This window comes from Nycticebus coucang, chromosome 4, assembly GCF_027406575.1.
Source record: "Nycticebus coucang isolate mNycCou1 chromosome 4, mNycCou1.pri, whole genome shotgun sequence".
NCBI classification, from domain to species: domain Eukaryota; kingdom Metazoa; phylum Chordata; class Mammalia; order Primates; family Lorisidae; genus Nycticebus; species Nycticebus coucang.
In genome coordinates, this window is record NC_069783.1 from 66,913,755 (window position 1) to 66,982,182 (window position 68,428).

The 68,428-nt window shown below is 37.9% G+C and overlaps 1 protein-coding gene across 1 annotated transcript; it reads right to left on the reverse strand.

The window, feature by feature from the left end:
- Window positions 1-25,785: 25,785 nt before the first annotated feature.
- On the reverse strand, window positions 25,786-49,780 carry CNRIP1 (cannabinoid receptor interacting protein 1). The gene is made up of 3 exons (XM_053589631.1): window positions 49,076-49,780; window positions 46,807-46,957; window positions 25,786-26,778 (listed from the first exon to the last, which is right to left on the reverse strand). The coding sequence occupies exons 1-3, from the start codon at window positions 49,252-49,254 to the stop codon at window positions 26,614-26,616; spliced, it is 495 nt and encodes a 164-aa protein (XP_053445606.1). The 5' UTR covers window positions 49,255-49,780; the 3' UTR covers window positions 25,786-26,613.
- Between the last annotated feature and the right edge of the window lie 18,648 nt (window positions 49,781-68,428).

The following is a 68,428-nucleotide window of genomic DNA, read 5'->3' on the forward strand; positions in this document are numbered from 1 at the left end:
AAGAAGGAGAGATGTATCAAACTGAACTCAATACAGTTAGCTGAAACTTTTCAAGCTAGAAGAGGGTGGTCATCCACGTTTGACCTCCTAAAACAAAATATCTTTCAACCCGGGATCCTGTATCCAGCTAAACTAAGTTTCATTTATGAAGGAGAAATTAAATACTTTAATGAAGAAATTTGCCATAACCAAACCAGCTCTTCAGGATATTCTCAGACCTATCCTCCATAATGACTACCACAAAAGTAAACTCACTCAGAAACTTTTCATCAAACTCCAACTTCCACAGTGGCGAAAGGATTAATAATGTCCACTAGACTTTCAAAAAACTCGATACCCAAAATACTACCAGGCTTATCAGTATTCTCAATTAATGTGAATGGCTTAAATTGTCCTTTAAAGAAGCACAGATTGGCTGACTGGATACAAAAGCTCAGGCCAGATATCTGCTGCATACAAGAATCTCATCCTATCTTAAAAGATAAATATAGACTTAGGGTGAAGGGATGGTCATCTATAGTTCAGGCAAATGGAAATCAGAAAAAAGCAGGTGTTGCAATTTTATTTGCAGAAACAATAGGCTTTAAATCAACAAAAGTAAGGAAAGATAAGGATGGTCACTTCCTATTTGTTAATGGTAACACTCAGCATGATGAGATTTCAATTATTAACATTTATGCATCCAACCAGAACTCACCTCAATTTATAAGAGAGACTCTAATAGACATGAGTAGCTTGATTTCCTACAGCACCATAATAGTCAGAGATTTTAACACCCCTTTGGCAGTGTTGGATAGATCCTCCAATAAGAAACTAAGCAAAGAAATTTTAGGCTTACACTTAACCATTCAACAATTGGATTTCACAGACATCTACAGAACATTCCATCTTAACAAAACTGAATACATGTTCTACTCATCAGCTCATGAAACATCCTCAAAAATTGATCACATCTTAGGTCACAAGTATAACCTCAGCAAATTTAAAAGAATAGAAATTATTCCTTGCATATTCTCAGACCATCATGGAATAAAAGTTGAACTCAGTAACAATAGGAATCTGCATACTCATACAAAGACATGGAAACTAAATAACTTTATGCTGAATGAAATATGGCTCATAGATGAGATTAAGAAGGAAATTACTAAATTTTTGGAACAAAATGATAATGAAGACACAAATTACCAGAACCTCTGGGATACTGCAAAGGCAGTCCTAACAGGGAAATCTACTTCCTCAAGAGAACAAAAAGAGAAGAAGTCAATAACTTAATGGGACATCTTAAGCAACTGGAAAAGGAAGAACATTCCAACCCCAAACCCAGCAGAAGAAAAGAATAACCAAAATTAGAGCAGAATTAAATTAAATTTAAAACAAAAGGATCATACAACAGATCAATAAATCAAAAAGTTGGTTTTTTGAAAAGATCAATAAAATAGATAAACCTTTGACTAACCTAATTGGGAATAAAAAAGTAAAATCTCTAATTTCATCAATCAGAAATGACAAAGATGAAATAACAACAGACTCCTCAGAAATTAAAAAAATCCTTAATGAATATTACAAGAAACTCTATTCTCAGAAATACAAAAATCTAAAGGAAATTGACCAACACTTGGAAGCATGCCACCTTCCTAGACTTAGCCAGAATGAAGTGGAAATGTTGAAAAGGCCTATATCGAGATCAGAAATAGAATCAAGTATCCAAAATCTCCCCAAAAAGAAAAGCTCAGGACCAGGTGGCTTCAGCTCAGAATTCTACCAAACTTTTAAAGAGGAACTAGTACCTATATTACTTAACCTTTTCCAAAATATAGAAAAAGAAGGAATACTACCCAACACATTCTATGAAGCAAACATCACCTTGATCCCCAAACCAGGAAAAGACCCAACAAGAAAAGAAAATTATAGACCAATATCTCTAATGAATATTGGTGAAAAAATATTCAATAAAATCCTAGCAAACAGAATCCAGCAACATATCAAACAAATTATACACCATGACCAAGTGGGTTTTATCCCAGAGTCTCAAGGCTGGTTCAATATATGTAAATCTATAAATGTAATTCATCCCATAAACAAAATAAAAAACAAAGACCATATTATTTTCTCAATTGTTGCAGAAAAAGCTTTTGATAATACCCAGCATCCTTTCATGATCAGAACACTTAAGAAAATAGGTATAAAGGGGACATTTCTTAAACTGATAGAGGCCAATATCATACTGAATGGAGTTAAATTGAAATCATTTCCACTTAGATCAGGAACCAGGCAACATTGCCCATTGTCTCCACTGCTTTTTAACATTGTAATGGAAGTCTTAGCCATCACAATCAGGCAAGCAAAGGAGATCAAGGGTATCCATACAGGGTCAGAGGAAATCAAACTTTTACTCTTCACAGACGATATGATTGTATATCTGGAAAACACCAGGGATTCAACTACATAACTCTGAGAGTGATCAAGGAATATAGCAATGTCTCAGGTTACAAAATCAATACTCACACATCTGTAGCCTTTATATATACTGACAATAGTCAAGCTGAAAAAACAGTCAAGGTCTCTATTCCTTTTACAGTAGCACCAAAGAAGATAAAATATTTGGGAGTTTGTCTAACAAAGGACTTGAAAGATCTCTATAAAGAGAACTATGAAACTCTAAGAAAAGAAATAGCTGAAGATGTTAACAAATGGAAAAATATACCATGCTCATGGCTGGGAAAAATCAAGATTGTTAAAATGCCCATACTACCCAAAGCAATATACAATTTAAATGCAATCCCTATTAAAGCATCACTATCATACTTTAAAGACCTCGAAAAGATAATACTTCATTTTCTATGGAATTGGAAAAAAACCTTGAATAGCCAAGACATTACTCAGAAATAAAAACAAAGCAGGAGGAATCATGCTACCAGACCTCAGGTTATACTACCCTGTTTCCTTGAAAATAAGACAGTGTCTTATTTTAAGGTGTGCTCCCAAAGATGCGCTAGGTCTTATTTTCAGGGGACATCTTATCTTTCCTGTAAGTAGGTCTTATTTTCGGAGGATGTCTTATTATCAGGGAAACAGGGTATAAATCAATAGTGATCAAAATAGCATGGTACTGGCACAAAAACAGAGGTAGATATATGGAACAGAATAGAGAACCAAGAGATGAACCCAGCTACTTACTGTCATTTGATCTTTGATAAGCCAATTAAAAATATTCAGTGGGGAAATGACTTCCTGTTTAACAAATGGTGCTGGGTGATCTGGCTGGTGACCTGTAGAAGACTAAAACTGGACCCACACCTTTCACCATTAACAAAGATAGACTCTCACTGGATAAAAGATTTAAACTTAAGACATGAAACTATAAAAATGCTAGAAGAAAGTGTAGGGAAAACACTTGAAGAAATCGGTCTGGGCCAATATTTTATGAGGAGGACACCCCTCCCCCCCCATGCAATTGAAGCATCACCAAAAATACATTACTGGGATCTGATCAAACTAAAAACTTCTGTACAACCAAGAACACAGTAAGTAAAGCAAGCAGACAGCCCTCAGAATGGGAGAAGATATTTGCAGGTTATGTCTCTGACAAAGGTTTAATAACCAGAATCCACAGAGAACTCAAACGTATTAGCAAGAAAAGTGTGGATAAGGAACTTGAAGAGAAACTTCTCTGAAGACAGGCACACAGCCTACCGGCACATGAAAAAATGCTCATCATCCTTAATTATCAGAGAAATGCAAATCAAAACTACTTTGAGATATCATCTATTCCCAGTAAGATTAGCCCACATCACAAAATGCAAAAACCAGAGATGTTGGCGTGGATGTGGAGAAAAGGGAACACTTCTACACTGCTGGTGGGAATGCAAACTAATACATTCCTTTTGGAAAGATGTTTGGAGATCACTTCGAGATCTAAAAATGGACCTAAAAAGAAGATCCTTCAATTCCTCTATTAGCTATATATCCAGAGGACCAAAAATCACTTTATAACAATGATATTTGCAAGAGAATGTTTATTGCAGTCCAATTCATAACTGCTAAGTCATGGAAGAAGCCCAAGTTCCCATCGACCCATGAATGGATTAATAAATTATGGTATGTGTACACCATGGAATATTATGCAGCCTTAAAAAAGATGGAGACTTTACTTCTTTTATGTTTACATGGATGGAGCTGGAACATATTCTTCTTGGCAAAGTATTTCAAGAATGGGGAAAAAAAGTATCCAATGTACTCAGCCCTATTATGAAAATAATTTATAAGCACCCACACTTCTATATGAAAACTATAACCCAACTATAGCCCAAGATGAAGGGGAAAGAGGAGAAGAAGGGGAGGGGACAGGGAAGGATTGGTGGAGCGAGAACAATTGGTGGGACCACACCTACGGTGCATTTTACAAGGGTACATGTTAAATCTACTAAGGGTAGAATATAAATATCTTAATACAATAAATAACTAAGAAAATGTGAAGGCTATTTTAACCAGTTTGATGAAAGTATCACAAATTGTATATAAAACCCACACATTGTACCCCATAATTGCATTAATGTACACAGCTATGATTTAATAAAAAAATAAAAAATAGCCAGGTTCTGTGGCAGGCACCTGTAGTCCTAGCTGCTTGGGAGGCTGAGGCAAGAGAATTGCTTGAGCCCAAGAGTTTGAGGTTGCTGTGAGCCGTGACACAATGGCACTCTACATAGTGAGACTCTGTCTCAAAATCAATCAATCAATCAATTAATCTCGGAAATGTGCTAATAAAAAAAGTTCTCAGAACAAAATGATTTTTAAAGTGAGGGACAGGCAAACTCCTTATAAAGATGTCTTAATCACAAATTACTTACAATCCTAGGAAAAAGACAAAACCTCCAAAGACAGCATTCAAAGAAGCCATTTGTGATTTTAAAAAATCCTTTTTCTGCCTTGTTGCAGTTGCTAAAATGGTCCCTCCCCCCACCTTTTTTCTTTTTATAAGAAGAAAGGCCACTAGTAGACCAGACTGTAATGTTCCAATACATCCTTTGGCAAAGAAATAATTTGCAATGCCCAGACTGGTTGGAAGAATAGGAGATAAATGGGAGAAAAAAATGGTTTGGATATATTTAGAAATAAAGATTTTCTAAAATAGAAAATACAAAAGAAGAACTAGTTAAAATTTTATGTAATCCTGGAAGGTATTTAAAGATTTTGTTGTCTTTCTTAACATCAAATGATTTTCTAAATTTTAAAATTCAAAATTTATTCTATACCTATTTAACCTGAACTAAATTATTATTACACATAATTGGTGTAGCTTAAATAATTATTATCCAATAATAATTTTCCTGTTTTATCAATAACAGAAAGTGACAGTAAATGTGTGGCCTAGATCATAATGGCACTTCACATATACTATCAATAATAAATTCACAAAGTGTCAACCAATCTAGAATCTAACTTCTCTTTGTGGAATTAGATGTGTTTTGTTAATAATTCTAGGCAATTGGCAATTGATTAGATTTAATCACTGCTATGGAAAGCTTCCAGTTTACCAGCAGTCAAATTATAACTGGAGCACACCAGAGAAAGGTGGTGGTGGAATTAACACAGAGACTTGAATGTTAACTCTCCCACATTCTGCCTACTGTCCCCATTCTCCTCCTGAACTACACCCCCATGTGTCTTTTGCATGCAGAGCTCTCTTTGAAGCCAGTGAGTGTTTCATGCGTGGGAATTCAGGGGAATCAAAGCTACCTTATACAAAAGCATATGGTTAGGAGTCGGGGGATGCTGGAAAACACTGCATATTAGCAGTCTCCCTATGAGCCTGTGAGGACCTCATTCAGCTATGAGACCCTCCAATTTTGCATTTCTTGTGCCTAGGGTGTTTAAATTGGTGGCCTCAATTCGGTAACACCAGGGCTTGTTTTCACATTTCACTCCCTTGGATTTTTTTTTTTTTTTAACCATCTTTGACAAAAAAAAGGAAAAAGAAGGAACAAAATAGGAAAGGAAGGCAGGGGGTGGGGAAAGAATAAATCATTATGCAGCTCTCAACCTCCACAGGGAAACAGCAGTACAAGCCCACAGCTCTCGAATTGTCAAGCAATGGGGCTGTTTGTTTATAAGTTACAGAATCAGTTATATAACTGGATAAGTTAAAGAAATCTAGTGAGTGTGTGAGGGAGCGGGGAGAGTGATACTGTTGAATTAGTCAAGAGATTTTGTCTCTAAAATAGGTCCATACAGACCTCTGTTTACTTATTTTTAATTTATAAATTTAATTTTTGAGTTTTATTGTACCAAAATATAGTGTTTCCATGTAGATGACCCTTCATTTTGTATTATTAATATTTGATACCTGAAAACACTTTCTTACCATGGAAGCTGTTGAAGTATTAGTATGCATTTGTAAGGGAAATTGGAGTAGCTTTTTATTTGCTGACCTCGGGATTCCTCTGATTTTGCAAGAAAAATACATGATCAGTGGATTAATTCTAATTCCTTTCCCCGTTTTACCCTGGAAATCTTTTTAAATTGGTGGTTTGTTCTATTTGTTTGTTTGTTTAAGTTCTGGGACTACAAAATGTTTATAAAATGAAGTCCTTTAAAAAATTTCCATGTAAATAAAATTATTTTTACACCTGAAACAGTGCAAAAATTGTAACTCTGAAGAAAAAGTTAGAAAAATCAAGTGATTTAAATAAGTGATGATGTTGGATAATAGTAAATTTCATAAGTAACAAGTTACTCTCACTAAAGCACTTAGATAAGAAAGTTTTTATTATTTCTCTAATACCTACATTTATATTTAATACTCTTTAAAAATATGATTTTTTTCCTGAAAGCTTACAGCCAGAATTCAGCACTCTAAGAGTGAAAAATGAGAATCAACTCTGAAAAATTATAATTAATCAACTTCTGATAGCAAATTAAACTCCAATTATTAAGGTTGCAAAATCAGTAAGGTTATGGGACATTATTTTGCTTTCTCATCTAGCTAACTTGTTCTTCAATTGGGTCAGTTCAGTGTTCTGTGTTATTCCCTAAGGAAAAATCCTAAGGGACTTGATAGAGAACAATTATGTTTTTCACTGGGCGGACAAAAGCACTGAATTCAGTCTCTGAGGAATTTCCTCAGGGTGTTTTCTGCTACTGGTGCCAGAGCCACATGACCAGGAGGGAGCTGCACCACAGAGACACAGTCCCCAGAAGGCTGCTTGGCTCTTGAACCTGCTACACTAGACACTAAGGAAAGGGATTAAATCCAGTTGAGTCTTTCAAGGCGTGTAAAGGACGGCTATTTTGTTTTTGTTTAATTAGAGTCTTGGCTTAGAGCAGGAGACTTAGTGGCCTATGTTCTTGTACTCAATTTAAAGGTAAGGCTGAGCTGATTCACCATCTAGAGACAATAGTATTGCAATGAGCTACAATTTAAAAGAAAAAGACTTATTTTCAGGGACAATGTTTCAATAAATTATGTGCTTCCAGTTCAACAGCATCATAGCACCTCTATAGTTGAGGGTCTGACATTTACTGACAGTGTAAATGAGAGTAGAGTAGTGTAGAGTAGGGTAGAGTAGTGGCGTGAGTTGGATAAGGCCTCTCCATCAATATTAAATAGAGCAACATGAGTCAAAATTAAAGGACAAAGATGGATATCAGTTTGAGATGAACTTCTCTGAATTGCTATTAAATTCTTGGGTCCTTCTGGAATTGAAGACCTCATTGTTTCAATAATAGGCAACAATGATTGGGAGATAAATTGTATGAACAAAATTTTATTCACATCTATACATCTTAGAATCCCAGGCAAAACTTACTAAATGCAGAATACAAATGCCTGCATACAGTAACTAAGAAAATGACATGAAGGCTACATTGAACAGTTTGATGAGAATATTTCAGATTGTATATGAAACCCGCACATTGTACCCCTCAATTGCACTAATGTACACAGCTATGATTTAACAATAAAAATAAATAAATTAAAAAAAAACAATAGCATACAGAGGCGCCTACACAATTTTTAAAATTAGCTTTCTTTTTTTTTTTTGCCTGCTGCCCAAAAGTATAAGAAAATATATCATTTAAAATGATAATCACAATTATAATAACAGCTTACCAATGATGCTTTAAATATTGAGTTTAAGCTTTCAAAGCACTCAGATGTATAAGCTAATTTGTACATCAGTAGAGTTCTTTACTACACATAGTACATTCCTCTGAGATGTAAAATGGCAATAATATATCTGTCTCTAATTACAAGATGAAGATAGGATGGATTTTTAGACATTTCAAAAAAAAGTACTTCACTTTGGTATGGACAGCACAGTACAGCGGTTTCCATGGTTTCATGCTTTCCATGGTTTCAGTTACCTGTGGTACAGTACAATAAGATGTTTTGAGAAAGAGAGGGAGGCCATATTTTATAAATGTTATTACATTATATTGTTATAATTGTTCTATTGTATTATTGTTGTTGTGAATCTCTTACTCTACCTAATTTATAAATTAAACTTTAGCATAAGTATGTATATATAAGAAAAATATTATATAGATAGTATCCAATACTACCTGAAGTTTTAGGCATCTGTTGGGAGACTTGGAACATATCCCCTGTGGATAAGGAGGGACTAGGTACTTCAAGACAAAGTTGAAAAGGCTCTGACAATATACAGGGTGTCCCCACAAAGGGAACATGGGAAACTGTAGCTAAACATATCTTTGTTTATATAATATTCATTACACAATTTTACAGAATACTTACAAAGTATTCTTTATGTGTTGACTACATCTATTTACACACAAGTGAAATCTCTTTTTCTCATAGTGAGAATGCATTCCAAGATATCTGTTGTCATAATTTTTAGGATGCATGTTAATTTGGCATAAAAATCACTAAAACTAAGTGAACTAAGTCAATTCTCAAGAAAGGATATGTGTTGCTTTCATTTCTTCAATAAAAATTTATAGAAGCATCTTTTAAGAGTGATTTTTAACTACCTACCCTGTTTCCCCAAAAATAAGACAGTGTCTTATTTTAAGGTGTGCTCCCAAAGATGCACTAGGTCTTATTTTCAGGGGACGTCTTATCTTTCCTGTAAGTAGGTCTTATTTCCAGAGAATGTCTTATTTTCAGGGAAACAGGGTATCTTTCAAAATAACTTTTATCTGATGATGTGAGGATGTGCATGAGCTCTCTGGGGATAGGACTGAAGTTCCATTAGAAAATCTTGGTTGAATTTTTAAGTTGAGAGAAAGAGAGAGAATAAGGATAAAACTCTATATAGGGCAGCTTTAGATATAACTTCTTGGAGATGTCTCTCTAAGGTGGTGGAAAGAGAATGAATGATGGTATTTGATTCTCCAGGTTGTTACTTAAGCTCACCAAGCCTTAGTTTCTTATCTAAGAAATGAGAATGGTGCTTTGCAGAGCAGGTGCTCAGTATTATTATTGCAGGCAGGGAGGTTCAAGTACATGACTTCTTGGGTTTAAGTGCTAGAATTAAATAATTATAAATAGAGGAACCAATTTCCCTTTAAGTGTGAGTAGTTTAAAACACTACCAAAAATGGCAGAATAAGCTATTAAAAATGGCTTTTATAAAACTTTCTTTCCTTTGGCTTTTATCAACTATAAATGAAAGCTACTCTATTCATCGTCTAAAGCTGGGGAAATAAGCCATTGTAACCTGCTGATATGTTCACCCTAGGAAAATAATTGTTCTTAGAAAAGCTAAAATGTTCCTACACTTAATTTTATTGTTGGAAATACAAAGATTTGTTAGATTTGTTTGCCTGAGTTGAAAATCTAAGGACTGTTTTCAAAACTTAAAGCCATGATCAACGCCATATAAATTCCAAGTTTTACATTACCTGAGGATGTTAATAGAGCACATAATAAATACTAATTAATTTTACCAACACCCCTGTGGTAAAGGTATTATTGCCTTTCCTCTCCTTTGAACAGGCAGAGAGAGGATTTCATGAGACCAAGTAATTCCCCCTGGAGATGCCTGGGAGAAGCTGCTGAATCAGAAAAGAGAAACCAACAGGTTGGACTCTGAGCACTATGTGTTTATAACTTAAGGAGAGATCATTCCTCATGCATAAAAACATTTCTGCTTCCCATTAGATTGCTATATTGGGGGGCATGATTTGCACGTACTACCAAGATCCCCCAAATGTTAGCTAATTGTTTGTAGAAGCTGCGACCACAAATAATTTGTTGGCAATGCTAACACATCAATCTGTTAAATCTACACCTACTTAATAAGCTTTAAGGGTTCGTATAGGTGGATTAAAAATGGAATTTATTAAGAGCAAGAAGACTGAAAGAAACAAGGAAAATAAAAGAGATTTCTGCTTCAAGCAATAAGTGATTTACTTGTTTATTGTGGTTTTACTTTTGCAGTTTTCCTCAACAGTTGTAACAGGTAAGATAATCCGGGAATCACTTTGTGATTTTTCTCCCCAGTCCTCCCTCCTCAGTGTAGAGAGGGCACTAATAGGGAGTTAGTGGCTGAAACGAAATGCTCCTCCCAGTCTTAGATTGGGAAGTTGTATAGTGAATAATACAATGTATAAACAACTTTACTCAGGCATTCCACTAATATAAACTATTATATTAAGTATAATATAAGAATTTAATCAAGTAATTTGCGATTAGAAGAATCTCAGAAATGAACTAGATTTAGCCATGTTAACTTCAAGTCAGTTAACTTTAATGAATAAACACCTAATGCCATTTCTTAAAAAAAAAAAAACCAGAATTTTAACAACTGGGATATGATTTATAATTTTTAAAAGAACTCAGATTCCACCACTACACAATAAATTCATGTAACAGAATTCAACTTCTACCCCCAAAACTTACAAAATAAAAAGAAAATTAAAAAAAGAAAGAGATTGAATGTGTCAAGAGCCAGCATAACATACATTTGTCCAAATTTCGTTTTCTAAAACATCACTTTTCCTAGCCAAGAATAAATGCTAGAGGCTGCTTGATGACTAGTATTAGTTAATTGAAAAGGGGAACTACCCATTGTTGTGTGGTGTTTTTTTCATAATAACTGCAATATGGGTTTATTTAGAATCCACGTAAGATCTATTTTGTCTAACTTTTGGAGTTGTGATAGACCAAATAACGCCTTGAAATAGTTGCTATAATACAGAAAAATAGAATTGAATTTGGTCTTACAAAATAGGTTTCAACTTTGAGGTACTGGAGTGCACTTCTGAAAAGGAGCCTGGCGGTGTTTTTCCACTAGAATATTTATGGATATAGTAATTTAGGCAGCCATTCCCCAGAGTAGACTATGACATGCCAATAGCCGAAGGATGAGAATAAAACCTAAAGTTTCCAGTTGCAGCTAGAGAAAGATTTAACCCACTGTTTTTTAAGACCTACTTTTTTTTTAGATCAGTACTAAGTTTAAAAAGTCCACACATTTGGAAAACTGTCAGTATGATTCTTTCTGATGGACCACAGTTTTTCCTGTTTCTAGGTCAAAGTTAAATAACTCCTGAGATTTTAATTTTAGTTTCTCAAACAAGACAAAACCAGTTGAACTGCTTTATATTTTTTCCTGAGCCAGGAATTGAGGCCAACCACATTGAAAAGGTAACTGCATGTTGCCTTTTTGTGTTTTGCAGGTTCATACTAGCAAAGAAGGGGGTCACTTGTTTATGTTCCTAAAAAAATAATCTTGAAAGAAATGAAAGAGTCTTCATCTCACTGTTAATCACACCGTTTTCTGCTCCTTTTTTAGGGGAAAAATTTATAAACGTAAGTAACTTTCTTCCCATGCAGAAATTACTAAGTTCAAATACACGCCAAATGCCTTTGCTACCCTGTTTCCCTGAAAATAAGACAGTGTCTTATATTAAGTATTGCTCCCAAAGATGCGCTAGGTCTTATTTTCAGGGCACGTCTGATCTTTCCTGTAAGTAGGTCTTATTTTCGGAGGATGTCTTATTTTCGGGAAAACAGGGTACTACTGATAGCTCTATCTGCAATGGAATTTAAGTCATTAAAATACATTTTAAGAGTCTTGGCAGATTAGTATTCTTATAATCATGTTTTACAGACCTTTCTAAAGCATGAGTTAACATGAAATAAAGAGCCTGTGGGGGAAGAAAAATTGGGCAAGATTGTCATTCAGCTGTTCTTTTTCCCTCCGGGGCCTATTAAGTGCTGTACAAACAAGGCCGTCTCTCACTTTGGCTTATTTGGCGTTGGTACACACCTCTCAAGGAAGTGGAGCCGGCCCTCCAGAACTGGCTGTGTTGTCTTGAACAGTTTGTTATTCATATTTCAGTCCTCTTTTTTTCACACCTGTTTTTCATTTCATGATATGGGAGTATTTGATACTGATCAAATCAGCAGAAGGTGAACGGAATGCAGGCATTTCGGACCAGGACATTGGTCCTGGGTGGGTCTCACTCACTGGCACAAGTCATATGACATCTGGCAGAAAGAAATGGTTTAGAAATGTCTCTTCCCCTTCCTGGCAGGGTTATAAAGCATTGAACAGAGATGAAAGGAGCTCATTTTTAAAAGCCACCTACTTTAGAGGACATATGCCGAAGCGACAGAAGTTGGCCTTTCATCATTTGCAGTCTTATCCAGGTACCAGTGTTTATCCTAACCTGTAGTGGGAAGGTACCAAGGAGTTGGTGTTTACTTCGGCCTTATGAAATTCATACATGGGCAAATCTTAGGGGTATAGAGTCTTCTGCACATTCTGTGTAACGCCTATTACTGTTAATAGGCCACAACCACCTACGTAGAAAAGAAAACATGCCCTTTATAATTGAACTTAGACCTTGGGGATGAAAAGATCTCCCTAGCTAATAGCTGATGGGAATTGCACAGTCTCAAATTTTCTCCCTGCTGACCTGACATCATTGAATTTAGAGAAGCAAAGCCAGGTTCATCTAGGGGTAGCAGAGAAAAAAAAAATGTTTTGAAAAAAAATGTGACTATAATTCAGACATTTGAAATGAAGTCACAGTAGTCCCTGCCTAATTATACGATGAAAACAAGTTCTAGCTCATAGTTCTTAGGAAAGAGAAGGTTGATAGGCTTATTCTTGTTTTCTCTTTTCGCTCTTGATTCATTTTTCTTAAAACAATAAAAGTTGACTCATCTAATAAAATAATGTCTCAACTTGGAGAGCAATTTGCTTTTAATTTTCAAGGGCACATGGTAAGGGGAAACAGACATTTAATATAAATGACCTACAGGAACACAGAGACATTGACTTACATCACATCACTAACCTTTTCAACCCCAAATGGTAACAAGGGGCCAGCCAGTCACTGAAGAAGCACAGTCTTGAGAAACTGCTATGGGGGGAACACCATGGGAGCTGCTGAAGGGAGACACAGGGCAATAAAAGAGCATAGTTATTGCATTATAACTGAGTCTGAAGGCCAGTGCAAAGCATATGGGGAGGTTTGTATTAACTTCTTGCCTTGTTCTTGTCTCTCCCCTTTGGAAAGGATAGCAAACTGAGTAATATGGAGGAGAAGAAGTCAAAGTCAAGGTCCTTAGTAGTCTAGAAAAGGGTTTGTGGAAAAAATTCTGAACAATCAGAGCCCGTAACTATTTTTGGAATAAGATAGGAATTAAGAATACAAGCATTGAAGAACCCCAAGCCCATCACTTAAATTTTTTTAAAACTTTGTTTTCACATCTGTAGAATGGGAGCAATAATACTACTTCACAAGGTGACTGAGGAAATCGAACAAGATAAAATATATAAAGAACTCAGCATAGGCCTTGGCAAATAGCAAGAGTTCAAATAAACAGTAGTCTTCATTATTATTAATGATGAATAGTGGCTAATATCTATTTAATATCTAATATCCTTTTCCTGGAATGTTTCTGACTCTCTGCTCCAGTATTTGTTGGTGACTCAACTGACCATGCAGAGGTATCAAGTATAGCTCTATAACCTTGGACAGTTTCTTCTTGGATTCTGTCCAAAGACTAACTCAGGAAACTGCCCCTGATGGAGTATAGGGGTGGAGTGGGTTTAGAGAGTAAAGAATCAAGCCACGTTCAGTAAAGATTACAGCCAGGAGCATGTCTTAGCCAAGTCAGAGCCACTGCAGACATCTCTTAGGTTTGCACTCTTTGGGACTTTGTATGTGACCAGGGAGTTCCCAGTGACTTTGGGAGTTCTTTGTATGTGCCAGGTTGGCCTCCTGGGTATTTCAAAGAAAGCAGGGGAGTGTTTTTGCTGTGTCCCTCCTATGCTATGCTAACTCCAGGGTTGAGAATCTCAGGCACTTTGCTTTGGAATGAAGTGTTGCTTTCGTACAAACAACACAGTAGCTGATTCGAACCATTTCATGCTACAATAGGTGATAAGCCCTGCCCAATACAGGAAAACCCTCAGAAGCGAGATCATAAATGCTGTGTTACGCATGGATTGCAATAAACATGCCCATGTGTAGAAAGAGGGCAAGTGGGAACACTTCAGTCTCCAGCCATGTCAGCTGAGGTGACGGAAGACATGACAGTCTAAGAAAATGAAGGGAAAGTGGTTAGAAGGGAAATCCTAGTCTTAGAATAAGGAAAGCTTAGATGAAGGATAGTATCATAATGCTCCATTGTTTCTACACATCTGATTAAAGTTTGGCTTAGGAATATCATTATAAAGTGGAAATCTTGAGATAAATATAGATACATGTGAACCAAACTGTGTGCAGCTTTGATGCAGAAAGAAACTTTCTACTTGTGTTTTGATACAAATTAAGTAGAAAACCCTACATCTTGTAGCTGAGGATGAAGAGAAGGGAAGTCTAGGAGCCTTGATCCCTAAGCTCTGAAGACACGTGTCTGTAATAATTGACAAAGGCAATTGTTTCACTCTATAAAGTGAAGAAGTTAGACCCACATGCAGGTGTCTAAAATTAGATGCATATTAAGGTGTTATGGATGAACTCAGGAAGCTTAAAGCCAATCAATCTGTCCTGCCACTAGTACCACCTAGTGGTAGCCAAGAAGACGTGTAAGCATCTTTTTAAAAAAATCATTTAAAAAATACAATACATCAATAAAACCCATTGTTAAAAACAATTGGAAAATGCACAAGAATTCAGAGTAAACTGTCAAGGATCCTTCAGTTCCAGTCTCTCTCAGCTCTACTTTATTCGTGGTAATCCTGCCTTTCTCATGCCTTTCCTCAAATTTCAACCTCTCTCTCCTATACTCTCTCTCTCTGAGCTTTTAAAACATAAATGAAATCACTTAATCACTTACATTTTGGGGATTATGTTTTTTACTTAATGAATATCTTTACATCTATTTCCTAGAACAGTAGAAATTATGGCTAATGGGCCCAGACAGCGTTTACTTACAAGCTCAAGTATCAAGTCTGCTTTTAAATTCTGAGCTGAGGAACTGTGATATGATTATAGAAAATGCCTCCCCCCAGATGACATTCTTGACTCAGACTCAGACTGGCCTTCGCCACTGGTGGCCGGGCTGCCACCTTCTCCTCCCCTCCTATACTCTCACAGTCTGCAACTCACCCCAGAGACCCCTGCCCTCCCAGCCCTGGTCTCCACTTAGCTTGCTCACCCCTCACCAGTGCAAAAGCCTCTGTTCTCATCTCCCTGCCATCAAACTCCTGCTGGGAAGATTGTTCTATAACACAAATATCATTCTGTCATTTTATGTTTAAAAAATACCTCTAGTACCCACTTTCTATAGAACTTGGCCTAAGCTCCTTGGCATTATCCAAGACCCCCCATAGTCTGGTCCCAACCTGTGCCCTTTCTCCCTCTGGTCCAGCCAGGAAGGATCCTTCTTCCTTTCGAGACCAGTCAACACTCTGAAGGACCTTCCTCACACCTGCAAAGCATTTGCTCTGTGGTCTTCCTGATTAGGTTCTACTCAATTCTTGAGGTGCAACTCAAATACCATCTGCCTCCAACTCCCACTGACTCCTCCTCTCTGCCTTCATTTATTTTATATTCACTTCAAATATAGCACGTATCTCATTTTATTATAATTATTTGGCATGAGCAACTGGATTACTTATCCTAGCACTTCTATCACCATCCCTTGCCCTCAGGGTACCTGGCACATAAACGCTTGTTGAATGAATAAATGAACAATAAAAAGAAGGACTATAGTCAGTAAACCCTAGGGCAGTGCTTTCCAAACTTTAATATGATAAGAATCACCTAAAGTGCTTATTAAAATGCAGATGCTTTGGATATACTCCCAGAGTTCACACTTGATTTAGCAAGTCTAAAAAGGTGGAGTTCAGGGATCCCCACTTTAAAAAGCATCCTTAAGGCCTGCAAGAAGCCTTTCCCTACAATGCAAAACAAATAATTTGGAAAAGAGGCAAAGAACGTTTGTTGTCCAAGATAGCATGCACTGAAGAAGGTGCTTCTGCTCCTAAGAGATCCCTTGAGGTGATTGTTCTCAGTACTCTGGGGAATAAATAGCCGCTAGCCTAAGTTTGAGAAAACCACAGTGAGGCGAATTCCGTGAAGACTATAAAGAAGCATTAGGCTCTGGTTCAGAGGGCTGGGCTGTTTCTTTTTAAGGACAATTGTCGTCAACTCCCATATGTTTGTTTTGTTACAATAGTCACTGTTTAGCCAGGCCCAAGCTGTTTTCATTAATACATTGCATTTGTGTCAAGCTTCTCTTTGGACGTTCTCCAAGCATTTTAGCAGCTTTAAGCTTGTCTTCCCTCTCTCCCTGAGGGAGGAACAAGCATAAGTTCACGCCAACTCGTTAGGGAGGCATTGCTCAAGAGCAGCTCCTGGGGCAGCAGATGCAGGCAGGAGCGAGGGTGGGATCCTCCCCAGCCCCCTCCCCTCTGCGCTGTCTCATTTTCCCCACCCACCCTGCCAAATGCTCAGTTATTGTCTTCAGCAGGTGGCTTCCACCCCTGCCTTCAAGTCTGCTCAGTTTCCCTCCCAGGATAGATAAACTCTGAAAAGATTCACAGGTTCCAGACAAGGCAGAACTGCCAAGGACCACGTTGGCCTAAGCAAAGCTTCTGTACAATGACTCTAAGAGAATTTGCAGAGATGATGGTAAACACGGATCAGGTTCTCATTCAGAAGGCACAATCTTTAAGCAGCAGGTGTCCACTAGGTGCAGAATGCTAGGTCTCCCAGAGGTCTGGGGGCTCCAAGCTTAGCTCCCTGGATCTCCCTGCAGGCACTCTGATCCCTCTTTTCTGTGATTTATCTTTGGGTGAACACCTTGTCAGCTCTTTTTCTTGCATATTCCTACGGACTCTGATTTTTCATATTTGTCTTCAGAGCCAATGAGGTTAACTCAGCTTAGTCAGTGCTGTCTGAGTTAGGTACCTCTCTGACTCTAGGCTTAGAGCACGTCTCAATCATAGCCGGTTAGCATCCTCAATTTTCAGCTCCTTGACTCCAGACTTGAGGATGATGCCACCACAGGGCCATAGTAAAACACACGTATATCTGAAGCAGACCGTATGAGGGAGACGAGGGAACCGCACTGGCAACTACCCTGGGGAACACTGGTCAGTAGTCTACCCCTTTGGGAATATTTCCTGATGCTTTGTGGAGGTGGTCTGACCCTGATAGCTTGATTTCTTGCCTCACGGGACACTTTGCATTGGTGTCATGTTTGTTTGTTTTTAAATAAACATATAATACAATTAACTCAGCATGTCTGTGTGCACGTGTGTGCACTGCTCTATGAGTTTAATTTATCTATAGGTTCATTTGCCCACCACCACTATCAGGATTCAGAACTGTTCCATTATCCTAGAAAACTCTCTCGTGATACCCCTTGACTGTATCCAAGCTTTCTTTTAAGGCCTTAATCTCACAAAAATCTCCAGGAAAAAGTTAAAATCTATAGAAAATAAAGATAATCTGCATTTAATTATTGGAAGGAATGTGTCATTCAAGGTTGGATTACTTTTCTGGGATAGGGACAAATTCCCATTACTCCAGAACGATGTGGGTGCTTTGGTTGTCTTCCCAGGGAAGTTTGGTTAGCTATTTCCTCATACTCAGGCAAGCAAGAGTTTCCTAGCTCAGGAAAAAAAAAAAATTCCTATCCTGAGTGGAAACCTGATGATTAAAGATTACATCCAACAGTCCCATTCTTCTGGGTTAACTAATGTGAATTCCAAGTCATTATGCTGTAGCCATGAAACTTCTGAAAATAAACCTTCGGTATGGTCATATGAATTAAATTTCAAGGTGTAACCATCTAGATTTGGGAAAACTAAGCACCCTACACACACATGTAGATCTATTTCATACCAAAAGACAGGCCTAAACAATAGCTGAAGATTCCACCTGGGTTTTGAGTTATTAACCCCCGCTAAATATTAGTATTTTAAAACATGTTTTTGTCAGTGAAAGTGACTTCCAGATAAAGGTTAAGGAAAAACTGGTTTCTTCAGCTTTGGGAAATTCACAATGCTCCTAAGTTTAGAGAATTTCTTGAACTTTTATGTACTTTGAAAAATATTCTTGTCAAATAATTTTGACATTTCGAATTCTACTTAAGCAAGGAGAGCAGTTGCCACTAATACAGTTATTATTTCTTAGGCCATGGTCTCTCTAGGGTTGGTCATTTCAGTGGGAGAAAATATCAATCCTTCTCCTAATCCAGTGATTTTTCAACTTGTGTTCCAAGGGTTTGTAGACTTATAGAGAGGGTAAGCACATTGAAATCATACTGATTTGGGCTTTAATTCTGCCTCTTCTCATCATGTTAGCTTTGTGACTCTGGGAAGGTAGCTTAACCTCTCTGTTCTTAACATCCTCATTTTAACAGTGAAAAACATTATAGTTGGTAGGGTGGTTTTAGGATTGAATGAGGTAGCATACAAGATCTAATAACTGAATTCTTAAACTTGGCACAGTGCACTTACATTGTGGCACTGTACAAACAACCTGGTAAGGTTTTATAACCGTGTCTCACAGCTGTGTTCATGTCAATGTGTGGCAGTGCCCTGCTGATTGGTGTTCATTATCGCTGTTGCACGGTTTCGGTGCCATCCTGAAAATGTGGGAGCTTGACTTAGAGCAATGAACAAACATTTGTAAATTTCTCATTAAACTTGGCAATGAGTAGAAGTGAAATCAGGGTTATGTTAGTACAAGTTTATGGGGTAATACCATGAAGAAAATGGCAGTGTACAGATGGAGTAAATGTTTTCCTGAGGGGAGAGATGAACAAGAAGGTCAGGGTAGCCAGTAACAAGCAGAATGATGAAAAATTGAAAAATTTGTCAAATTTTGTATCAAAATCATTGGTTGACTATGAGAAGCATTGCAGACCAAGTAATCATCAATAGAGAAAATTTTAGGAAAACCTTAACTAGTTAACAAGTCATGGCTCTTGCATCATGACAATGCACCAGTTTACTCAGCACTGTGAGCTGAGCGATTTTTAGCCAGTAAACAAATAACTGTATTGGAACACCCTCCCTATTCACCTGACCCATTCAATGACTTTTTCTTTACCCAAAGATAAAGGAAATATTGAAAGGAAGACATTTTGATGACGTTAAGGTCATAGAGGATAATACGATATGGCTATTCCAGAAAATACGTTCTATAATTGCTTTGAAGGGTGGTGTCAATGCATAGCTTCCCAAGGGAAGTACTTTGAAGGTGACCAAAGTAATATTTAGCAAGGAGGTATGTAGCACTTTTTCTAGAATGAGTTTGTGATCTTAATTGCCGTACCTCATCCATAAAATGACTGCTATTCAACAGGTACTCAAAAAATTCTAATTTTTGCTTCTCTTTCTCCATTTAATTATCTACCTCCAAACACAGCCTTACTCAAAGTAGTTCAGTCAGTTTATCTTATTTTTTAAGATCATGAGAGAAAAAAGGTGGCTTAATCCTTCTCCTAATCCAGTGATTTTTCAACTTGTGTTCCAAAGCGCACTGGTGTGTTGTGAGAGGAAATTAGGTATGCTGTGAAAATTTTTAAAGATCATGAATTACTTTTGAAAGAAGTTCAAAACACAGTAAGTACATTCTTTTTTTACTTTTTTTTTTTATCAACATAATTTAAATGTGCCAAGGAAGTTTAGCTGTAGGTTCAAGTGTGCCGTGAGATAAAAAAAGGCTGACAAGCACTGTCCCAATCCATCCATGATTTTAACTTTCTCTGGCTAGAAATGGTTTCTTCAAGCTAACTTCAAATATTAATACTTACTTTTTTCTTTTTGGAGTAGTTCCATGTGTGGTCCTCAGTAGAAAAGGAGAGTATCTGGTCTAGATTCCTCAGATGTTGGGGATCAGGAAAGGCAAGGTTAAGCTGTGGTAATAAACCTGCTCCAAATCTCAGCAATGGTTTACAATAGTTTTTTGTTCATAAAAGATGAATTGATGTAGCATCAAGGGACAGGTAAGGAATAAAGCAAATACAGCAACATGTTAATTGGGAAATCCAGGAAATTGGTATGTGGTGCAGGTCTTTCAACTTTTCTGTATATTTCAACATTTTTCACAATAAAATGTTGAGAGAAAAGTTTATTTCTAAGGTTTATTAAAAGTTTATTTCAACAATGTTTATTGTTGAAATAAACTTTTAGAAAAGTTTATTAGTCTAATAAACTTTTAGAAAAGTTTATTTCTAAGGTTTATTAAAAGTTTATTTCAACAATGGTTGGCTAGTGTTCTCCTCCGTATCTTCTCACTCTGAGACCCAGGATGAGAGATCAATTTGCAAGTGGCTGGTTGCCATGTCACAGGAAACGTGCTGTGCTCTGTTGGGCATTTGCACAGACTATGGGATGTTCCAGCCTTGAAGTGACACATGTTACTGCTGCTCATGACCCATTGGCCAGAACTACTTGCACATGGCAGCCCCCCAACCAGGTGCAGTCAAGTCCTATCAAGGTCAAATTCTATCAGGTGCCCAGCTGGGGGAGGACTGGAAACATTTGGTGAGCTGCACAAGTGATTACCCAGGTGACAATAAACAACTTCATAACCTCCTTCAAAGAAGGGCATACTTCCGTTTTTAGTACCATCATCATCAATACTAACAAGGCAAATTCACAGCAAGCAACCTCAGTAAGAGAATCCAGAAACTTTTTTTTCTTATCATTAAGAAAAAAAGGGAGCTCCCTTGAAAGGGAGCAGGAGAACTTACTTGCTAAAGGCTAATAAATTCCAAACTTCTCATTGGCTGTTTTTTTCAGCCAGCTAGCCAGCCAGCCAGCTCTTTCTAGAATCTCATCACCTTTTTATTGAGTCAGCTTATTTTCACTGAGTCAGTAAGAAGATGTGGAAGCCGTCCAGAGAACTTAAGAAAAGCAGAAGTTAGATACAGGACGGTGAAGCTTTTGAGAAATGGGGTAATGAAATAAAACATTTGAATAAACAGTATTTCAAAATTATTCTTGACTCAACGTTTTGGAGGAGTCAGAAAAGACATCATAGCTGAGGTGACATTTAAGCTGGCACTTGAAGGCGTTTGCTAGATATAAAATGGAGTAGGGCTTTCCAAGCAGAGGGAACAGGCTGTGCAGTGGCAGGGAAACTGCTTGGGTGTGGTGTGTCTGCCGGAGGCTAGGACGCCTGTCAGGACCCCTGTTAAAGCACTAACAGAGGACCACAAATATTACTGCATTTTTCATTTGTTAGCAAGTGGGGGAAGAAATATCCTATTTGTTAAGGAAAAGTTTTATTGAGTCCTACTTTGTGCTCCAACAGTAAGTAGTTAATATGACTTCAAAGAGGAAAGATTGCAAGTAATTTGTTACCTAGAGTGCTATGGGCAAATGAGTTTCTAGAAATGGAACACTTTTGTTTATTGACAATTTGTAAGTCATATGTATATTTAATATATCCACAGTAATTTTCTTTCTTTCTTTCTTTTTCTTTCTTTTTTTTTTTGTAGAGAAAGAGTCTCACTTTACCGCTTTCAGTAGAGGCAATGATGTCACAGGACTCACAGCAACCTCCAGCTCTTGGGCTTCCGCGATTCTCCTGCCTCAGCCTCCCGAGCAGCTGGGACTATAGGCGCCCGCCACAACGCCCGGCTATTTTTTGGTTGCAGTTCAGCCGGGGCTGGGTTTGAACCCGCCACCCTCGGTATATGGGGCCGGCACCCTACTCACTGAGCCAGAGGCGCCACCCTATCCACAGTAATTTTCTTTGGGAAAAGCAAATGGTCTACTAGACTGCAAACAGATTAAGACAAAATCACCAGGTTATTAAAACACATACTGCAGAAGGGTGGGCATATAATGATGTGATTTTAAATGAAATGCATTTGTCAGGAGGAAGGTGATGGGGAGAAGAAAAACAAGGAGCATGTCATGTGACATATTATTCAATCCTAAAACACCATTTCATAATTGAGAAAACTGAAGATGTTTCTTATAAAATTACCTTGTTTAAATTTGAGTCTTTTTTTCCAACCTCTGAGACACTGTTCTTCTGTTAAATGGAGATAAGCTGTGCATCACCCACCTCACAGGAGGACCAAAAGAAATAAATGTTTTCACATTATTCACATTCTTCATCAAATTTTAAGTTTTATGAATCCGTCCTAATGTTTGTATATTATCCAAAATGGGCAGGTTCTTTACAAAAGAGACTACGTGGAGAAAGTCTTTTCCTAGAATATCTTAAAACATACTACTTTATATAATTTCTAAATAATTAAAAATTTTATGTCTATATACACCCTTTTCTGATACACAAATTCTGTGGGCTGTATTTCAATTCCATCCAAGAAATACTTTAGGAAAATGGATTTTATTCCTTTAAACACCTTTGGTTCTTCTCTTGGCATTTTCAATATTTTTTTTGAAAAATGTATCCCTCCCTTTCTTTTTAAATAAAATGTACAAAATAATGATGTTACATGCTAAGCACTGTCCTAAAGGCTTAATATGTATTAACTTATTTAATCCTTACAACTATTCTATCAGGTAAATACTATCATTACTTCTATTTTCCAAATGAGAAAATTGAGCCACAAAAATTTAAAAGTGACTTCCTTGCCTAAGATCACATAACTAATAAGCAACCAATACAAGAATTGAATTGAGGTCTTTTGACTCCAGAATCTGAACCCTAAACATGGAACCATGATGCACTATTGAAGAAAATATGCCATCTCCCTAAATGAATCATGGCTATTATGTATATCCATTTTTATTTGCTACCTACGGAAGCTACTGTGTTTTGGTATAGGATTGCATACCTACAATATAGGGATATCCCTATCTATTATACTTTTACTATGTCTGCTTTTTACATTTTTCTTTGTCCCCCCAAAAATTTATTTTCAGTATAATTACCTCTACAAATTGTCTTCTTTCTTCTAATTATTGTGCTTCTAATTTCCCAAGAATCAGAAACCATATTACCCCACGTTCGAACTGTGTCTAAAGTAGGAGTCATTAGGCCTTGAGAGAAGACCCAAGCCTTTCATGAATGGACTCTGGGACATCTGTGATTGGGACCTTTATTTTTTGGCATGCTTTCTGTTCTCAACTGTGATCCAGATAGTTTAGATGGCTGGATATGTGACTTCTCAATAAGCAAGGTGTCACAAAATATAAAACTCAAGGCATTTCTATACCACCTGTTCAAAAGTGTTTTAGTCATCCTCATGATTGGAAAGGATGGCCCAGTTCCTCAAGCTTCTAGGTAGCCATCTGATGCTTGGAAGTAGAGAGATATGGCTACAACTAGTATAAAAATAGCCCTTCCAGATGGCTGAGGGGCAAAGTTACAACTCAGCAGCTTGATATAGCTGAGCACTCAAATTTTGGAGTAGGAGGAGAGCTATGTGAGAAGTAGCCAGAGAGGCTGGGCTTGAGTCCAATCATAAGTAGAACAGTATACGCCAGGAGAGATCACTTAACGTGGCAAGATTAGCTGTTAAGATTTTCTGTTGCTTCATTTCCATCTCATTCCCACCTCCCTTGATTCAACCTCACCTCTGGCCCCATGTGTGTGCACATTCACACAATTTTTTAAAAGTATATAAAAAGAGGTAAAAACCACAAACCTTGAAAGATTTTAGAACTCTGAGTCTCGTTCCCTGTTTTAGAGACACACAAATAGACAGAGGAAGGTGTGATTACTTAGATTCAACCAGTGCAAGTGGGACTCATACACACCAGCTTCTCAGCAGGGCTCATCTTCCCACTCCCCTGCGGGGGTTGGGGGTGGTGAGCAGTCACACCAGGCCACATTTCCTCCAGGCCTGTCTTGAGTCATTTCCAGCTCTAAATGAAGGCTCTGGTTAAAAAAAAAAAAAAGTGTGGAATACTGCAAAAGCCATGATATTGCTACCACCCTCCAAGAAAACACTAAGGCTCTGATAGATGAGTCACTGGCTTGAAACCACTCGTTTCACAAATGAAAATATTTACTAACCAAATGCTTAAATAGTTTAAAATGTGTAGTTCTCCCTTTTTTAAAAACCTCCTAATTCTCTGCATTTTGAATAGATATTTGGGAAGAAAATTTAAGCCTATGTAGTAAATACAATGTTTTAAATATGTCAATGTGCGTTCAAACAATTGAGTGTTGGCTTTTAAGATATAGTAGGTAGGAATGGGTTAGTGCTTATGTTTGTGATAGATAAATGTCATGTAATAGGCAGTTGTAATAGACATTTTGGAAAAACAAGCTAATTGAGAAACATTCTGCCCTCTTTTAACATCATTTACGTTTAGCCCAAAGGCAAGGCATTGCTGTTCCCTGCTGGCAGTAGAGCCTCACTGCAGGTAAGTTTCTTACAGGTGGAAAGGCTTTTGAGTGCCAGCCTTCCAAATTCAATTCTCAGTTATTCAGAGACAATAAACGGACTCTTTAAAATACACACTTATAATCTTGACTCATTTTATGCAAAAAACAAAATGTGTACCCCGTAATATTCTGAAATAAAATATGGCATTTAATTAAAAAATACTCCCATTAATCTTGCTTATTTTTTCTTACCTGGTTTATAGGTAGCAAGCCCCTCTCACCCTCAAACAAATTCCCAACTATTTCCAACACAATAGGATTTGTGTTGCCTAAATGAATGTTATGTTGTTGGAAAACAGTTATTTTTAAGAGGAAGTTTCTTTCCTTCTTCTGGAATTTATCCTCAAACTGTATGGATATGTGCCAGGTGCTGTGGGAGCAGGCAAGGAGGTCTCAATCCTGGGGTACACACACTATTACAGCACCATGCTGTCCTACTACTGAGCTACACAGCTGATCGATGGGGGAGGAGGGATGGAGTAAGGATAGAGACAAGCATGTTTTGATTGCCAACCAAGTACGTGGGCGTGTGCTAACCCTCTTAGACTTGGCTGGAGAATCCTGCTAAACAGTCAGACTTGATCCATGAATAAGTGTGCTAATTCTACTCCATAAGCATCCCCCTCACCCTGGAACAAACCTGAGCAGAGCTGGCATGAAGCAGAGGTCCACCTGCTAGATAGCTGCCGCCCTCATTAAGAACACAAGCCAGGGCTGGGCATGGTGGCTCACGTCCATAATCCTAGCACTCTGGGAGGCTGAGGCAGGAGGACCCCTTGGAGCTAGGAGTTCAAGATGGCCCTGAGCAAGAGTGAGATTCTGTCTCTATAAAAAAATAGGAAAATTAGCTGGGCTTGGTGTTGTGTGCCAGTAGTCCCAGCTACTTGGGAGGCAGAGGCAGGGGGATCACATTTCTTGAGCACAGGAATTTGAAGTGGCAGTGAGCAATGATGATGCCATTGCACTGCTGGGGAAACAGCAAGACTGCCAAAAAAAAAAAAAAAAAAAGGATGCAAGTCAGGGGCATAATTTTCAATGCCTTTATTAAGAAATATCAAAAGTTGCTTATAGGTCCATACACTGTTTTACAAAGTTCAAGTGAAGAATGTAGGGATGTCTACATGTGCATCTTTGAATACTATGGGAGAGTGTCACAGGGTAACCCTACAACTCTTATCACTTTCATAGTGGTCCACAACGCTGCTTTGTCCCCATTTCTAGTAGACCATTGCACAATACCTTAAGTTACTTTGAAGAGCTTTAGGATGTTACAAATACTTAAGCATTTGTCTGTCATTATCATTCCCTGAAAAAGCAGAGCTGGTTACAGGAAGCACAACATTTGAGTCCCCTTGACTGCTGTTAGTATTACATTTTCACAAAGCCTGCTTTGAGAACTGGCAAACATCACAAGTTACATGTCACCGTATTACACATGGGAGGACCCATACAGATTGCTATTTTTAAATGGAACACTAAACAGAAAAGGAGCAATCACTCGACTTGGAAACAAAACACAGAGTCAGTGGAACTCTCAAGAACAGGACAAGCCTACAAGTTCCACTGAGTTCCGGTCACGAGTGGCCAATGGCATGACCGAGCACAATTGGATGCTGCAGCACCAGCACGGAATACAGAAAGGGGATATTTCTGGGAGTGGTATGTCTTGAGCTTCATGTCGGGGATGTTGTATCAGAAGGGAATTACACTTGCAAATTAATCAGGGCTAGCGGGTCATCAGTACCACAAGGGAAACAGCAACGGTGTGGCATGCCTTGGTTAAGGCTTGTGCTGATTTGTCTAAGAGTAGATTTCTGAGGAGATTGTCCAGCAACATGAGAAAGAGCCATCTTCAGAGGAAGGACTCCTTGTTCACCCACATCAGACTGCGTGTCTCGTTGGGTTTGCATTCGTACTCAATGACAGAGAAGGGGCTTCCCCACTGGCAGTGATCTCGCTTGTGGTAATTGTAGAACTTGACTTGCCACATGGTCTCAAACGTCCCAATGTCAGTGAACTGAGGGAAGAGAAACATGCCCAGTAAAAACCTCATTCTGCCATGAGCAGTAGATGAGCGCTAACATTAGTGACAGAGCCCCTGGGGGACCCAGTGTAACCAGCCAAGGCTCTCTTGGTCTGCAAAGCATAAAAGCCTTTTCTATAGGGGTCTACTGTTTTTTATTACAGGAGACATTTTGCTGGAAAACTGTTTGTAAACCATTCTTCTCTATGAAATCTTATTCCCACAGGATGAGTATTGCTTTTAATAAAAACAACTGAGTTTATCTTGTTTTTTGAGTTTAATTTTCTAAAAACCACCCTTAGAATTTCAGAATTTTAAAGCTTCCTCTAACAAGGCCTTTGCCACAGAAGGGGGACTGGGAAAGAGGAGGAATGTTTACTGTTTTTTCATTTTTACTTTGAAAGACACCAGTACGAAATAACATATGTACAAGTAGCTATATTAGATGTAATTTCCCTTCTGCCATTAGCTTCAATTCCGAGGCAAAAATATTGCATGCAAAGGGATAACAAAATATGTTTTATTTGAAGTATTTTAATGTTAAAAGGCCCTACCTTAACTATCAAATATTGAGTGTACATAAGTAGGAGTCTGTGCTCATGTCTTAGGCTTAGATTATACAATATCCAAAACCATATTTGAGTATCTACTATGGACCTTGCACATATAAAAATTTGTATAAGGCATGATTCTTGCTCTGGTGAAGTCTGGATTCTACTTGCAGAAGGTAGGCCCCGTGAATCACTGCACAGAACTCTCCTGAGCTATAAGGACGAATTTCTCTTTAGACAAGGAGAGGGCATAGAATACCCTAGAGGCTACTGGGCAGGTGCTCAAGTGGCCTGTGGGGTAGCCTGACCCTGCCACTGACTTCTGAAGCTATTTAGGGGATCTGGCATTAAACAGCATGATGCCTGTCGTTATTTTCTCCTCTGACCCTCCTGTCATGGGAGGGGACAGGGATTGACTTGGCAGGATTCTTAGACTTGTTAGGGGCCAGAAGACATGGAGGGGGAGGGCAGCAAGTGGTAGGAGTCTTATGCTTCTTGCTGATACAGGGATCAGGTGCTTCCCAGATAGCTTTCCAAGACACTCGCAAAATTATATCCTGCACCATTGCCTCAGCCTGCTGATTTGATCCCAAAATAAGATCTGGTCTTTCCTTTGGAAAATTTGCTTGACTTGTAACAGTGGGTAATATACCTAGAGTTTACAAACCTCCAAGCTATGAAAATGAAGTATCTCTTTTTAGGGAGTCACAGCTTAGAGATCTATACAAGCATCCAGCAGCTTTATTCAAAATACCCAGATGGGGGTCAATCCAAATGTTAACTCATTCACCTGGTGACACAAGATTTGGTGTATTTATAAAATGACATTCTGTTCACTAACAAAGAAGAGTGTGCTGATTCAGGCAACAGCACGGATGGATCTCAAAGACATGCTCAGCATAAGAATCTAGCCCCCAAAGAATACATATTGTATGACTCTATTTATATAAAACTCCGTATGATAGAATATAATCTACACCAACAGGAAATATCTAGGGCCTGAGATATTTCTCAGGTGAGAAGAGGGGATTGACACAGATGAACAAAAGGGAACTTTTGGGGAGTAATGGAAGCATTTCATATCTTGACTGTGGTGGTGCTTACATGGGTACATGCACATGTTGATTAAAACTCATTGAACTGCTAAATGCTTAAAATGGGTGCATTTATTACATGTAAATTATACCTCCAAGTTGATTCAGAAAAATACAAACATCCCATTTTCAGTGAGCTACAGGATACAGGTATTTTAAACACTGCCAATGGGAACTGAATTTTACAGCCTTTTGAAGAGGTAATTTGTAGTAACTTAAAGGTACAAGTACAGGGAAGCACCTGTGGGTCAAAGGAGTAGGGTGCCAGCCCCATACACTGAAGGTGGCAGGTTCAAACCCAGCCCTGGCCCAAAAAAAAAAAAGTACAAGTACAAGTCGGGTGCAATTCTACTCTTATTATTTAAGAATATCACAATGTTTATAGTAGTAAAAAACTGAACACTAAATGTCCATCTTTAAGGCATTAATTATGGCATATCTCTACAATGGAATACGATGTAATTTTTTTTTTCTTTTTTTTTTGGGCCAGGACCAGGTTTGAACACACCACATCCGGTATATGGGGCCAGCGCCCTACTGCTTGAGCCACAGGTGCTGCCCACAATGTAATAATTTTAAATGTAATATATTTAATAACATTTTTCTATTATTTTATATTGTTACATGAACTAAGCAGAGTACTCCCAAGAAGGTATAGTATTAATCCAATTAAAATTATATTTGTTATTGCTGGACACTCTGATGGAATACATTTTACGTTATTTTCTTGTGTTTATTTGTATTTTCTTTTTTTTTTTTTTCCGAGGCAGTGACTCACTATGTCATCCTTGGTAGAGTGCCGTGGCATCACAGCTCACAGCAACCTCAAACTCTTGGGCTTAAATGATTCTCTTGCCTCAGCCTCCCAAGTAGCTGGGACTACAGGGGCCTACCACAACACCTGGCTATTTTTTGGTTGCAGTTGTCATTGTTGTTTAGCAGGCCTGGGCCAGGCTCGAACTTGCCAGCCTCCATGTTTGTGGCTGGCACCCTACTCACTGGGCTATAGGTGCCGAGCCAGCTTATTTGTATTTTCAAACTTTAATGATTATTTATAATCAGAAAAAAATTAAAGCAAAACTGTAAGTACTTACAAACATTACCAAATAGTCAATATCCTTATTATAAAAAATGACATGAATTAGAACCACTAAGAACATTTGGATAAAAGACTGAAATAGTTCATTAAAAATAAAAAATGGCTAACATCTGAAAAACATTCAAATGTACTGTTATGTGTATTAGTAAAGAGCTTTTACAGAGGTACTATTTCCTTTATCAACTTAGGAAAAAATTCTAAATTCTGAAAGGCATCTAAGCTTCCCACATTAGGAAAATATAAAAACAGGGACTTATTCATATAAAGAACTTATATCACCATTATAAAGGAATTTAGGATTGATGCAAGAAATGCACAGAACAATGTTAAAGGAAAGAGATGAATTCAAGTGGTGTGTGTACATTATGAGCTCAAATATGTAAAATGAGATGTATATAAAAAAGAAGATGGAAAATGTTAATATCTAAGAAATTGAATTTTTGTATCTTTGCACTCAGGCTTCTCTGCAATAAACATTACCTTTACAATCAGAATTTTTTAAGTGATGAAATAATTTTCAAAAATATAAGCCCCCAAGCCCAAGGGATTTTATAAATTATATTAAGAATATGTGCATTCTAATGAAAATATTACAGCTTTGTTCACAATAGGGTAGAGGTAGTATGAATTTAATTCACCAAGGCTTTTAAAGAGGGCTTAGTGCTATTATTTTTGACCAGCACAAGGCACTGCACATTTTAAGTGCAAATGAATTTTAAAATTCAAATAAAAATATTTCATAATAAAATATTTCATATTATAATATGTATTTTACAATAAAATGTTTTATATTTTTTAAATACCAGCTAATCTTTTGAGGAAAGCAGCCTGGAAACATGGCAACTAAGAGAAACAATGCTGAGATCTTTTCTTTGTAAAAACAAAAAGTCAATCAAGATAATTACACGGGTCATTATGAAAGTTTTGAGACAGGCCGTATTGGTTTATTATTTCACTCCCAAGAAACACAGTCAACAGCGTCCCTTCTGATTCACCCGTGCAAGTTTCAACCTGCTTGGCTTATCAGTGTTGCTGAGAGGGCTTCACTTGTTTCCAACTGTGTGGATGTTATGTTTCTTGATTTTTGTGTTATTTCAAAATTTTCACAATGACCCATGATTATAACAACAGGAAAAAAAAAAAAAAACTTAAGGCTTATGTCTGAATAAACTTAATTTTAAGAAAGTTTCAACCTAAGAGCTCTCAGCAACACCGAGAACCAAAATTAAAATGTGCTGACAGCAGCAGTCACAGCTAAAGATACGGGACATTTAGGTGTTTGTGTTTCAGTTTTGGTTTCTCTTTTATTAATGTTGGATTCAAAATTACATTGATGTAAACTTAATTCCTGCTCACTAAGCTCATGTTTTCCTTTCTCCCATGCCTTAGTAGTTTACACTCCCCATTAGCCTTCTTTCTAGTCTTTCTTTTGGAGTTCTACTTCCTAAGATTCTTGCTACCAAGCCCAAAATTTCTTATCTGGCTCAGATGGGGTTGCTAAAGCTGACATTCTTCTTAAGGAAAGGAAGCAACTCCCTAGGCTCCCTCCTAGCCTATCTGTCCCTTCTGAGAAAAATCTCTCCAGGCAGACTCCTGGGTGATGTGATCTATACTCAAGTATAATTCTGGGTATTTTCATAGCATTCTTTATTTTACATGATATGTCCACAGACATCATTCCACCTTGGTATCTACATTTCATGGATGAAAAAGCTCAAGGTTAGGTGATTTGTCCTAGGTCTAGACTCCAAAACCACCTAATTATAGGATCAGACCCTAGGTCTCCTAATTTCTGCTAGGAGCTATTATCCCTGTACCAAACTGCTTATATGAGCAAAAGGGCAAAGAGTTGGTGGGCTATTTTTTTCTCCCTGTGGAGTTATATGAATTGTTATATGCAGAATGCTTAGGACATTGTGATATCCCTTCCCAAATTCATGTTGAAACCTAGATCGCCATAATGTTGTGGGTATTTCAAGGTGGGGCCTTTGAGAGGTAATTAGGTCTTAAGGATAGAGACCTCAAGAATGGGATTAGTGCCCTGTAAGAAGAGAAACTGGAAAGACGATCTATCTGTCCCCTGCCATAGGAGGATGTAGCAAGAAAGTGGCTATTAACTAAAGAGAGGGTCCTCACCAGACACCTGACGTGCTAGTGTCTTGATTTTTGGACTTCTCAGCTTCTAAAATTCTTAGAAATAAATGGTTATTGCTTAAGCCACCCAGTCTATGGTAATATATTACAGAAGCCCTGGCTAAAACAGACACTCTACCTGGACATTTTATTTCCCATAGTGTTCTTACAAATTATAAACCTAGGTACATTTTTATTTTGCAACTATTATCAGAGAGAACACATCTGATTCCAAGGTAAGGAGACTCATTTGTTGTCCTCAATAACAAATTAGGAACTTGCAGAGTTTATTTTAAACAATTTCCATGGTCTTACAAGCATGTGGCTTAGAATTCTCAGAGTACATCTATCCACCATGCAACACACTTCCACTGGAGACATATGACATTCATCAAGAATAAAGCTACTCAGAAATCCATTGACTTGGGATCACAGAACAATCCTATTATATTAGTAGAAATGATGTGACTTTATTAGGAAACAAATTCAGTATAAACAAACATCTGTGACTTTTAGTGTGGTGTGATCTGTCAATTCTCCCTGGATTCCAAGCCTCTATATTCCTGTACTGTTTGGTTTTATTAGTAAATTTCCATCACTCTTACTAAATAAATAGGACTAAAAGCTATGGTCTTATAAAGCATGTGTCTTTATAAGAAACTGTAAAACTTTTCCTATGTGTTTGTACCATTTTATATTCCCACCAGCCAGTTGCTCAACATCCTCTCCAACACTTGGCATTGCCAGTCCTTTTAATTTTAGCCAGTTTAGTGACTATATAGGGATAAGAAGAAGAAAGGAAATAAAGAGAAGAAATCAATGAATTAGAAAAGGAAGAATAGAGGAAAAAAAATCAATGAAACTAAAATCTATTCTTTTGAAAATGTCTTTAAAATTGATAAATCCCTAAACTAAGTGAGAAAAATTACCAATATCATTAGAAATAAAAGAGGGAACATGACTATAGATCCTATAAAGAGAATCTATACCAACAATTTCAACAAAAGAACAAATCCCTCCTTGAAAGACACAAATTATCAGTCAATCTCTATTTACTAAAGAAATGAAATCTGTTGGCAAAAATTTTCCAGGCCCAAATGTCCATTGATAAATTCAGATATCCGAGGGGGAAAAAATACTAATTCTATGTAAATTCTTTCAGGCAACATTTCTTAATTCACTTTATGAAGCCAACATTACCCTAATACTGAGACCTGAAAAAAATGTTACAAGAAAAATTACAGGCAGATGCCTTACAGGCATATATACAAAATTTGGTTACAATTTATATTTTGTATCAAATCCATCAATATATAATAAGGATAATACATCAGGACCCGGAGGAGTTTATTCTTTAAAGTTCATGTGTGGTTCAACATTTGAAAATCTACCATATTAATGGAAAAGAAAAAAAAAAACACATGTAATCATATCAGTAGATGCAGAAAGAGCACTTGAAAAATGTAATAATGCAGGTGTAATCCCACCAATCACCCTCCCTCCACCCCCCTTCCTCCTCTCCCTTTCCCCCTTCCCCCTATTCTTAGGTTATAACTGGGTTATAGCTTTCATGTGAAAGCCATAAATTAGTTTCATAGTAGGGCTGAGTACATATATGTGAAAATTAGTAAATGTAAAATGTAAACGTCTTAACACAGTAACTAAGAAAATGCCAGGAAGGCTATGTTAACCAGTGTGATGAAAATGTGTCAAATGGTCTATAAAACCAGTGTATGGTGCCCCATGATCGCATTAATGTACACAGCTATGATTTAATAATAAAAAAACTAAATAAATAAAAATAAAAATTTGGGGAAAAAAAGAAAATGTAATACTGATTCTATTCTCAGAAAACAAGGAATAAAAGGAAAATTCTTCAATTTCATTAAGGGACACTGATAAAAAATCTCTAGCTAACTTTATCCTTAATGGCAAGAGACTGAGTCCTTTCCCTTTGAGTTCCAAAACAAGGCAAGAATATGTGCTCTGATCACCCCTTACAGAATTGTATTGCAGGTGGTAGAGGGCTAGGGGAGAAGAGTTAAACTGTCTGTATCCTCAAATGTACAACTCTGCAGAAAACACTAAATCTCACAAAAAGCTACTAGGATAACTGAATTTAGTAAAGTTGCAGGATACAATATCAGTTTACAAAAATCACTGTATTTAATATACTAGTCCTGAACAATTGGTATTTTCATTATTTCACTAATTTTATAGGTGAAAATTAGCATTGTCCTAGTTGTATTTTTTTTTTTTACAAATAGTGAAATCAAACCATTTTTCATATATTTCTTGATCATCTGTATTTTTGTAAATTGCCTATTTGTTTTTGTTCATTTTTTATTTCTCACATCCTATAATTATCTCTTATTGGTTTTCAAGAATTTTTTGTATATTAAGGTTATAGCTCTTGCCAAATATTAGACTAAACAGCTGGCACGAGGACTAACTTTTCTATTCGGGAGGCTGCCCACCTGCATGCACACACTCAGTCTCATGTACCTTTCTGCCTTATTCCTCCAAACCCCCACCAGTCTCCCTCTGAAGAGGGCCAACAAAAGGTATTGCCATGATGAATCATGCAGACAGAATCTGCACCTGGACTCTCTCCTTACAGGTACTGAATGGGGAATTACACCACTGTTTGAAGTGAGGGTTGAGAGGTATTAGAGGTGGGTATTTTTCTTAATAAATGGAGCTAATCTTGCCAGTACCAAGCTTGTGGAATTATTGGAATAATAAGATCCCTGCCACTAATCTAAGTCACATGACATTTGACTGCTTCCGGACATCAGTAGCCACTCATTGTTTCAGGCAACACAGCTTAGGAAACTTTGTATGTTACCAATAATTTTTCCCTAATTGTCATCTGCATTTTAATTTAAACTGACTCCTCATTAAAATTTAATTTTATGATGTTTGATAGAAATTTTACATTATGTAGAATCGAAGTTCAACTTTTACTTTTGAATTTCTTCCATAGTTTACAAGCTGAGATTCTTTTTATTTCTGCAGAAATGTTCAACTTTTTTTTTCTTTGCCACACATTAGAACTGTAAGAGTTGTCTTGGGTCACACATTAGATACACAAACACTAACAAAAGCTAACCCGATGAGGAAAAAAAAGGTCAATCCCTACTTTTTGTGATATTGGACACCATAGATAAGCAAAATCCTCACAAAATCAGCATGTGGCCTGTAGGTTGAAGGTTGGATACCCTTGATCTAGAGTTTTAAAAAAGTTAACTATTTCTGTCTGAAATAAATTATGGAGTGTGGAATCAGGGAAGAATGATGATGATTTTTCTCCCAAATTTTTCTTCAACTATCCCAGCATCATTTATTCAATGATTAAAAAATTCTTCAAAAACTACTCTGGTTACCATTTGCCTGAAATATGGATGACCATCCTTTCACCCTGAGTCTGTATTTGTCTTTTAAGTTAAGATGTGACTCTTGTATGCAACAAATGTCTGGCTTGAGTTTTTGTATCCAGTCCGCTAACCTGTGTCTCTTTAGAGGGCAGTTTAAGCCATTCACATTAATGGAGAGCATTGATAAGTTTGGTGAAATTTGGGGTATTGAGTTTTTTGAAAGTCCAGTGGGCATTTTTAATCCTTTTGCCATTGTGGAAGTTAGAGTTTGATCAGAAGTTTCTGAGTGAGTTTACTTTTGTAGTAGAGGATTGGGTTGGTTATTATGGAGGATAGGTCTGAGAATATCCTGAAGAGCTGGTTTAGTTATGGCGAATTTCTTTAGCATATGTATGTCATTAAAGTATTTAATATCTCCGTCGTAAATGAAACTCAGTTTAGCTGGATACAAGATCCGGGGTTGAAAGTTATTTTGCTTGAGGAGATTAAACGTTGATGACCACCCTCTTCTGGCTTGAAAAGTTTCAGCAGAGAGATCTGCAGTCATTCTAATATTCTTCCCTTTGAAGGTAATAGATTTCTTTCTCTTGGCAGCTTTGAGAATTTGCTCTTTAACATTGTCATGGAAGTTTTAGCCATTGCAATTAGGGAAGAAAAGGTGATCAAGGGTATCCACATAGGGTCAGAAGAGATCAAACTTTCGCTCTTCACAGATGATATGATTGTATATCTGGAAAATACTAGGGACTCTACTACAAAACCCTTAGAAGTGATTAAGGAATACAGCAGTGTCTCAGGTTACAAAATCAACATTCATAAATCGGTAACCTTTATATATACCAACAATAGTCAAGTTGAAAAAACAATTAAGGACTCTATCCCATTCACAGTAGTGCCAAAGAAGATGAAATACTTGGGAGTTTATCTAACAAAGGACGTGAAAGATCTATGTAAAGAGAACTATGAAACTCTAAGAAAAGAGATAGCTGAGAATGTTAACAAATGGAAAAATTTACCATGCTCATGGTTGGGAAGAATCAACATTGTTAAAATGTCCATACTACCCAAAGCAATATATAATTTCAACGCAATCCCCATTAAAGCTCCACTGTCATACTTTAAAGATCTTGAAAAAATAATTCTTCGTTTTATATGGAATCAGAAAAAACCTCGAATAACCAAGACATTACTCAAAAATAAAAACGAAGCAGGAGGAATCACACTACCAGACCTCAGACTATATTACAAATCGATAGTGATCAAAACAGCATGGTACTGGCACAAAAACAGAGAAGTAGATGTGTGGAACAGAATAGAGAACCAAGAGATGAATCCAGCTACTTACCATTATTTAATCTTTGACAAGCCACTTAAAAACATTCAGTGGGGAAAAGATTCCCTATTTAACAAATGGTGCTGGGTGAACTGGCTGGCAACCTGTAGAAGACTGAAACTGGACCCACACCTCTCACCATTAACCAAGATAGACTCTCACTGGATTAAAGATTTAAACCTAAGACATGAAACTATAAAAATACTAGAAGAGAGTGTAGGGAAAACCCTTGAAGAAATTGGGTTGGGCGAGTTTTTTATGAGAAGGACCCCCCGGGCAATTGAAGCTGCTTCAAAAATACACTACTGGGACTTGATCAAACTAAAAAGCTTCTGCACAGCCAAGAACACAGTAAGTAAAGCAAGCAAACAGCCCTCAGAATGGGAGAAGATATTTGCAGGTTATGTCTCCGACAAAGGTTTAATAACCAGAATCCACAGAGAACTCAAACGCATTAGCAAGAAAAGAACAAGGAATCCCATCGCAGGCTGGGCAAGGGACTTGAAGAGAAACTTCTCTGAAGAAGACAGGCGCATGGCCTTCAGACATATGAAAAAATGCTCATCATCTTTAATCATCAGAGAAATGCAAATCAAAACCACTTTGAGATATCATCTAACTCCAGTGAGACTAGCCTATATCACAAAATCCCAAGACCAGAGATGTTGGCACGGATGTGGAGAAAAGGGAACACTTTTGCACTGCTGGTGGGAATGCAAATTAATACATTCCTTTTGGAAAGAGATATGGAGAACACTTAGAGATCTAAAAATAGATCTGCCATTCAATCCTGTAATCCCCCTACTGGGCATATACCCAGAAGACCAAAAATCACACCATAACAAAGATATTTGTATCAGAATATTTATTGCAGCCCTATTCATAATTGCTAAGTCATGGAAAAAGCCCAAGTGCCCATCGATCCAGGAATGGATCAATATATATGTACACCATGGAATATTATGCAGCCTTAAAGAAAGATGGAGACTTTACCTCTTTCACGTTTACATGGATGGAGCTGGAACATATTCTTCTTAGTAAAGTGTCTCAAGAATGGAAGAAAAAGTACCCAATGTACTCACCCTTATTATGAAACTAATGTAGGACCTTCACATGAAAGCTATATCCCAGTTATAACCTAAGAATAGGGAGAAAGGGGAAAGGGAGGGGAGGGAGGGGGGAGTGAGGGGTAAGGAAGGGGATTAATGGGATTACACCTGCGGTGCATCTTATAAGGGTATATGTGAATCCTAGTAAATGTGGAATGTAAAGGTCTTAGCAAAATAACTAAGAAAATGCTACAAAAGCTATGTTAACTAATGTGATGAAAATGTGTCAAACGATCTATGAACCAAGTGTATGGTGCCCCACGATCATACTAATGTACACAGCTATGGTTTAATAAAAATAAAAAATAAAATAAAAAAAAAAGAACTACTCTGAAATAACTTTGGAATCATAAGATTCATAATAGCATGTAATTAGACTTGAAATATTAACTTGAAGCAGATACTATTATTGTCAGACTTTTCATTGAGGTCTTATGAGTCAATAAGTGACCTTTAGGTTATAATCCTTCCACTTAACACATACTGAGCACTGGGTAAGTGTGGAGAAGGCTACCATAAACGAGACCCTCCCCTCTCTTCCAAGTGCTTACAGGACGGAGGAGGAGATCTCTCCAACTTCTTTCTGGCGCCAACATGGACTGGGAAATCAGAGTTACAATTTCCTGAGGCTGCTCCTCCCTGCTGGACCTCTGGTCTTAGGAGATGGATTTGTACTTCTTTTGCTTAAGGTGTCAGAAGACAAGAAAACTAGCTCAATTTCGAAAGGATTTGATTTAAAACGTCTTCCTAGTTGGATCTATAAAGTGAGAATTTCTATATTCTATGGAATGGATGAAGAACAGGGCTCCATCTTTTAATGTTTGAGTAATTCAGACTTAGTCCTTTAAAAGATAATAGTATTTACCATAAATCACATACTTTATAAAGAATTTAAGATGCGCTTAGATTTTACAGAAAACTACAAATATGTAAATAATGAACATGAAAAATAAAAGCATATTAAATGTAATGTGTTCTTTGAGCTTAGATTTGGTTCTGGGTTTTCTGGTTGTCAATGCAAAAAAAGACTGTCAAATATCAGTGATTTTAAACATTATAGAACTTTTTCTTCACAAGAAATATAAGGCAGTGCTGTAATATATAACAAGAGAAATGCTTGTATTCTCCCTGTCCCTTTCAACAAGCCCTGAAAATAGTACCTCAGGGGAATCCTAAAACTTCAGAAAACAGATTATAGAATGAGTTAAGTCGTTCTCATTAGAAAGGAGAAAAATAGTATCAACTCCTCAAAGAAAAAAAAAAAAAATCAACAAAGTTTTCCTAGCTCTGAATTCTAAAAACAAAACAAAACAAACAAAAAACTCCACATAGCACATTAAAGGGCATTTAGCTGTGAGCAAACTGAAAGCCTAATGTCAAAATATAATTCAGATTTAGTAAAAGTGCATGTAGACTAGTTTAAGAGTGTTGTTTTTGATGGCTTACCTGGTCTAACAATAGTGCTTAATATTCCTAAACGTATAAAAATACATTTTAAGTGTATTTAAATACATTTAAAAAACATTTCTGTAGAAATGGATATTTTCCTTAGAAAAATATGATATTGATTCAAAACCTCCAAAAGGCAAAAGCCATAGACTACATTAGAAGTTAAAGATAGTCTTCCCAAAGGTCCTTATTTTTGGTCCTGATTTATGGGCAAATTCTGTAAGACTTTCAAGTAACATCTAAGTCCTATGTTATATAAACTGTCTCAGAATATAAAATTATAAACATATTTTCTACTTCATTTTGCAAAGCCATTAATCTTGACGCCAAAACTTAAGACTGCTTTCTGATTGTTCTTTGCCTATCTTTTTCCAATCTACACTATGACAATTTTAACATGTTAAACTTATCACCTTACCAGGAACTAAAACTCCTACATTGAAGAGTATTTTAAAAAGGGAGTAATGGTGAAATGGATTTGCTGGGTGAACCTCATACAGTTATATAACTAAATATAAACAAAAACTATTTGAGGGCTTTAGCCTAAAAGTAGGACAGAAGCCAGAGGACAGTCATTCTGTTAAGACCTCAATTACAAAAGTTAAGAAAGTAGATTTCTTGCCCAAGGGCACTCCTTAGTCCCTTGAAGGTCTAGAAGGAGAAAATGGCAGCCATACTTGCTACAAGTGGCAGAAGACATCAGGACTAGCAGAGAAGCTGGAAATGTAGGTAGAAAACACTGGGAAAAAAGAGAAAGGATGGAACCTAAAATCTGGCTTTAACGCTACCATAATCTGTAGCCAACTGCATGATTAGGATAGTGGGAGAGGGACACCCTAGGGGACTCATTGAGAAAGCTGACAAATAAGCATAGTCAATTTTGGAACAGTAAAATTGGACTGAATAACATTTATAAATTCAGGGTTTTTTTTGACTGAGTGGATTCCCATACCTGAAAAGTTGGAGCCTTTTTGGCTTGAGGTGTTTAGGACTGGCAGAGCAACTGGAACTTTAGGGAAATCTAAGGGTGGGTAGATACCAAAATTTCACTATAAACTCTCTGATTCTCTGGCTGACTGCTGAACTCCATGGGCACAAAAGAGGACTAGGCTAAAAAAAAAAATAAAAAAAAAAAAAAACAACAACAAAAAACCCAGCAACTAGAAGTTAAAAAAGACTGAGTGGGGAGATATTAGCTGATATGTACTGTTAGGAAGACAGAGTTTAAAGTTTGAGTACAGGAATGCTTACTGCCTGCTAGAATAAAAAAAAAAAATACTAAGTATATATACAGAAATCAGAGTCAATAACAAATTATCCAAAATGTTAAGTTTCTAACCAAAAATTACTAGATACATAATGAAACAGGAAAGCATGACCCACATTGAAGAAAAATGTCAGTCCACAGTAATTTGCTCAAAATAGAATCAGGTGTTGATTTATCAAAGACTTCAAATCAGTATTATAATTGTTCAAAGAAATAAAGGAAAACGTGGTCTCAAGGAATAGACAAAAGGAATAAACAAGGAATCTTGAGAAATTGCAATTATAAAAAGTGCAGTAAGAATACTATAGCTTTAAAATATAAGAGAGGACGATTTATAAGATGAGACCAATATAAGGCTGGAAATAGCAGAAGAAAGAATAAGTAAGCTTAAGGACACATTGGTAGAAATGATCTAATCTGAAGATCCATTAAAAAAACTTGAAGAAAATTGAATAGGGCCTCAAGGACTTCTGGGATAATATGAAGCTTTCCAACTTATGTTTAGTTTAAGTCCTACAAAGAGAGAAGAGAATGGAGAAGAAAAAAGTATTTGACAAAGTAATGGTTAATAATGTGGCAAATTTCATGAAAACATTCATGTATGGGTTCAAAAAATTCAATGATCCCAAGAAAGATGATTCAAAGGAAAAGCACACTAATGTGCAACATAGTCAAATTATTGAAAACCAGAACTCTACAATATACAAAGGGATCATTTACAGTATATGCATTAAGCCTTAATTAAAATATTACAAAGCAAAGGAAATACAGGACCAAAAAAATGAAATAAAAAAATGGAGAGTAAAGCATATAAAAATAAAGCTAGGATTTTGAAAAGGCCAATAAAGTTGAAATCTCTAGTTAGAATGATCAGAAAAAAGGAAAATACTGAATATCAAGAGTGCAAGAATAGACACTATCAGAGATCCTAAGACAGTAAAGGATGGGGGAGAATTATTGTGAATACTCTATGCCAACAAATTCCACAACTTAATTGAAATGACTTCAAAGACAAATTATAAAACTAACTCAAGAAATAAACTTGAATAATAGCCCAATACCAATTAAGGAAATAGAATTTGTAGTTAAAAGCCTTCAAATTAAGTAAAATAACTTTGTTGTTGAATTCTGACACTAGGAATAATATCAGTTTTATAAACTCTTTTAGAAGACAGAAGAGTGAACACTTTCCAAATGATTTAATGCAGCCACTATTACCCTGATACCAGAACTAGACAAAGACATAAGAAACCACAGCCCAATATCCTCCAGAAACATATATAAAATTCCTCAATAAAACATTACTGAATCAAATACTGCTATACATACAGAGAATGTACCATAACCAAGTGGTATTTAACCTGGGAATTCAAGGTTATTTTAACATTGAAAAAAGCAATGTAATTTACCAGAAGAAAAAATGCTTTATTATCATCTCAAAAGATACAGAAAATTTTGAGAACATTTTACAATACATTCATGGAAAAACCCTCAGTCAACTAGGAATAGAAGGGAATTTCCTTAACTGAATAAAAAAAATCATACAGATAACATTATACTTGCTGTTAAAAAACTGAATGTTTGCTCCCGAAGACTGAGGAATAAGAACATCCACTCTCCCCATTTCTACTTAGCAGCATATTGAAGGTCTTAGTCATTGCAATTGAACCAAAGATAAAAGGGATACAGATTGGAAAATAAGGTGAAGAGCTGTTTTTATTTACCAATGACATGATAATGTAAGTAGAAAATTCTAAAAGTTCTACAAGGAAAGCTATTAGAATTAATAAGTGAGATTAGCAAAGTCTCAGGATTCAAGATCAATGTACAAAATCAATTTTATTTCTATATATATACTAGCAACAAAACAATGCCATGTATAGTAGCATTCAAAAATATGTAGTGAATAAGATTAACAAAATATGTATAAAATCTGGAGGGAACATTGTAATATACTGCAGAGAAAATTTAAGATGTCCTAAATAGAGATGTATCATATTCGTGGATTAGAAAACTCAGTACTCAAAACTCTCCAAATTTCAGATTTAATACAAACCCAATATCTCAATTTCTGGAGAAACTGACAAGCTCAATCTAACATAAATAAATATATATGCTTATATAGATATAAATAATCTAGTGTAGCCAAAATAATGTTGAATGAGCAAAGCTGGAAGATTTGTGCTACCTGATTTAAGGACTAGAATATAGATAATGAAATAAAATTGTTTTGGCTCTTCTGGGTCATTTGTATTTCTAAATGTCAAAGACTGATGTACATGGAGTGCGTAAAGCAAATGGAAGTCTAATACATTCCTGGTGGAAATATGAAATGGTACAGGGTCTGGACATTTTTTATATAGATAAATAAATGCTCACCGTGTGACTTAGCAATTCTTCTTTTAGGTATTTGCTCAAGAGAAATGAAAATATGTATTCACACCAAGAGTTACACTCAAACGTTCATAGCAACACAATACCAAAGGCTGAAAACCACCCGAATGCCCATTGATTGGTAAAGGGGTAAATTGGTGTATATCTAAATAACACCCTGTACTACCTAGTGATAAAAAGTACGGGTACGTGCAATAAGGATGAAGCTCAAGAACATTATACTAAGTGAAAGAAGTCAGACACAACAGTATAATATTACATGACGTTCTCACATAGTTAAAATTGATACTGAGATGGGAAACTGGGGAGGGGGTTGAGTTGGGGTAATTAACTGCACTTGGGTACAAGGGAGTTTTCAAGATGAAAGACATGTTCTATATCTTTATTGGGATGGTGATTATACAGTAGTATCCATTTGTCAAAACCTATGTTATGGTACACTTAACATTGGTACATTTCACTGTGTATAAATCTTATTTCAAAATTGATCTAAAAATCTTCAATGAATTCCCACAGTAACTAGGATAAGTCCAATAAAGAAGACCCAATAATATCTACCCCCCTACTTACCTCTGCAGCTTTATCTTCATCCAGACTCTGCCACATTCTCTGCTCCAGGCATATGGGCTTCTCTCATTCATTAGAACATAATATACTCTCTCCCAGCTCTCATTTTTTGCAACTTCTCTTTCCTCGAGCACTTTCTCTTTTCCCATCTCTTATCCATCTTTAATTTCTTTCTCCAGAAAGCCATCCCCCAAATTAGGATAAGACCCCCCAGTATATGCTCCAAGGCCACCACTACTTTTTCACTACACTTTATAATAGCAATTATTTGTCTTATTGACAATCATATATTAATACATAGTATAAAGTATATTTTCCCCCTACACATCATTAGCTCTGTGAAGCTAGGGATATCTATTTTATTTACCACATTTCTCTCAGTCAATATGTGAGAAATCCTCAAATACTTACTCATAAAGCAAATAAATGAAAACATAAAAATCCTAAATAAAATCTTAGCACATCGAATTTACTCATATGATAACTAACACCATCTTTAAATAGGGCTTATTTTTAGGAAATAAAGGATAGCTTAGTACTTGAATCTACATTTTTATTAGTTTTTTTTTTTTTTTTTTTTTTTTTTGCAGTTTTTGGCCAGGGCCAGGTTTGAACCCGCCACCTCTAGTATATGGGGCCGGCACCCCATTCCATTGAGCCACGCTGCTGCCCTGAATCTGTACTATTTTATATAATTCACCACAGTAATATATCAAAGAAGATAAATTATCTTTATAGATGGAGAAAGAATTAGATAAAATTCAACGCATCTTCCAATTAAAAAAAATACCTCAGTGAGCTATAAAAATTTGCTTTAAGATAAATATTGTACCTAACACTGAAACTGACATATTCTAGAAACATACAATACCTGGAAAAAAAAAACTATACAAAGCTAGGAAAAAAAATCAGAAAATGACAATTATAAAGAGCTTCTGACCATCCATCTGAAAAGCCCAAGATAATTATTTGAAGAATTTTAGTAAGCAAGTTCAATAAGATGGTCAATTACAAAATATACAAATGCTATAAAAACAATGTATTTAAAATAATGCAATTTTAGTATAAAAGTAGACAAATCAACAGGATTAGAAAGTATACAAAAAGATAATTTTTGCTGTATAGTTACCATGAAACTGATCATTGGAGAAGTATGGATTACTTATATAATTGTATTAAGACAAATACATTCCAATATAAAAGTACAAATTAAAATATTTAAATCTATAATTCATTTGAAATTTAACAAATAAGACCACAAGAGTTCAGATGAAAATACACACATTCAGCTGTGTTTCGATGTGTGCATAATTAATCAATCTTGAAGTCAAGGCAGACTTTATAAGCTGGATCTTAACTGCAAAAGCCATAAAGGAAAAGTTTATGTGCTGGACTATATGAAATTTAAAATTTATATTGCAAGCAAAGTTAAAATGCAAATGATAAATGATGAACACACTCAAGATGTGATAAAAGATGAGGTGTTTTTTTTTTGAGACAGAGTCTCAAGCTGTCACCCTGGGTAGAGTGCCGTAGCGTCACAGCTCACAGCAACCTCAAATTCTTGGGCTTAAGCGATTCTCTTGCCTGAACCTCCCAAGTAGCTGGAACTACAGGTACCCGCCACAACGCCTGGCTATTTTTCTGTTGTGGTTGCCATTGTTGTTTTGGCTGGTCTGGGCTGGGTTTGAACCTACCAGCTTTGGTATATGTGGCCGGTGCCCTACCTACTAAGCTATAGGTGCTACCCAAAGATGAGTATTTTTAATTTATAAAGGTTTCCTAAAAATCACTGAGACATAGCCAGGCATTTTGGTGGGTGCCTGTAGTCTCAGTTACTTGGGAGGCTGAGGCAAGAGAATTGCCTAAGCCCAGGAGTTGGAGGTTGCTGTGAGCTATGACATAACAGCACTCTACTGAGGGCGATAAAATGAAGATCTCTAAAAAAAAAAAAAAAAAACAAAACTATGAACATGCAATATACAAAGGAAATACTAATGGAAATGGACATGTCAAGATTTCAAATTAAACTAATAAAAATAAAAACATTCTGCCTATCAGATAAAAAATATTTTATTTGTGTGTGTGTGTGTTTTTTTGTTTTTTTGTTTTTTTTGGCCAGGGCTGGGTTTGAACCCGCCACCTCCGGCATATGGGACTGGCGCCCTACTCCTTGAGCCACAGGCGCCGCCCATAAAAAATATTTTTAAATGATTAATTAGACCTAATGCAGAAGGAGATAGATACTTAAACAGATGATAGGAGTGTAAATTGCCTACTTTCTGGAGGTCAGTTAGGAAATCTTATAAAGTGTCTTAACATGTAAATTTCTTATAGGAATCAAGAAAACATTAGACAATTGTGCAGAAGTGAGTGATTTTTAATGTAGTTTTCTTTGTAATACTGAAAAATAGAAATAATCAGTAATAGATGACTGAGGATAATTTGATAAATTCATATCATAAAGGACCCATGCAGACTTTAAAATGATGTTCCATATACGTGTCTACATCTTTGGATGTATATTTGATAATAAAATATATATAGGTGTCCTAAAGGTCACCATAGGTATATACATACACGGGGAAAATGGGGGCTTGTAGCTAAATGTACCTTTATTTACAAGTATTAATTTCAAAATTTTATAAGATTGACAATATATTTTCCTATGTGTTGATGTATTAACATAAAATAAAAATATAAGACATAAGAGTTTCTGAATTTTTCCTATTTATGGTGACCTTTCAAGCTGTATGGATTAGCTCTTAGATCAGTGCTTCTCAAAGCACATTCTATAAACCATCCCCATCAGAGTTTCTTTGGATTCACCATGGCTCTCCTGAACTAAAATCACTGGAAGTGGGGCTTAACCCTGGCATTTTAAACAAACAAGGAGATCCTAAGCACACTGACATTTGAGAACATTTGTGGTATTTCCTATAAAGCTAGAAGGCAGACATTTCAAGGTTGTTCTTGCAGAGAGAGGGAAAGCTGCCCAGTTTTTATAGTAGCAGGTTAGGTGAGGCCTCCTTTCCCTGTGGTTAGCAAGCTTACTTCATCACCTACTATGCTTGCACATATATTTAAATCTTTATTTTGACTATCCTTGCTACCAATTCTTTTTTTTTTTTTAATTTTGGGGCCAATATTACCAGGCTATATCATCGTTTTATTATGTATTATCACTGGTAGGACTAGATATGTATTAAGAGTCTTATTATTTTCCATGGCAGTCACTTTTTGGGCTCTTCCATTTAGCATAAATTTAAGTAGCAAAATGTCATTCAAATTAGCTTTCGCATAACCAAAAGATTGTGGCTACTTGGAAACAGAAACTTTGCAGGCCAATTATCTAAACCAGTCCAGATGTAGAATATAACAGGAGAAACAGTGATGTAGGTACAGTCACTCTCAAACCTTCTACTTATATAGTGTCTTTGAGCATTTACTATATATAGGGTCAGACTGCCATACAAAAGATAATTATATAGTTCTCTCTTTGGCAGATCCTTGAAGGAAACTTACAACCCAATTTCCACAGTAATTGGCTTTGAATAAGCCTTTTCTTAAAGGGAGACAGTGTCTGTTTTCTTTCCTAGGTTTCCATTTGCCTTGGTACCACACCTCTATGACCCCAAGCAGGCCTTACCGGCATGGTGATCTGGATGGGCTGCCGTTCTCCACTCTTGGTTGGGGCCACACCTTCTGTGTCATATGTGCCCGTATAAACAATTCTGTCCCCATCAGGCTCTTTAGACTTCAGTTCCAGCGGGACAAGCACGCCACCAATGGAAATGTTCCTGTAATGAACTTGAGTTGACCACATGTGGTAGGAATTAGCCTAGGCATCCTGTTCTGGTTTGGAGCAAAATCCTAGGCAGTAAACCCACAGGGTTTGGCTAAGGGAGAAAGTTCTGAAAGTTCATCATCTGTGCAGCTATTCAGATGCTACCTACACCCAGCCCCACCCACAACCCCAGTGATTAAGATTCCGTTGGTCTGGGATATGGTTTGGGCACTGATAAATTGATTTTAAGGTTATCTAGATGATCCTCATGTGTAGGTAGGGTCAAGAACCAGTGAACCAGTTCTCTAACAGCTTGTTCTGTTCCAACAATTAGGGTACCCGAAGCTTGCCATGGCACTAGGATAATGGTTCTCAAAATGAAGTCCCTGGTCTGGCAGTACCAGCATCACCTGTGGACCTGTTAGAAAGCAAATACTCAGGCCCTACCCTACATAAAGTAAAGTAGAAACTGTGGGATGGGCCTCAGCCATCTGCATTTTAATAAGGTCTCCAGATGTTTCTGACCTATACTCAGAACTATCAAGTTAGGGCACTGAAAAATCCTTCATGAAATTAAAGTGTAAATGGAAAAAATAGTTTTGTTATTAACAAATCAATTTTCAGATTAGTCTGAAACCTAGAGAACTACTTTGAAGAAAATGGAATAGAGAATGCATAACCTTTTTTGAAGGTTTAAATAAAAAACTTTATGTAAACAGTAACACAAAAGTTGATTACATGTTACTGAATTTTCTTTCTTTAAAAAATATTTTTATTACAAAATATTAAGGGGATACAAATGTTTTTAAATTTTCTACATTGATACATTATTTAATCAATATTTGTAAGAAAACCAGTTGCTTGCCATTCAATTAATTGTTATTTCTAATTTTTTACCTTTTTATTTGCAAGAGCACCAAGTTAATTACAATTTATTTTTATTTTTAATTTTTATTTTTTATTAAATCATAAACACATAGAGAATGCATAACCTTTCCTGACAACCAGTCCTCCAACCAATCTAGGGATAACGTTGCCAGTAAAGGAAAAGCCTGGGTTCTATCCAGGGGCACAGAACACGCAGTTGTGGGGGAGCTGACCAATAGGTGGATCCGGAATACAAGAAACCATCAAAGTTTGGCCCTAGGTGCTTGCACCTGGAAGACTAGTACAAGTTCATCGTTCTAATTTAAACTGTAAAAGGATTCAAAACCCTCCTCCTCCTTAATGTTTAGCATATGGTAGATACAATAAATGTTGGTTTATTTTCTCTTTCCAGACTAGACTTCTCATAACGTTTAGGTGGAAGCTGAACGGTCAAGGCCCTCAGCTGTGGATTGATTCTTTTCGGTAGGCTATATAAAGACTTTCCTAAAAGAAGTCTACTGAGTAAGTACCTCATCTTGTGATCACTGGGAAGAGATAATCCCTGTCACGAATAAACCAAAAAACATCCTCTTGCTACGAGGATGTTGCTAATCCCAGGCACCAATCACCAGCCTGAACAGAGCACAGGCGTGGAAGACGGTGAACCCAGTTAGGCCCGAGCAGAGGCGCCCGCCCTCCGGCTCGCGCCTGCTCCTCGGGACCTGGGGACCTCGGCCACGCAGGGGAGTGCGGGGCATCCCTCAGGAGCCCCAAGAACTAGCCCTCCCCGGCCTTAACTCCTCATTCTTCAGCGCTGCCCCCCCACCCCCCACTCCAGCCTGGAGGGCAGACCCGGCTGCGGGCCAGGACAGGAACAGCGCAGGGATTGCGGTACTGGACCCTGCTGAGCTGCTCCCCTCTGCCCCACCCGGCCGCCTGCGGTTCTGCTGTGGTGGCTGAACACAAGGGATGAGAAATTTACGAGAAACAAGCAAAAACCCTGGCTTCTAGTCGAGGATTTTAATGAACCCACTGAGGTCGCCCCGAGGGGTGGAGGGAAGCGAGAATAGATGAATGCAATCAATCCTAAGGCGGAGGAGGGGGCGAAGGCGAACTGGGAGTCGACCTCTTCCCTCCACCCCCGGGCCCGCTGGGCGCGTCGCGAGGCCAGAGGCCCCGGACAGGCTCGTGTCGTCCCGGGCGTCCCCATCCCCCGCCTGCACCCCACGCAGGATCGTGCCACCGCGGCGCACCCCGCACTCACTCGACCTGCAGTGTGGTGGGCTTAATCTTCACCTCCACCTTGTAGGAGGAGCCGGTGAGCAGCTTGATGGTGCGATTCTGACCGAACCGCTGCCCGTCCACCTTGTAGAAGACCGGGCCGTCGTTGGGCTGGATGCGCAGCGAGATGGAGAAACGCACGAGACCCGGCAGGTCCCCCATAGCTGGGCTAGGGGCTGGAGCGGCGGCTCCGGGGGGCTGAGGACGGCGCGGGCTGCTACCGAGAGGCTGGAGCGTGGGGGGGCGGAGAACAAGCGCGGGGAGGAAGGGGAGGTGGTGGAGGGGAGGCTGCCGCTAGGAACCCGCGCCGGAGCCGCGGGCCGCTGGAGCTTTGGAGCAGCAGCTGCTGAGGCTGTGGCCCCCAGCCCCAGTCAACGAGGACGCGCGCCCCAGAGACTGCCCCGAGGGCGCGAGCTGCCCCATCCCCCGCTCCCGGCGCTGCGCCCTCCACGCACCCAAGGGCTCTCTCCGGCCCGCAGGCCACTCGGGGGCGAGGGAGTTAATCCTGTTTACGCACCACAATCCCCTTCAGCTGGGGAAGGGACATTTAGGCTCCTCCTAGAACAGCGCAGGGTGGGAGGAGGAGAGGAATGGGAGGCCTTGGGGTTAAGCGACTCCCAAGGAGGGAGGTCCCTGGAATCTGGATACCGCACAGGCCGCTAAGGGGATGTAGACACTGCTGTTTGCCATCCGGTCCCAGCCAGCCAGGCGAGAGGAGACTCAAATGGGAAAGGGAAGCGGGAGTGGGGACAGGAAACCGCTAGCTAGAGATTTACATTGCAGGAAATTCGAGTCTTTCCAAAGCTTAGGGGAAATGGCCGAGGGAAGGCGCAATTCCATCTAACGTGGGCTGCCAGCCACACTACATTAGGAACGTACGAAAGAAAAAGAAAAGAAACGTCTTCAAGGAGTTACACCTTGTCGTGAGTGTGCATTTCCATTAAACATACCCCTTGTCTCAAAAATGACGGGGTGTCAAGAATTACATACATATATACAGAAAGATCTGGAAGAATGAGCCATTAATCCTGTCAATGGCACCTGGCCTGAGCCTAAAGCAGACTTGTATAACACGTATTTAACCTTTACGAGCTTCCTTCTTCACCGATAACATACATATGATAATAAAACTTAATAACATTGGCCAAGGAGGGATGGGTCAAGCGATTATTGGCAGGACTCCCCGTGCGACACGGCAGAGTTTGGATTTGCATAGTGAGCGTGATTAGACGGTCTTCCGTGGTGGCACAGGTCGGTTGACAGCTTGTGGTTTTTGGAAGGGGACTCTAGAGGTATTAGGGCTGTACTGGGAATATCTCAGAGCGGAGAGTGCTTCAGCACCACCTAGGTGGATAGTACCAGAATCATCCAGCACACCTAGGAAGTGGAGAAGTGAGTGGGTTAGTGAGAACAAATGAGTATGGACGGGTTTGCTTGGCAGTTTTTGCTCACCGGAGATAGACTGCTTTTCTTTATAAATAATAAGCCATGCATATGATGTATATGTAATAGGGGTGTTTATTGTAACATTCGTTGCAAAAATCAAAACAAAACCTAAATGAAATGTCAACCAATAAAGAAATGGTTAATTCAATTGTCATATACCTACACTATATAATGTTACACAACTATTAAAATATTGTATGTTGCATTGGCAAACACATACCCTGAAACTATTAATGATAAAAGTGGGGTATCTGGGAAACTATGGAAGCCTGAGGGCAGGCATTTTGTCATATTTGTTCATTGCTGTATCCCCACCATACTCAGAACAGTGCCTGGCACATAGTAGGTGCTCCAAAACTATTTGTTGAATTGAATTGCTTTTCTTGCCTTAAACATGTCCATATGTACATTATTTCATATCTTTAAAATGAATTATGTCCATATGGCTTAAATGGAATGATGTAAGGAGGAAAAAATCTACTTCCAAGCAGTGTGTATGTTAGGTAGGTAGGATCTCTGGCGCCTCTAGTGACAAGGGTGCCCTGCTTTGATGCTGTCTTAAGCAATTGCTCTGCGGGGGAGGAAGGATAAGGGCAAGCACTCTGTTTTGGTGTTGGACCACCCTTAATCCTAACCCAAGCCACTGCTACACCTTCGGAAGGAAGGAAAGCTTCTCAGTCTGAGATTCCCTCTCCCTGTCCACGTGGGCTTTTGGAGAGAAGCACTTGTAAGCACAGATGGAATTGAAGACACCTGTTGGTCTGTTACCCCGTTTCCCCAAAAATAAGACATCCTCCAAAAATAAGACCTACTTACAGGAAAGATAAGACATCCCCTGAAAATAAGACCTAGTGCATCTTTGGGAGCACACCTTAAAATAAGACACTGTCTTATTTTTGGGGAAACGGGGTAGTAACTAACTTTACCTCTGGAGAGCCCTCCCCTGGACTGGTCCAATAAATGAAGCAACCTGAGAAAGTCAGTGGTTAAGGTAATGAGTTGGTCAGTTAATGTTGGTTACTCATGGAAAGAGGGTGAATATCCTTTTCGAATTATTTCAAAGCCTTTTTGGAAAATTCACCATTTTTTTCTCTATCTTTTGCTCAGTAATCCCACAATCTCAAACCAACTTCCCCCTGTGTATTGAAAAGAGTGTTAGACTTGGAGTACAGTGACTGCTACTTAAAGCCTGGCTCTAGCCAGGCTCTAGCCAGGCTTTAAGCTTGGCATATGCTCATAATCCCAGCTACTTGGAAAGCTGAGGTGGGAGGATCACTTGAGCCTATGAGTTCAAGGCCAGCCTGGGCAACATGGGAAGACCTCCATCTCTGAAATTTAAATAAGCAAATAAATTCTGGCTTTGTCACTTATTAGCTCCTTTGTGCAAAGCACTTAACATATTTGTGTTTCAATCTTCATTATTTGTAAAGTGGGGATTAAAATAGCTCCTTCCCAATATTGTGAGAATTAAATGAGAAATTGGAAACTGGAAAACCAAATTCCTTTTCAGATAATAAAGTGTTACTATTGCTGTGCATTAGTAGGAATAATATTATCAGAACTACACAATGCAGTGCCTTAAAATGAAATTAGTAAATGTAAAAGTAGTTAGAACATTTCTCTTCACTGATTCATATGTGCAGAGAATATGAACACGGAGCTAATGGATCTGTATTTGCATTGCCAGATCTGTGGATTACAGGCTGACCTTGAGCAAGCTGATTTAGGCTCTCAGAGCCCCATTTTTCTTATTTGTAAAATGATGATGGTGACACATGTAATGCTTATAGATACAAGTGATTATATAAAATTTATAAGATTATGAATCACGTATGGACACTCCATAAATTGTAGCTATTGTTGTTTACCTAAAAATATACTTCTTGTGTATTCTTAAGGAATCTTGTGTTTTTAGTCTCATTGTAGATTTGTTAGCTATTACCTCCAATCAGTGACCTTAAACATTGTCCACAGGGCAACTAATATTGTTAATCTTTTGGAGATTGGGAAATTGAGCCCAAGCAAGTGATGAATTTAGCTATAATTCAGAGGAAATCAACTGCTATGGTGTGTTTGTGTACTCCTAAAATATATACATTGAAACCTAATCCCAAATGCAATAGTATTAAGAAGTGGGGCTGTTAGGGGGTGATTAGGTCATGAAGGCTCTGCTTTCATAAATGGGATTAGTGCCCTTATAAAACAGGCCTGAGGGAGCTTGTATGTCCCCTTCTGCCATGTGAGGATGCAACAAGTAGTTGCCATCTATGAAGCAGAGAGTGAGCTCTAACCAAATACCAAATTAGAGGCTCCTTGAACTTGGACTTCCAAGCCTCCAGAACTGTGAACAATAAATTTCTGGTGTTACCCAGTCCAAAGTATTTTATTATGGCAGCCTGAATGGACAGAGACATCATGTTAACTGTAGTTCTGTATTCACTGTTCCGGTCTTTGCATTTGAAATGCAGTTAGCATTGGCTGGGCATGGTGGCTCATGCCTGTAATCTTAGTGCTCCAGGAAGCCAAAGCAGATGGATTGCTTGAGTTCAGGAATTCAAGACCAGCTTGAGCAAGAGCGAGACCCCATCTCTGCTAAAAATAGAAAAACTAGCTGGGTTTGTGGCAGGTGCCTGTAGTCAGAACTACTCAGGAGGCACAGGCAAGAGGATTGCTTGAGCCCAGTAGCGTGAAGTTTCTGTGAGCTATGATGCCATGGCACTCTATCCAGGGCAACAGAGTGGGACTCTGTCTCAAAAAAAAAAAGCATTTAGTATCATGTTATGGGACATAGTTGTGTGTGTGTGTGTGTGTGTGTGTGTGTTTATGCATGTGTATGAAGAAGAAAGCAGTTAAGAGTGTTGGGCTTGGATTGCACACACACACACGTTATAATCCCACCATACTTAACTACATCTTTTATGTTGGTGTCTATGTTTGGGTATAGTTTAACATCTGTAGGAGTTGTTTCTTATTTTTTATTTTTAAATCAGTGTTAATGATGTGCCTGATTCCTTCCCTTCTCCTGCCTTATGATAATTTAGAATTAGGGGTCTCAACCTTTATATTTATATTAGGGCTTGCTCCTGGTTAGATTTTTCTAGGCTTGAAGATAAAGCCATCTTCCTGGATGAATTCTAAAGAACCCAGGTCCTACCTTAGACCCAAAGGATTTTGTAGCCATGACAATGAGCAGCAGCCTTCATATTTGCTGGGCTCTCAGGGGAATCTGGTTCTCTCTCCACACAGTCACAGTGCAGGCAGAATTCACTCCTCTGCTCAGTCATGGTGAGCCTAATACCAGCATTTGTTCTGGACCAATTTAGCACAGCAATTTATGTTTCAAATAAAACTTGTGTTGTTTCCTAGCATGGATGTTATCTGTGAACAACCAAGAAAACCTCACTCACTTTTTCTCCACAAATGCAAACAAATGGTCAATTAAAACTGGATTCTACAAAGGTGGTTTTCTACACTTTCCATCCTTGATACCTTTTGTGAGCTGGTATGGTTAGGGTTTCATGGATAAAGGACATAAACTTCTCCAGGTACAGTGACTCACGCCTTTAATCCCAGCACTGTGGGAGGCTGAGGTGGGAGGATTGTTTGAGCTCAGGAGTTTGAGGCTTGTCTGAGCAAGAGTGAGACCCCAACTCATGAAAAAAATGAAAAAACCCAGCCGGGCGCACAGTGAGTGCCTGTAATCCCAGTGCCCTCGGAGGCTGAGGCAGCAGGATGCCCACAGCCTGAGTCTGAGGTTGCGGTGAGCTATGACACCATTGCACTCTGCTCAGGGCATAGGGTAGAACTCTGTCTCGACAAAAACAAACAAAACAAAACAAACAAACAAAAAGGACATAAACCTCCTTGCATTAGATACAATAGCAATAGTAGTAAATGCCACTGCCGCACTCATACTCCTAATTTTATATTTCCAGATATAAACATTCTTCCAAAGTTCTTGACTCAGATAACTAACTCCTGAAAAAATATCTCCATTTAGGTGTCTAATAGGTATCTCAATTTCAGCATGGCCAGAAGTTACTTTTTATTTTTTCCACCTCAATTTCTCCCTGAGGACTTCTTAACTCAGGAAAAGGCATCACAATTTACACGGTTGCTCAGGTAGAAATTGGTGTCTTTCTTAATTCCTTTGTGTCTGGTCCTTCACATCCAATCTGTTAGGAAGTCCTATCAGTTCTTCATAATAAATGCTGTTTCCAGTCCCTTCTCTCCATCTCCACTGTCACCACCTTGGTGCAGGCCAATACCACTCCTCACACCAAATACTGAGTGTGGGCGTGATGGCTCACTCTTGTAACCCCAGCACTCTGGGAGGCTGAGGCATACGTGGAGTGGATTTCTTAAGCTGGAGTTCAAAACCAGTCTGAGCAAGAGTCAGACCCCATCTCTACTAAAACCAGCTGGACATTGTGGCAGGTGCCAAGAAGTCCCAGCTCCTTGGGAGGCTAAAGCAAGAGGATTGCTTGAGCCCAAGAGTTTGAGATTTCTGTGAGCTATGATGCTGCAGCACTCTACCCAGGGCAACAGAGAGATTCTGTCTCAAAAAACAAATAAATAAAAATTTCAAAAAATCCCAAATATTACACATATCTACTTCTACTCTTTGTCCTGGCAGTGTGCTGTAAATATCACCACTCTCAGATCACACTCCATGCCTTTCCCATCTTCATCTTTCTTCTGAGCATACATCACCAAATGAAATTATAAAATAAACTTGCCTATATGTACAGTGTTTTCCTCCCCTGCATATAAACATGTTTGGGACAGGGATTCTATCCTGTTTATAGCTATATTCCCAGTACTTACAACTGAGCCCGTCATAGAAGGGTGCTTAATATTTGTTAAATGACTGAATTCATAGATAAATTAACTCTTCAATATTATTTGTCATGCTTCTTATTCATTAAGACCCAAGTCAAGTCCTGCCTTCTCCCTGAAGCTGTTACTGATAAGTCCAGCCGCCAGCAACATTCCCTTCCTTTGAAGTCCTACAGCAATCACGGTATAGTCAATTTTCAATTGATTTAAATATGGGGCATCATGAAGGCTGGAAGAAGAGAACATGGCCATAGATAACCCTAATCCATGATAAAAATAGACTTAGTAAAAAAAAATCTAGTACAAAGTGGGTATAATATTAATAATACATCAATATTTTAGGATGTGTTTTCCCTTCTGGGTGACTTCTTTCAAAGGCAAAAGTGATACGGCTACTTTTAGGAATGCAGAATGTCGCACAAGGTCCTCAACCCCCCAAATGGTGAAGTTCTTTGTTTTCCAATAACACAGTGAAGCCCGTGAAATGTGAGTTTATCAAGGAAAAAATGTCCTTTTAGAGTTCTATACTTTCTTGCCATAGTCTGAAATATTGATCATAATTTTCCTTTTGCTCTCTGCTTCCTCCATCATTCCCCATCCATCTCACAAAGCTGTCATTTCTCACTCTTTACAAGCAAGGTTTCCATGTATTGCACTCAACTCATTAGTCATTGCCATTTTCTTCAATCTAATCAATACTGTATCAATATGGTTACCAAGCAAAAAAGCACATTAGAGCTATCTTCTGTTCCCAAGGCTGTGCATATTTTTTGTTTAGTGCAGATCAAAACAGGCAAGGCTATTCCCTGAGTCTTCTGTGATGGACCCTACTGCCTTTTCCCTTCCCAGAAAAATACTTCCCCCCTTTTAACTCAATTAAACACAAGTGATAAGAATCCAAGTTGCCCAACACTTGCCCCTTTTTTCATTTTTCTAATTGTTCAAATATTTCAAACATTTTTTCAATGTTAAGATGCTGACACTTTGATTACTAATGTTATTTTAATTACACTTGAACTTTTTGTTGCTATAAACAACAGTGTATAGCTCAAATTTCCACAAAACGGTGGCAGAATGTCAGGCTATGGTACAATGATACTGTAAGTTGTATTTGATTGGTTAGAGGTTTAATAATTGACATATGGTATTAATCAATAGATGTTTTAAAATATGCAGGTGTTGTAGAAATTTTAATAGGGTCTTCCACAAATGCAATACTGCTTTTGAAATGCACTTATGTTGCAAACCAGCTCATATACCACCAGTAATTTGTAATCGATTACTATAACAATTATATTTATATGTATCTTATATGGTTTTATAACTTTTTCTCTTTCATATGTCTCATGTTTCAACCAGACCATAATTTCCTCCTTGTTTTTCTCACACCATAACACCTAGCACAGCTGAGTTAGTCAAGATTCTTTTACAAATGGCTGCAAGTAAAAAAATTCAACTCTCACCAGCTTAGGGGAGACTACCTAGGTATATTACACAACAAAAGAAAAAGTTGATTTAGCAATACATAGAGAGGGAAAAGATGAGCTGATCTTCAGGAATAATTGGAATAGAACTTTTAGAGCCACATGTTTGGAAAGAAAGAATCATTTTCCTCCCCCAAAGGGATACTGTTTCCCAGAGAAGGAACCAGAGAAGGTTCTGGGAAGGCAAAACATGAAATCAAAGCAACAATAAATAACAGAGGTGGGATTTGAGCTCAGGTGGTCCAACTCTAGTACCTGCATTCCAAGCACAGTGCGTGGGAAGCCGATCATCACTGATAACCCTTGTCACACTGGTCAAATAACTGTAACCCTATCTAATCTTATAGAAGACATAGCTATGTAGTTCAAAGACCAGATGGGAACTTGTAATGATCTCTTGAAGTTTGTTCTATCTCTAGAGTTCCTTGACTAATTAAGAAGCAAGCTGAATAATGGAAGTTAGAGCATCTGGGATATTTCTTATTTCCCACTGCAATGTCTCTCCCCATCATCCATGTACATGGCCATACACATACACACTTAGATGCCTGAAACCCCTTACACTGAAATAGAATACACACCCCAGTGTGTATTCTCAATGTATGGAAGGTATTTGTGAACATTAAGAAATTCTGGGGCTCTTAAATCATAAAATATGATGAGATGACTTCCTGCTAATGATGACTGGGCTGGCTCCAAGAGTCTGTCAGAATCATGTGATTCGTTTGGCAGAGTGACCATTACTTTCTTGCTTTTCCTGCCTTATGTTTTACAAAATGTCATTCTTCAATTATCACAAGACCTGTAATGCTGACAAGTAAGAAGTAATAAACAGTGGAATAGATCATGCACCCTAGAGGAGAATCAGATGACTGATGGAACAACACAGCATAATTTCCAAAGATCAAATTGGTACTTAAAGGAAGGTGCAATATACTGTTTGAAACGATACTGAAAGTGGGAATGAGGACAATGTGGGGAGTTAGATAAGCAGGTTAGGAAGCAGTGATAAAGTTTTACCTTTTTTTTTTTTTTTTTTGAGGGGGGAAAAAATTGCTAGGTTCAGAAAATCTGACCGGTGTTTTATGGAAAATAATGTGCAGGGAATTTCCCTTTTTTCCTTTACTAGTTCCATATGTGACGCACAGACATTCCAAAGACTGGAGTTAAGTCTCAGTTTCAGGGAGTGTCTGGAACAGCAAGGTCCGTAGCCTGGGCACCCAGACAAGGGGCTGGGTTATAAGTCAGAACAAAAGGGTCTTGAGAGCAGCAGTATGCAAGGGGTACGTGGTAGGAACCTAACGGGTCTTGTTCTAACGTAGGCATTGTATTACTTATCTATGGATGCATTAAAAATGATCCTATAACTTAGCAGCTTAAAACAAAAAACAGTTATTATCTTACGGTTTCTGGGTGTTCAGGAGCCCCGGGGCACTTAGGTGGGTGGTTTTGTCTCAGGGCCTTTGATGAGGTTGCATTTAAGCTGTTAGCTGGAGCAGCAGTCATCTGAAGGCTCCCTTGGGGCTGGTAGGTCAGCTTTCAAGTTCATGCAAGTCGGTGTTGGCAGGCCTTGGTTTCTCTCTGGCTGGAAGCTTCAGTTTCTTGCCATATAGGCCTCACCATAAAACATGGCAGAAATTGAAGAAAGAGAGGAAGAACAAGCACTTGGATGGTTAGGTCTTAAATTTTCCCAATAAGAAAGCCCTGAAGCATTGACGTGTTTCCATTTAAATAAAGAACTTTCAAAAAAAAATTTTATTTTTACTGTTTTTTTTTTCTAACGTGATCACTATTCTACAAATTCTTAAAACAAGGATTGGCAAATGGTAGCCCTTGGGCCAAATCTGACTCTGCCTTCGAACTAAGAACAGTTTTACATTTTTAAATGGGTGGGGAAAAGTCAAAACAATAACTATATTGAATGCCATGTGAAAACTTTGCAATTCAATTTTCAGTGTCCATAAAGTTTTCTTGGAACACAGCCATGCTCATTTATTTAGATACTTCCTATGACTGCATTTGTGCTAAAATAGCAAAGTTAAGCCATTGTAACAGAGAATATATAGACTGGAAATCTAAAATATTTACTATTTGTCTATTTCCATAAAAAGTTTGCCAACCCATGATTTAAAATAATGTCCTTGTTACTTAGATGTGATAAAAGAATAAGAAAAAGATTTTATTGATCATAGAGTGTGTTTTAGGGATTAATATTTGTATAATAAAATAGTAATATTTTGTTGAATGTTATGGAAACTCTGATATTGCTATTTCTATTCAGCTTATTTAATGAACCGTGTGCTGAACCTAATAAATGATGGGAGATATTATCAAACTCTTCATGTATTTGATGGGAACAAAGTCTCCTCATTTGTTGTATTCAACAAATATTCAATCTTTAAATTGCCACCTATTTTTGTATAAATTGCTAAGTCACTTTCTTTTTCTTAACATACACGTGTATACATGGCTATCTCTTCAGTATACTCAGGGGATTGGTTCCAGCCTCACCTCCCCCATGTATACCAAAATCCATACATACTCAAGTTCTGCTGTCAGCCCTATGGAATCCACCTACATGAAAAGTTGGTCCTCTGTATTATGTGGGTTTCACATCCTGTGAATACTGCATTTTCCATGCACCTTCAGTTGAAAAAAGTTTACATGTAAGTGGGCCCATGAAGTTCAACTCATGTTTGAACTGTTTATACTAACTGCAGAAAAATCATAATAAATATAAAGATAAGCAAAACAAAGGAAAAATAGCCTCACTTTCACCTCCCTCATGGATAATCAGTTACTTTAGTGTGTATCCTCCTACCTGTTCTTGTAGGTACATGGATGTGTTACGGTATAAATATATCACAAATACCAAAGGAAGTTTCTTGCCCTTTGAGGTCTAGATAACTTTCATTGGAGGTCACCTTTACGTTAAACTGCTCTATCACGAGTTGTTCCACCTTTGACTCCTATCAATAGTCACAACGCTGGGTGTTATCATTATTTTTAAGTTTTGAAAATTTGATAAGAGAAAAAGCGGTTTCTTATTTTACAAATTATTATGTGAGTATGGCTATATTAAGAATCAAACAGTACTTTTTGTACATTGTATCATGAGAGCAGAGTGAGCTGGATTCTGTAGTAATAAAGATATTTGAAGAGATGACTTAACCAGTAGGAGAAAAAATTGTGTTCTGGACATTTGTTATATGATACTAACAGCTTATAGTTGATGTCTGCATTATTTCCGAGCATTCTGAGAAAAGGGTAGATGTAACCTATCATTTAACATTATTATTAATTTTTATGTCAAGTATTTAGCTAATATATGTGTGTATATATGTATATATGTATATATCCACTGTCAAGTATTTAGCTAATACATATGTGTGCGAATATATGTATATATCCACTTACCTGACACATATACATGTAATACACGTACATATATATATATATATATATATATACACATACACACGTATTAGCTAAATACTTGACAGTGGATATATACATATATACACACACACATATATTAGCTAAATACTTGACATAAAAATTAATAATAATGTTAAATGATAGGCATATATATGTCAGGTAAGTGGATAACTTTTTTGACTAGGCCAAATTTTGTAATATTAAATATCTGTAAAATATTAAAGCAATGTTTCATAAACTATTTAAACAGAACACCAACCCCACAAGTATTATTGGAGTTCCACGAAAAATGATCTGTGGTCAAAAAACTGAAAAATTCAGAATTTATAAAAATGTTAACATGGGTGGGCGCCTGTGGCTCAGTGGGTAGGGCGCCATCCCCATACACCAAGGGTGGCAGGTTCAAACCCGGCACTGGCCAAACTGCAAGAAAAAAATAACTAGGGCTATTGTGGCAGGCACCTGTAGTCCCACCTACTTGGGAGGCTGAGCCAAGAGAATCACCTAAGCCCAGGAGTTGGAGGTTGCTGTGAGCTGTGTGAAACCACCGCACTCTACCAAGGGTGATAAAGTAAGACTCTGTCTCTACAAAAAAAAAAAAAAGTTACCATATATACGTATCTATACAGACACACATGCACACATAAAACTATAGAACTTTCTAGAACCTTTAGATACAGTAAATTTCTTATTTCTAAAAATATAACATAGTACAAAATGTTTCCCAAATGTTTTTCAACTGCCAAAACACTTTCCTCAAAACTTATTATTTATTTATTACAGATGGGGTCTTGCTACATTGATTAGGCTTCTTGAAATCTTGGACTCAAGCCTTCTTCCCATCTCAGCATCCTGAGTAGTTGGGACTACGAGAACTTGCCACCACGCCCAGCTAAAACTAATATTAATATCACTGTAGGCACTACTGTTCCTTACACTATTCCTTGCTGTAAATATTGATAAATGTTGCATTAGATACATAACATAATGTCAATTATGTATCACTTGTTAAGGGTATAAACAGAATTATGTTTATAAAATATGTTAGTTTATAAAATGTTAGTTTATAAAATAAACAGAATCAACTTTTATTTCGATCTGTGTGTAATGAACTCAGAAGATTATGGCCTCCTGCCCAATGTGACCTCCTATTCTCCCTCCTCTGAAGACCCAGCCATCTTTGGTAGGTGGGGAGAACGATGGAGGCTACAGACAGCCTCAACAATGAAGAGTACTCAGCAATGAAGCCCACAAAGGAAAGCTACCAGGAGAATTAGCCCCAGGTATTTTCTTAAGGCCATGATGACAGGGTAGGGCAACATAAATTCCTGAACTCTTGGCTGTAAGCAGAAAGAAGGGAGAAAAACCAGACATGTGCCCAGCCCAAGACGATTTCCAGCTCAGTGCCTTGAAATGTCCTCTTTTTCTCCTTTTTTTTCTTTTCCACAAAAGTTTATTCGTAAATGTATAATAGGCTCCAAGGCAACACTTCGTTTTAGCTATAGGTGACAAAAGATGTTATGGCAGGGACACAGATGTTTAGATAGGAATCAAGGGTCACCATTGCCTTAGGCACAAGGAACACCTTACTTTTTGCCAAATTTCTTTTTATTTTATTTTATTTCTTTGCAGTTTTTAGCTGGGCCCAGGTTTGAACCTGCCACCTCCGGTATATGGGGCCAGCGCCCTACTCCTTTGAGCCACAGGCACTGCCCCCCCCTCTTTTTTTGAGACAGACTTTCACTTTGTTGCCCTCAGTAGAGTGCTGTGGCATCACAGCTCACAGCAACCTCCAACTCCTGGGATCAAGCAATTCTCTTGCCTCAGCCTCCGAATAGCTGGGACTATAGGCGCCCACCACAACGTCCGGCTATGTTTTGTTGCAGTTTGGCCAGGGCCGCATTCAAACGGTATATGGGGCCAGTGCCCTACCCACTGAGCCACAGGTGCCGCCCTTTTTGCCAGATTTCTTAATTCCCCCTGTGGTCAAGGGGCTCCTCCCAAGGCCTTCTCCTTTTGCTCCTTGAGTTTTTCAGCTCCTCTTTTTGTTTCTGTTTGAAGGCCTTATCCTTCTCATTCATCTCTTTGTCCTGCTTTTTTGGGTTGTTTCAAGGGCTTTTGGCCTGTCCCCTCCCATGTCCCTTCCAATGTCCCAGCCTACTCAGCAGTCTCACTATACTTTTATGGTAACAGAACCATTCATTTCCCTACTCATATATACTGGCTGTCTGGCTCTGCCCCATTTCATGCAGTCTTAGTGGAATTATCAAATACAATGCTTCGTGCTGGCCATTACTGAGGGAAAAAAGTAGTTTGGAGAAGAATTGGTCAGTGACAGGATCCTACGGACATTGTCCATGATTTTCATTGCCCAGGTCTGCCAAGGTTTATGGGCATTCTGAGGCCTGAGAGTTCTGTTTGAATGATGCCAGTTCTCCAGAATCCTTCTAATAGATGCTTTTAAAATTTAAGTAACTCAGAGTCAATTTTCTTTTTTTTTTATCAATTATTAATTTTTATTATTGATTTAATCATTTTACACATGTAATAGATACATATACAAGAGTGCCTTGATGTATCACCCTTGATCTATTCTTTTTTTTTTTTTTTATTGTTGGGGATTCATTGAGGGTACAATAAGCCAGTTACACTGATTGCAATTGTTAGGTAAAGTCCCTCTTGCAATCATGTCTTGCCCCCATGAAGTGTGACACACACTAAGGCCCCACCCTCCTCCCTCCATCCCTCTTTCTGCTTCCCCCCCATAAACTTAATTGTCATTAATTGTCCTCGTATCAAGATTGAGTACATAGGACTCATGCTTCTCCATTTTTGTGACGCTTTACTAAGAATAATGTCTTCCACTTCCATCCAGGTCAATATGAAGGATGTAAAGTCTCCATTTTTTTTAATAGCTGAATAGTATTCCATGGTATACATATACCACAGCTTGTTAATCCATTCCTGGGTTGGTGGGCATTTAGGCTGTTTCCACATTTTGGCAATGGAAAATTGAGCTGCAATAAACAGTCTAGTACAAGTGTCCTTATGATAAAAGGATTTTTTTCCTTCTGGGTAGATGCCCAGTAATGGGATTGCAGGATCGAATGGGAGGTCTAGGTTGAGTGCTTTGAGGTTTCTCCATACTTCCTTCCAGAAAGGTTGTACTAGTTTGCAGGCCCACCAGCAGTGTAAAAGTGTTCCCTTCTCTCCACATCCACGCCAGCATCTGCAGTTTTGAGATTTTGTGATGTGGGCCATTCTCACTGGGGTTAGATGATATCTCAGGGTTGTTTTGATTTGCATTTCTCTAATATATAGAGATGATGAACATTTTTTCATGTGTTTGTTAGCCATTCGTCTGTCATCTTTAGAGAAAGTTCTATTCATGTCTCTTGCCCATTGATATAAGGGATTCTTGGCTTTTTTCATGTGGATTAATTTGAGTTCTCTATAGATCCTGGTTATCAAGCTTTTGTCTGTTTGAAAATATGCAAATATCCTTTCCCATTGTGTAGGTTGTCTCTTTGCTTTGGTTATTGTGTCCTTAGCTGTACAGAAGCTTTTCAGTTTAATGAAGTCCCATTTGTTTATTTTTGTTGTTGTTGCAATTGCCATGGCAGTCTTCTTCATGAAGTCTTCCCCCAGGCCAATATCTTCCAGTGTTTTTCCTATGCTTTCTTTGAGGATTTTTATTGTTTCATGCCTTAAATTTAAGTCCTTTATCCATCTTGAATCAATTTTTGTGAGTGGGGAAAGGTGTGGGTCCAGTTTCAGTCTTTTACATGTAGACATCCAGTTCTCCCAACACCATTTATTGAATAGGGAGTCTTTCCCCCAAGGTAAGTTCTTGTTTGGTTTATCAAAGATTAGGTGGTTGTAAGATGTTAGTTTCATTTCTTGGTATTCAATTCGATTCCAAGTGTCTATGTCTCTGTTTTTGTGCCAGTACCATGCTGTCTTGACCACTATGGCTTTGTAGTACAGACTAAAATCTGGTATGCTGATGCCCCCAGCTTTATTTTTGTTACTAAGAACTGCCTTAGCTATACGGGTTTTTTTCCGGTTCCATACAAAACGCAGAATCATTTTTTCCAAATCTTGAAAGTACGATGTAGGTACTTTGATAGGAATGGCATTGAATAGGTAGATTGCTTTGGGAAGTATAGACATTTTAACAATGTTGATTCTTCCCATCCATGAGCATGGTATGTTCTTCCATTTGTTAATATCCTCTGCTATTTCCTTTCTGAGGATTTCATAGTTTTCTTTATAGAGGTCCTTCACCTCCTTCGTTAGGTATATTCCTAGGTATTTCATTTTCTTTGAAACTATGGTGTAGGGAGTTGTGTCCTTAATTAGCTTCTCATCTTGACTGTTATTGGTATACACAAAGGCTACTGACTTGTGGACCTTGATTTTATATCCTGAAACATTACTGTATTTTTTGATGACTTCTAGGAGTCTTGTGGTTGAGTCTTTGGGGTTCTCTAAGTATAAGATCATGTCATCAGCAAAGAGGGAGAGTTTGACCTCCTCTGCTCCCATTTGGATTCCCTTTATTTCCTTGTCTTGCCTAACTGTATTGGCTAGAACTTCCAGCACTATGTTGAATAGTAAAGGTGACAGAGGGCAACCTTGTCTGGTTCCAGTTCTAAGAGGAAAAGCTTTCAGTTTTACTCCATTCAGTAAAATATTGGCTGTGGGTTTGTCATAGATAGCTTCAATCAGTTTTAGAAATGTGCCACCTATGCCTATACTCTTCAGTGTTCTAATTAGAAAAGGATGCTGGATTTTATCAAATGCTTTTTCTGCATCTATTGAGAGGATCATGTGATCTTTATTTTTGCCTCTGTTAATATGGTGGATAACGTTTATGGACTTGCGTATGTTAAACCAGCCTTGCATCCCTGGGATGAAGCGTACTTGATCATGATGAATGACTTTTTTGATGATAAGCTGTAATGTATTGGCTAGGATTTTGTTGAGAATTTTTCCATCTATATTCATGAGTGAGATTGGTCTGAAATTCTCCTTTTTGTTTGGGTCTTTTCCTGGTTTTAGTATCAGGGTGATGTTTGCTTCATAGAATGTGTTGGGGAAGATTCCTTGTTCCTCAGTTTTTTGGAATAATTTCTGCAGTACAGGAATAAGCTCTTCCTTGAAGGTTTGATAGAATTCTGGAGTGAACCCATCTGGACCAGGGCATTTTTTAGTTGGAAGCTTTTTTATTGTTTCTTTGATCTCAGTGCTTGAAATTGGTCTGTTCAGGAGGTCTATTTCTTCCTCGCTAAGTCTAGGGAGAGGGTGTGATTCCAAATATTGATCCATTTCCTTCACATTGTCAAATTTCTGGGCATAGAGTTTCTGGTAGTATTCAGAGATGATCTCTTGTATCTCTGTGGAATCAGTTGTTATTTCCCCTTTATCATTTCTGATTGAGGTTACTAGAGATTTTACTTTTCTATTCCTCATTAGTCTGGCCAATGGTTTGTCTATTTTATTTATTTTTTCAAAAAACCAACTCCTTGTTTCATTAATTTTCTGAATGATTCTTTTGTTTTCAATTTCATTGATCTCTGATTTGATTTTGGATATTTCTTTTCTTCTACTGAGTTTAGGCTTAGATTGTTCCTCTTTTTCCAATTCCATAAGATCTCTTGTGAGATTGTTGATGTGCTCTCTTTCTGTTTTTCGAATGTAGGCATCTAAAGCGATGAATTTTCCTCTCAAAACTGCTTTTGCAGTATCCCACAGGTTTGGATAGCTTGTATCTTCATTGTTGTTATGTTATGCTCAAGGAAGTTAATGATTTCCTGTTTTATTTCTTCCTGCACTCATCTGTCATTCAACAGAAGGTTATTTAATTTCCATGCCTTTGTGTGGGGTTGAATGTTTTTGTTAGAGTTGGGTTCCACCTTTAGTGCCTTATGGTCTGAAAAGATACAAGGTAAAATTTCAGTTCTTTTGATTCTGTTGATATTTGTTTTGTGTCCCAGGATATGATCAATTTTGGAGAATGTGCCATGGGATGATGAGAAGAATGTATTTTCTTTATCTTTGGGGTGGAGTGTTCTATATGCGTCTATCAAGCATAGTTGTTCTAGGGTCTCATTTAAATCTCTTACATCTTTGTTTAATTTCTGTTTAGAGGATCTGTCCAGCTCTGTAAGAGGTGTGTTAAAGTCCCCTGTTATGATGGTATTATCAGATATCATATTGCTCAGACTGAGTAAGGTCTGCTTCAAGAATCTGGGAGCATTTAAATTGGGTGCATAAATATTTAGAATTGAAATGTCTTCTTGTTGTAGTTTTCCCTTGACCAATATAAAGTGACCATCTTTGTCTTTTTTGACTTTAGTTGCTTTAAATCCACATGTATCTGAAAATAAGATTGCAACTCCTCTTTTCTTCTGAATTCCATTTGCCTGAAAAATTGTCTTCCAACCCTTGACTCGGAGCTTTAATTTGTCTTTTGAAGCCAGGTGTGTTTCTTGCAGACAGCAAATGGATGGCTTGTGTTTTTTAATCCAGTCAGCCAATCTATGTCTCCTCAGTGGGGAATTCAAGCCATTAACATTTATTGAGATAATTGATTAAGTGTAGCAGTATTCTATTCGTCTTATTTGGTGAGAGTCCATTGCTTAGTTTTATCTTTTGCATCAGTGTGGAGGTTAGGTTCTGTCCTTTGATTTCTGAGTTCTTACTTTGCTGCTGATCCATTGTGGTGGTCAGTGTGCAGAACAGGTTGAAGTATTTCCTGTAGAGCTGGTCTTGTTGTAGCGAATTTCCTCAATGTTTGTATATCTGTAAATGATTTGATTTCTCCGTCAATTTTGAAGCTTAGCTTAGCAGGGTACAGAATTCTGGGCTGAAAATTGTTCTGTTTAAGTAGATTAAAGGTAGATGACCATTGTCTTCTTGCTTGGAAAGTTTCATTAGAGAAGTCTGCGGTCACTCTGATGGATTTGCCCCTGTAGGTCAACTGGCGCTTACTCCTGGCAGCTTGCAGAATCTTTTCTTTTGTCTTGACTTTAGACAGGTTCATCACAATGTGTCTTGGAGAAGCTCGGTTAGAGTTGAGGCGACCTGGGGTCCGATATCCCTCTGAAAGCAGTGTGTCAGAATCTTTGGTGATGTTTGGGAAATTTTCTTTTATAATGTTCTCTAGTATGGCTTCCATTCCTCTGGGGCATTCTTCTTCCCCTTCTGGAATTCCTATAACTTGTATGTTGAACGCTTCATAAAGTCCCATAATTCTGACAGTGAACGTTCTGCTTTCTTTCTCTTCTTTTCTGCCTCTTTTACTGTCTGAGTTATCTCAAGAACTTTGTCTTCTACCTCTGAAATTCTTTCTTCTGCATGGTCTAACCTGTTGCTGATACTTTCCATTGTATCTTTAAGTTCCCTAATGGACTGTTTCAGTTCCTTCAAGTCTGCTATATCCTTTTTATATTCTTCATATCGTTCATCTCTTATTTGATTCTGTTTTTGGATTTCCTTTTGGTTATTTTCCACTTTATTAGCAATTTCCTTCATTGTTTCCATCATTTCTTTCATTGTTTTCAACATGTGTATTCTAAATTCCCTTTCTGTCATTCCTAACATTTCTATACTGGTGGAATCATCTGCAGTAGCTACCTCATGGTCCCTTGGTGGGGTTGTTGTAGACTGGTTCTTCATGTTGCCTGGAGTTTTCTGCTGATTCTTCCTCATGAGTGGTTTCTTTTATCTGTTTCCTTGCCCTAATTTTCCTTTCACTTCCTCTTGCTCTTTAAGTTCTTGTGCCTGTGGACTAAGGGTTACAGGACCAGAAAGGTGAGAAGGTTGAAGAGCAAAAAAAGGGGATGAAAGAAGGGAGGACCGAGTGATAAGAAAAAAAGAAAGATAGAGAAAGGAGAGGGGGTGGGTATAAGGAATATTGACAAAAAGAAGAGAGGCACAGAAAGAGGGAGACAGGGCAATATAGGTGTACAGTAGGGTACTTTGACACAACCTTCAAAAACCCCACCTTCTGGGGGTGCCCAGTTGCGTGGTTCCCTTGAGGTCAGCAGCTCTTTGCTAACCTGATCAGACACAGTACCCCACCTCCACCAAGTAGAGAGGAAAGACAAAAATGCTATAAATCA

Bases quoted from the DNA above. Each gene is read 5' to 3' on its own strand.
- CNRIP1 (XM_053589631.1), bottom strand. From the start codon at position 49,254: ATGGGGGACCTGCCGGGTCTCGTGCGTTTCTCCATCTCGCTGCGCATC. The intron at 46,958-49,075 runs GTGAGTGCGGGG...AGTTCATTACAG, and splicing joins CCCACCACACTGCAGGTCGA to GAACATTTCCATTGGTGGCG. The intron at 26,779-46,806 runs GTAAGGCCTGCT...CTCTTCCCTCAG, and splicing joins CCATCCAGATCACCATGCCG to TTCACTGACATTGGGACGTT.